The sequence below is a fragment of the Pithys albifrons genome, chromosome 12 (genome assembly GCF_047495875.1).
Source record: "Pithys albifrons albifrons isolate INPA30051 chromosome 12, PitAlb_v1, whole genome shotgun sequence".
NCBI classification, from domain to species: Eukaryota; Metazoa; Chordata; class Aves; order Passeriformes; family Thamnophilidae; genus Pithys; species Pithys albifrons.
Window position 1 is genome coordinate 7,371,212 of NC_092469.1, and position 72,089 is coordinate 7,443,300.

Here is a 72,089-nt window from a genome sequence, read left to right on the forward strand (position 1 = left end):
ATGAGCATCATCTTTTGAAGTAATATGTATCCTTCAAATGTTTCTTTCCCATATATTTTTCTGTAAATTTTTCTGATTTGTCATCTTGTCCTTAACTCCTGGCGTAGAATGAGATGTATGTCCCCGATGTCATAGTGTTCTCCTCCCGCCTTAAGCTGATAAACTGCCCTTCCCCGCTGGAGGTTCATTATTTCCTTGCAGTCCTGGCTCCTTCTCATCTCAAATTGCAGCTGCCGCTTCAGGGCAGAGACAAAAGACTGTCTTGTCTGTGCCTGACAGAAACAACAAAGCCCTTGGAAACATAATCCAAATAGATCTTAGTGGTACAGTAATGAGAAGCAAATAATAATCCCAAAATGTTTTCAGAAAATCCCAAGGATTTAGAAGCCGTGTTTTGAAAAGCAGAGCGTGAGACAAGGCAGGTTTGTGGCCGGGGGTGCCCCGTCCCTGCGGCTGCTCACACTAGAGGGCAGCCCGAGACTGTCTGTACAGAGCTCCGCCTGTTAGAATTCCGCTCACGTTTTCAAGTGAAAAAATAAATTTAAAAAGTTTACAAATTGTTTCCTCTTTGGAAGGAATGTGCCTGTTTGCAGCTTTATTTGGCATACGGGACTCCAGTTCCCTTATACACCAACCTTTTCTACATCACAGTAACATTATCAGCAGAAAGAGGATTTTGAAGGAATTGAATTTCACCACAAGCTAAGGAGGCCAGTCTTTAAACACCAATATATATCTAAATAAGAAGCCATATCCGTCTTAAATATTTAAAACATGGACGGCCCTAAAATACCTGGAGATAACTACTGCAAACTAGAACTACCCAGCTTTGCCTTGCAGAGCAGTGCTAAAATAGCAACCCTTGTTCCCCAAAACAGCAACAAGCAGTTAGAAAGCTGAGGCTTTGGCAGCTGATGTTTGGTTTCCCTGCATACTGGGGTCATGTATGTTCCAAACACACATCAGCATTACAGGCACCACTGCTGCTCCTGAACAGCTTGTATTTACAAATTAATACCAGTATTCAGCATTCATGTATTATTCCATGATGGTGTGTCCAGAGTCAATACTTTTGCTATGCTTTGAGTCTCATTTAGATCTTGTTGAATATTTTATTTTAAAACATAATTAACATTGGCTCATGTGTGATAGGGATATATGGTGCAACAATGAGTAATAAAAATAATAAATTATAAAATAATAGTCATTGGAGTTATAGCAGATTGAATAGTTTAATGTGTCTCATTTGGTTTTGGTTAAACTACATAAAATTAACACAATTCATTAAAATTTGAAAATAATATAAATACTATTTTCAATAATAATTTTCACAGTCACCTCCTGCACAGCTCACAGCCAGCAGGTGCTTCATGCCAAATGTCCACCATGCCTGGAGTTAGGAACTGGTATGAAATCCCAAGAAAGCTGAAAACGTTCATTATGAAGCAGATACAAATTTCTCATTTTTCTCTATAATGAGGTGTCTTTCTCAAAGGCATCACTACCAGCAGGGACCTGTTCCTGCCAGACTCTTTGGAAGCAGCACACTGAGGCTGTCAGGAGGGAGCCATTCCGTTTAACAAAGCACATCAGCTTGTGCATCTCCAAAGGGCTGCAGTGCTGAGTCCACACACAGGAAGGGCTCCTCTGCTGAGGAACCAAATAGCTTTATGTCCCACTGGGACCTGAATGTGTCTATCACAACATGCCAGCTCATGAGAGTCCTGCCCTAGGAACCTCTGTGTCTCAGGTAGTGTGACTCAGAGAAAAACAAGGGAATTGTCTGGTGAAACTGGGCTGAGCAAGCCCTGTTGCCACCGTCAGCACCTGAACTAGCAGGGTCCTGAGCTGCTGCCCGAGGCAATCCAAGAGAAGAACTGTGTTACTTGGCTGTTCTGGAGTGGTGTGTAGTCATCCAGGGTACTGATAACCCCTAGAGCTGCCTGTGACTATGCTAGTAATGCATGTAGACAGCATTATTTTTATGATGCTCTGTGTATCTACATTAGCTTTTTATCAACCAGCTATAGAGGTATGAGTGACTACACAAAGTGTGACCCAGACCATCAAGAGAAATTCAGGTAGATCCCTCTCACTGGACTGCAGTGGAGGGCACTGAGATGTGGTCAGGGGTCTCTTGGCTTTTCCACTTGAAGTTTTCATTCATGGGAGCGTGAAAAGCACTCACAGCATCTGAGGGCTTGGACTCACACTGCAGGCAGAGCCTTTATGAGTCGTGGTCAGCTGCTTGCACAGAGCTGGAGTTGAGGCTTTCAGCTCCCTGTCTGTAATCTGATTTCTTCTGAACTGCTGGAGTGTGGTGGGGCAGTGAGGGGGTTAACGCTGCTGCAGTGCTTCGATAATTGAAAATGAAAAAAGCCCATCCAAAGCCAACCAAAAAACCCAACCCCTTGTTTGAGGTCAGTGCTCTGGTAAGTGCCTTTTAAAGAAACAATAACATGGTGCAATAGAAAATATTCTGTCGCTCTCTTCAGTAGGAATCTGATAAACCACAGAGAGAGGCAGGTGTCCAAGGAGATAAAAGTAATAAATTCCACTGCAGTTTGGGAGTGAGTTAGCCTGTCAGGCTGGTAATTAAATGAAAGCCCTCTCAGGAAATGCTGTAAGCTGATAGATATACATGGAGATGCCAATTTATTTGCCTCAGCAATGTGTGTTAATTTTATCATGGGATTAATTTATACATTTTGCAGTGGGAGTGGGGGAGCTTTCATCTTGCCAGTGATTATTTCAGGTGGTAGAGATTATTAAGCACCTTATACTTGTTAAAAACGGAACAGTACGTGAAAATGGAGAGAGAAAATATTTCATAAACAGAATTAACTAATCACAGGCTTATACCTGACCCAAAGCATGCTTGCAGACAGCTGCCAGAGGCTCCTTGGCTTTGCCACAGCTCAGCAAATACACAGCCCTAGTTAGCAGGTAGCTCAAGTCGCTCTGTGTGGCTGTGGTTTAAAGGATTTCTGAGAGTTACATGAGTGTGAAATGAGGAGTGCTGCAGGGGTGGATCCCACCTGCAGGAAGAACAGCAGTTATTTGGGACTAAAGGATGCTTTGGCAAGTGCACAGAGGGCCTGCAGGAAAGGACTGACTTGTATGTAAGAGCACACTGGTTATCACCAGCAGAGCCGTGTGTGGGCTCAGGGCAGTGCTCAGGACCCCTCAGCTTTAGCTGAGTGGCACACACCAGCCACAGAGCTGCCCAGCACCTTCTGCTTCATGGTTGTCCTGTTCTGGAAGAAAACTAACCCTGAGGCCAGACAGACTTCAAAGTGGGGCAGATGTTCCCCTGAGGTGGAAGGCAGTGAGTGGGCTGTGACCCCACTGTGCGCTCAGGCAGTGGGTCCCTCTCTGAGGGCATTTTTGATCCCTGTGTCACTTCGGTCCCATTTGCCACAGCCATGGAGCTCTCATGTGTCACCCCTCAGATCTTATGTGCACAGCTGCTGGTGTCAGAGGACAGATTCACCATCATGCCCTGTGGTTGATCCAGAGGTGCTGGTGCCTGTGGTGGTGTGTGCCAGGGCACAGCCCCTCTGCTGCCAGCAGTGCCAGGTGCTGCTGGGCGCATGAAATGAGGCTCTGATTTACACGTCTCACTGTGGCATTAAGGGCTTGACTACAGGTATTTCAGCACTGAAACACACACTGCAGCACAGCAGGCTTCTTTCTAAAAAAAGCCCTCTGATCTGTAAAATTATCAGCATTGAGGCAGCAGAAGCAAAGCAGATTTTCCTTTATTTTCCTCTGCCTTAGAGGAGGAATACGCACTTGCCCTTCAGTATGATTACAGCCCATTTACCAACATTTCCTTTATGAATTTCAGACCTACATTTTGGAACAGTCACAAACAAGAAGTGTTTCTTTTCAGTGCTTGGAGCAGTCAGCACAAGGGTAAAGTTTATCTAACAAAAAGAATGGTTCCAGCTGAATACATATTGTGAAATTACAGGTCCATTTAAAGCAAAATAGAAATGGTTGTGGGTCAGGGTCAGGGAAGGAAGATAATGACATATACTGCAAAGTGCACCCAACAACTGTCTTCAAATTTTAAAGTTTTATATAGGATGTTTTTTTTCTTTTCTTTGGGTAATTATGCAGAATAATAGAACTAAAAAAATGTACTAGATGCTAAAAGCAAAGTCAAGGCTTGCTCAGGGGTTGCAAGTGGAGGCATTATAAGTGGTTCTCAAGCACTGACTAATTTCAGAGCTATGGGCTCTGGCCTTCCAGGATGGGGGACTGTGCCCTTCCTGCCCACACACATGTCCCCAGGGGATGTCCTCCCTGCCTGGCTGGCCAGGGCAGGGCTGTGATCCCTGCGAGGGCTGGCCCTGGCTGCACACCCCTTGCTTTGCAGCTATTGCCTCCATCCCACAGAAGTCATGTCAATCCCTTTTATTCCAGACTGCAGCTGTCCAAATCCACGCTTCTCATGAGAAAGAGGGTTGTTACCTGCTTTTCATAATAGCACTTTTAATAGAGTTTGCTATTGCCACTCGTGCTAGAGAGTCTGGTTACTGTATCTCCCAGGCACTGCTGTATGTCCTGCTGCTGCTTCCAGGGCTTTCTGGTAGTGTTTCCGTAACACCGGGAGGTGATGAAGGAACAAACCCATGAATATCCTCTTAAGTCCTACCAGAGTCGGCTCTGTGTGTTTGTCTGTAAGAGCTGTGGGAGACATGGAGGAGTCAGGAAAGCCTGTACTATTACAGGAGGGCTCCTGTGCCAGGGAGATCATCTGAATGAAACCTTCTCTATCACCTGAGGAGTTATCTGGGGTACTTTGAGGTGACCAAAGGGACTTCCAGAGACTGACAGACTTTGGGGCATGCCTTAGTGCATCTTTGTCTTGGCAGCACTGAATCTGACTGAGCCCTTCCATAATCCTGGCATTTAAACAGACACTGTGTTTATGGTTGTCCTCTTCTTACAAGTTAAAACAACAACCAAAAAGTTATGAATAATAATTTCCCACACTGTCTTGCATGTAAAAATACCAGGCTCCACAGCTGAGACATTTTTAGTGCCCACACAGTAGAAAATAGGGATGTTCCACTTGTTGGTGTAGATTCCCTGCAGATTGCAGCTCTAGTTGGGTAGCACCAAGAAATTTCCCTACTTTGAACAGAGGTGATGGCTGAGCAAAGCAGCTGGAGCCCTTGTTCTCCCTGAGCATTGGCTGAGGCATTTCCAGAGCCCAGTGCACCTTCGGGTGCAGCACGGCACGTGCTGCAGCTCCGCTCAGGTCCTGCTGCTGCCAGGAGCTGGGAGCTTAAAACCAGCTGAGCCTCCCAGATGGCAACATGATTTACTAAACCACTAAGATATTGGGTCAGCCTTGTAAATCATTTTAATTATTTCACTAAACAGGTTGTGGAAATAGATCAATAGAAAATATGGCATTGAGGCTTACAATGCTGTGCATTCATTATGGGAAAGGAATTGTATTAACTGATTTAGGAGCTAATAATAACTGAAAATAACAATTTAATGGAAGCTGTCCAATCCTGCACTCTGAAAGCAGCATACAGCTATAAGCAGTCTACTCATTTTAATCTCAGTCAAGTATACAATATATAAGTATACAAGAGCAATCTTTTGACTCTCAGAGAAATGTCAGTCAAGTACAAGTACTTGCAGACTTTCAGCATCCCATAAATTACATCATAATAAAACCAAACTGAAGAAACTGTCAGCAACCATTTTTACATACTGGCAGGGTCACATGAACCAGGCACATGAAAAATAAGAAAATATATTGCAATATAACAAAGTGGAGGTGATGCACAGCAGGGGCTATTTTCCACTTGCAATTGCTATTTCCGTGAGACTGTGGTTTGTGCTGCTGAGCTTGAAGGACACTTCTCTCGCTAAAATGTTGGGGGTTTGTCTGAAACATCTGAATACTAAATATATGCCATATTTGTGTGAATATATGCTATATATCTGAAATTTATATATAAAGAGACAGGGAAGACAACAAACCAGATAAACCTAATCTCTCCTGTGCAGCAAAAGCCAGGTCTCACCATTCAGTAGCTGGGGTCAGCATTGCTCCGTTTCAGTTATTTTACTGTAGCTAAACTAAATTTGGTATGCTGTGTCCTGGTTTTCTTAATGCATGCATGACAGTCACCTGTGCTGTTAAAATATTTCCTCCTGAAATAAGCTGTACATTGTGACTATTTAAGGCCTTATTGGCCACGGAGTAACGATGCTGACCCCGGGAGGCAGGACGGTGGGCAGAACTGGGGCTGCCATCAGATAGCGCACCTGTGTCGCGGCTCGTTCGAAAGCCTGCAGCCCACTGATAGGCGGTTGTCACACCAGCTATCTCTGCTCTGCTTTGCAGGCAGAGTGAAGCTTTTCTTTAAGCCCTGAGGCTCGATAGCATTGGAATTATGCACTTCATCGCACCCCAATTAGCTAGGGATGCATGACAAAAACCATTATCAGCGCATTTATTTGGGAAAACACCTTATTCTCCTTCTTGGTTCAGCACATGATGAAAAAACACACCCCTCCCCTTTTCCTCCACTGAGAAAATCTTGTTTTAGGGCAGAGTGAAACTTTGAGCTGTGGCAAATTGTGCCTCTCCTGCTTATTCACCTATCTTATTGAGCTCCATCCATCTGTTTTGGGAATGTTAAGCGTTGCTAAAATAAAAATAAACAGCTTCAGCATGACCGCAGAACTGACTGAGCCCATTCCCCGAGCAGGCCGTGCAGCACATCTGTATCCTACTCCTGAGACTGAGGCGGGTGAGGTTTAGTGTCCCCAGGGGAATGGCCCCTGTGGCTCCCTCCTCCCTTGCCATTTGCAGTCACATTCCCAGCTGTAAACAACAAACGGGACACACGATTTCCCCAAGCCCTGTAAATGCCAGCAGCAACAGAGATCAGCATCAAATGAAGGGAAAGGTGCTGGGTGAACACATGGCATTTTCATGGCCCTGAACATGAGCACTGCTTTTGCTGGTGCTGCTCTGCTCCAAAAACCTGCAGTGGCAAGGTTTGAATTACCCGGGTTAATGAGCCTAAACTGGGTTGACTTTTCCGTGTGCATTTACAACCAGGTTGACAAACACTTTTTGAAGCCAGCAAAGCTCCACGCATTTGCCTTTGAGATGGTTTACTTTAGTGAAATGTTTTAGTCTAGCATAAGTAGTATAAGACCTTTCTGGTCATAAAATAATTAGGTTAATAAAGAGAGTTTATGTTCTTAAAAAATATTGCAAAAAGTTCAGCTACTCACATTTGACACCGTGGCAAGCTGGATTTAGTTCCTTTTACTCAGTGTTGATATTAAATCACGATACATTTCTGATTTTGACAGGTGTCTGGTGTGGCTGCTGACTGCTCCTCGCTGGGGTTGGAGCCCCCAGCCCTGGTAGCAGTGGGGGGAGCCCTCCTTCCACCTCTCCCTGCGTGCTGGAAAACTGCAAGGTGGCCACATGGGCACACCCCCTACGGCATTGATGCACTTGTACGTACTCAGTTTTGGTCTTCCTGTCCTGTCAATCTCTGCTTTCTTTTCTAGAGACTGAAATGCCAGGGTTGTTAATTATTAAAAGGTGTCAGTATGTAAGGAGTATGTCTGTGGACTTCAGTGGAACATGGATTGCTCAGGTGCAAAGTCATTATCAGTGACTTAACCATAAATGGAGATTCATTTTAACCAGGATTGCAATTAGCACCTGGCTGTGCATTTAGCTAACCTGAGACTTTCATACCACTATGCTATAAAAGTTGAAATTATATCCAGGGACTCTGTAAATGGATTACACTATTATCATTATTTGTAGCACTGAATTATTGTACTTTTACTGTCTTGCACTGAATTAACATAAATGAAAAACAAACATGAGTGCATTTGGTAAAGACCATAAAGTAACTACGCTTCCTTAATCAAACTGTAAATTTTCATTGTCTCATTTGATTTTGTTGCCTTTACCTTCTCTTGTGCACTTTTTCAAGTGCTGCATTCCCCTCAGGCTAACAGGTGTCACTGGCAGACATGGTTGGGACTAGATCATATTCAGTACAGTTATTCCTTGGCCTGACTTGGATTTAGATGTGCTCACTGTATCTTTGTCCAGAGATTTATCAACATTCCCAAACAAGCACAGCTCCTGAGCTCATGTACTGCTTGGCTTAGCCATGATGAGACACACTGAGAAGGCACTGCCAGTCTGACAGAGCTCAGAGTGGTGTACATTCATTATAGCAATGTGGGGTGTTTCAACAACACCCTAATGCTTGTTGGAGACACAAGATTAGTTTTCCTAGGGAAATCCTGAGGCACTTGAGGGTCCCTTCAGGAACTGATCAGTGGCCTTTCTTTGTGCTCCCACTGCCTGCTCAAAGTTTGTGGGGGTGTGGGGTTGTGGGTGGTGGTAGTGGCTGTCCTGCTAGACCAGGCTGTGCCAGGCTGAGCCATGCACTGGGACACAGGGCACAAGGTTTCCTGAGCTGCAGTGGCCACTGGAGACCTGGCAATACAGCCCCTGCCTTCCTGCTTTCAGTGCTGTTGAGGACATCCCAGAAAGCAGAGAAAAAATAAGTTCTCAGTGCCACATTTTCGATGCTCTGTAGGCTCCAGAGAACTGACTCTGAGTGCACATCTCAGGGCACAGTCTGTCCCCCAGACCAGAGCTGCCTCATGCCATCAGAAGGCACATGTCCCAGGGGGTTATTTAGTTCTCAGGTCCTTTGCTGAGCTGGCCAAGCTCCTCATCTCCTGGGCACAGCAACCCACCACGTTGCTCTTGTGAGGGAAGGATAAGGCGAGCCAAGGCGAGCTGTTAGTCCTGGCTCTGACCTTCCTCAGCCCCAGCCTAAGAGCACAGACACTCTCCCTGTGGGGCTGATGACACACTGGTAAAGCTGCAAAGACAGCTGTTGATTAATGACATACTGACAGGTATCACTCACTTGGATCAACTCTGACAAACTCTGGAAGCACTGAAATGAAACTGCCCAGAACAGTAAATAACTAAATTACAGCACATACATTAATAAAAGACTGAGCCATGGGAATTTAGGGCAAAATCTCTGTAAATAGACTGTGAATACAGAAGAACTCTGTTAAAAAAAAAATAACAGCTATTATAAAAACACAACACTTAGAAATCAGAAATGTCCTACTAATTTCTAGTAAACAGTTGACTTCGACTGTCAGCCTAAATGTCAACACCTGCCTACATACTATGCTGATCACCCTAAAACACAAAATGAGTGATGATACTCACTGGATTGTCAGAGCAAGCCTGAAAAGTATTTATAATGAAGAATCCCTATTCTACTTTGTTAAAAAAAATCAATTACTTCATATTTCCAAAATTTGTTTGACAGGTCTGGTCATCGAATAGGAAAAATAGTAGCTTAACACCCCTTTCCCCACATTCCCCAGGGAAAAAATTCCTATTGGAAATGTATAATCCTCAATTGAACTGTAAACATTTTTCAGGTATTTATCAAGATCTTGGTAATTTAGTTCATATTATACTACAGATTATTTTCTATATGAGATTTCAGATACATTTCACCAATAACAGGAAAGAAAATCTATAGGCAACAAATAGGAAAATCCATTAACTAACTCTACATCACAGACCTCTTTGATTCAACTCCTAATGTAACTGTGTTTTGCTTGGAATGTCCATAATTGCTAAAATTAGAAGGCAGGCACTCACCGGAGGAGAAATAGGAGATTTCAATCCTTTCATTGCCATTAGCACAGATCCTTTAAAAAGCCACCTTGTACTTTGCTAAACTTTGGATTGTCATTGATGCAGATCTGAAGCACATATTTTCCCTGACTGACTTCCTTTATAACAATATCCATCTTTGCACAGCAGAGACTGATGGGTTTTTAAAAACATAGTCTAAAACCAGCAACAACTCCCCCCGCCTCCCTTCCTCTTCCCCATCGCCTGTCAAGCTACATGGCTGCTGCTGTCCTGGGGCAGGAGCCCCTCGAGGCCCCCTGCTTGCCTTGCTGGGATTCTTCCAGCCTTCATCTCATTCCCTTTGTTTTAAGGCTTGTTAATTTTCCTATGGAATAATTGTAACCACTCCTGTATGCATAAAACCCAGACCTCTCCAGGGAGTGAAGTCCCTGGATGCCCAGCAGCTCAGTGACCTGCAGCACTGCATGGCTGCTGGGGGACAGAACACCACAAAAGCCCAAAAACAGAAAAAAAGAAAACCTCCCTCACATTTTTTCTCTGCTGTAAGCAAATGTTTCATCATTTAAACACTCACTTTATTCATTATCAGCAATAATTAGCATACACTGGTATTTTAGTGCTCTGCAATGGCCTCCAGCACTGTTTTCCCCTGCCCTGGTGGCACAGGTCCCCAGGGTGACACAGGTGGTGTCCCCATGGGCCCACAGCTCACTGGGCTGCAGGGGCTGAGCTCCCTGGGCAGGGCTGGCAGAGCCCTCCCTGCTCAGCGACACCAGCCAGAACACGCACTTGCGGCACATTAATATTCGCACAACAACCCCCCTCCAATCAGTCTTTGCTAAAAGCATTAATTAAGACTTTAACATTTCTGATCCCATCAATTTTCTGTTCTCTTCTTATTAAATAGATGTACTAGGGGAGTTTGAATAATAACTGCCCAAAGTTTGGGGATAATGAATAAATGAACTTTGCCAGCCTCTGGCTAAGCATGAAATTTGCTGCCGAGTAACAAATGCAATGGAGGCAGCTCATACATTAACCAACCTAGTTTTGACACACCAGTTTGGGAGCACATTATTTACTTACTTACTAATTCTAAGTGAGACTAGGCTCCAAAATGTTTTATGCAGGAAATGACAAATGACATGTTCAGACAGTGTTTTGGACTCTCCATCACGGCATGAAGCTGCTCGCTCCCCCATCTTCCCTTCGGTGGGTCTGGCCCTCCTGCCATGCACAGCGAGGCTTTCAGCACTGCAGGCTGCATTTTCCTTGGGAGTTTTGCCAGAAAAGGGGTGCTAGCTAAGGAATTAGCTAATTTTGGTTTTCACTTGGTAGGTCTTGGCACTTTGAGGGTCACCTGTATGCTGTGAAACTGCTTTTGTTCCATGTATTTTCACATGTGGATGGCTCCAGCATCAGCCCTGTTACACTGCTTTAAATCCATTCATTTTTGTAGAAATCCATTAACTCGCAGTGGATTTATGGCAGTATAACTGTGAGCGAGCTGTGGCTGATGGTGCACACTGGAAATATTACAAGGAAAAGTGCAAAGTTCTATTGATTTTCTCTCAGGAAAAATGTGTGTTTCCTTATGATTATATTACAGATGACTCAGCTCTGGCCCCTACCAGCCATCACTCATGTTTCCCAGCTCAGTTGTTTGCTGGCTGTGCAAACAGCTGCTGCCTGTGCTGTCCCCACTGCAGGGACCCGGGGCTGCTTCCCCAGGTGCCCTGGCACACACCCACCCCACCACCCGCGCTGGAGGAGTCTCTGCCTGACTCTGCACGGCACTGCAGGAGACACAACACCTTTCCATGGCTCTGCAGTCCAAGCACTTACTCCTAATCGATTCTGACAGCAGACACCATGAGGAATGCTGAGATTTATGAAATAGCAAGATTTGCCACTAGCCTCTGTCCATTAAGGGTACAGCAAAACCTCTCCTTGCCCTTTGTAAATACAATCAGCAGAAGTGAGGCAGTTGCCCTTTTCAGAAGAAAGAGCACTCTCAAAGGAGAGATGTTTTAGCAAAAGTTCTTAACACACTCACAAGCAATAAGGCTTCAAATTCTTTACAATGTTTCTTCAAAATGTTTCTCACTCCTTTAAATGCTTTTCAAAGACTAAATACTGTACCAAAAGCTGCAGCCTCCTCTTTAGCCAGTTATTTTCCCTGCATTACAGGAATATGGGGCCAATTATTGACTGTGTATTTAGAAGAAGTCTTCCATCATCCTCACATCACCATAGGCAATTCAGATTTTAAGTCAGTCCAGCAGGTATCTGGGAAGTATCATTTCCTCAGATGGTAAGATTGACAAAGAGGTAGACAACAGGCTAGCAAAGGCATACAAAACCTTTGGAAAACTCCATAAAAGAGTCTGGTCCAATAAACACCTGAAGAAAAGTACAAAGATCAGTGTCTACAGAGCCATTGTACTGTCTACTCTTTTATATGGGTCTGAATTCTGGGTCATCTACCGCCACCACCTGCGGCTTCTCGAACGCTTCCATCAGCGTTGCCTCTGTTCAATCCTAAACATCCACTGGTCTGATTACGTGACCAATGTGTCTGTTCTTGAACAGGCAGGGGTCAGCAGTATCAAGGCCATGCTGATGAGAACGCAGCTGTGCTGGGCAGGGCACATCTCCAGGATGGAGGATCACCCACTGCCTTCCGAAGATTGTGCTCTATGGTGAACTCGCCACCGGCTGCCGCAAGAGAGGAGCCCCGAAGAAGAGATACAAGGACTCCCTGAAACAACACCTCAGCCTTGGCCATATTGACTGCCACCAATGGTCCACTCTGGCCTCCAATCAGGATTCATGGAGACACACCATTCACAACGCTGCTGCTTCCTTTGAGAATGCACAGAGAGTCAGTCTAGAGGAGAAAAGACAACGCAGAAAGAACCGCTCCTTGCCAATGTCACCCAGGGAGACGTTCCGCTGTGCCTTTTGTGACTGGTCCTGCCTATCCCGTATCGGCCTTTTTAGCCACCAGCAGCTTGCAGCAAGCGTGGGTAGTGCTCTTCTCAAATCTTCATTCGCGAAGCCTGGCCATGATGATGATTTAAAAGAAAAAAAAACAAAACACAAAAACCCCAAAAAGCTGGCCAGAATGTGGAAACCATGGCCTCAAAACCAGGCTGCAGGGGCTGAGCTCCTCAACTCATTCTGCACATTTCTGAAGGCAAAAATGTAGGGAAGGTAAAGGTAGAGCCAGGTTATCTTGGCAATCTGCTCCCTTGTTGAAGTTATCCTGTGTCCTGGGAATGAGTTATCTCTGCATGAGTGCAGCCTTCACTGGAAAGAAAATATGCCTATTGCTCTTGTTAGAGATTTTTCATCAAATCCTCAGGTTATTGTTTAGTAGTTCTGAGGTTTCATGGTGAATTGGAATATAAGAATTGTTATTCCTACTGTGGTACACTTAATTCTGATCTTAGAAGGGATAAAAAAGAGCTATTTTTAGTTGCAGATTTAATAATTTTTCACCTTTAATGTGATTACAGTCTAAAAGACCTTGATAATTCTACTCCTGCCACTGCACACAAAATTTGCAGTTGCTGCCACATCCCCAAGCATGTAACAGGCTACAAAAGAAGGGGAGGACAAAGGCAGGATGCTTATTTCCTCCAAAACACAGTTTTCAAGTCAAGATACAGTGTACTCTGTAAGTGATGAAACAAAAGTATCAAAGCAAAGCAGACACCTCTTTACTAGGAGACCAGCTGAGCTATGGCTGAGGTTGAAAAAGCAGCATAACTACTCCTAGGTAGGACATGCTTCAAGCACCAGCTATTTATTTAGAGCAATTTAGGCAGATTTTCTTCTTCCTCTTGTGGAAAAATTTGAGTCCTCTTCCTCAGAAGGAAGATGAAGCCCTGAGAAATACTCCCTGTACTTCAGAAAACAGCAGCAGCAATGAGGAGCCGGGCAGAGGAGCCCAGTCCAAACCCAGGCAGGTTTCACTTGCATGACCAGCCCTTGCTGGAAGGATTAGAGCTCTCCTGACGTTGCAGACTCCACACATTCCTCTGCTGGAGTAATTGCCCTTGAACAAATTCCCAGCCATGAATGCCTGTATTAGACATGGACTAGTGTGGTCCAACAGGCAAATCTTTTATTTCACCTTTCTTTTCTTTACAGTTTATAAAAGCCTGGCCCTCCTCTGTGCATATGGAAGCCAAGTATTCTTCAGTGTCTCGTGCTCTGATACACATCCAGGCTTACAACAACCACCTCCTCCAAGTTCTTCCAAAGAACAGTTCTGCTTTTTGTGGGATGATTATGGATTATTCACCAACCCATGTGAACCTACATTGCAAAGATTTTACCACCTTTGGGTTCCCATGCTGAGTTTGCCCCAGTACAAGGGGTTTTTTGCAATGTAGTAGCACAAATGAAACCCAAGTGTTTTGCTCTCAAAACCAGTGAGTGTGAGTGGCACAAATCCCTGTCTCTGGCAGTCCTAGAAACAGGAAGTTCTGGCCATCTGAGCAAATGACAATCCCTTCTTGCCCTCCTTCTAGAAGAGCCCTCGGGTACAAGGTGAGGCAGTGGCATGTCCTGCCTTTGTCCCCCAGCTCCTGCAGGCAGAGTCCTGCTGGCACTGGAGCTGCCACTTTACCTTTTCCACAATGAATGTCCTTTCTAAAATGCCACACAAATGAAAGGACAAGAGTCACAGTCAGGCAGAGGAGATTTCAAGGTACTTCACTAAATTCAGCTAAAGAAGGTTGTGTTTCTTTACTGAGTCATCCTATTGCCTTACTTGAAAAACAAGTGTTTTGGAACAGAAAAATAACTGCTGTATTTACTGTAAAAAAGCTTCAGTAGAGAAAGCTCACTTGGGTAAGAAAAGGAACACAATTAAGTATTTTTAAAAATTTGAATATATTTTGAACAAATCTTGGAATCAGGTCTAGTGAATACAACATTCGAGGTTGACTTATTTTTATTTCCATTTTCTGCTACTTGGTTCATCTTTTTTTCAGAGAGGCCTGGAGCAAACCAAAGCAACTTACCTTGAATGCCACACACTGTCCCACTGCCCATCTGACAGACCTTGGATTAACTGCCCAGAGATAACTGGTGTCAGCACAGGAGAACACAGCTACGCTGCCAGCACATTCTGCTGTGGGGTTTGACAGTAGGTGAAGGTGTCTGAAAAATAACTGATTTCATTTTGTTTGTGCTGCATCTTTCTCAAGTGTCTGTGTTGTGATAAGATAGGGAACATGGAGCCATGAAACCTTCTCAGGAACCTTCAGGACACAGGGAAAGGCACACACATCTATAAAAACTTTATTTCAAAATCTTTTTATTCAACTGTTATTCAGCAATATACAATACAGTTTATAAACAAATGTCTTACCTTGTTTCCAATCTTCATTTAAAAATAAATATTATTGACAGTGAATATTAATTATGGCAGGATGTACCTTTTTTATGTCCCCAAAAGAAATAATTTAATTAAAAAAGAAAAAGGAAATCCAAAAAACCTAAGCACAATAATCTACTAAAAATATTTCCTTTCTTAGGAAGGGTTTGACCCAACATCTTTACATATTGTCATAAAGATAACTGCTCAACAGTTCGTGCAAAATGAAGAGTCAGAGGAAAGGTTTAGAAAAGAAAAAATATTACATTAAAATAGAGAAATCATAAGTGCCATGCACAGAGCAAGGCTTTACACCATGGAGTCTGGAAACTAGATGCATTATTCTATGTGGTTTATTCCTCTGTGGCATCCCAAAAAATATGTTTTTCCCACTATGTAGAATTTATCATGCTTCTTTCAGTCTCTTTCTGTCCATCTTTAAAACTGTAGGTATTTCTTTTCCAGGGGTTTTGTTTGTTATTAAATAGGTTCCTTTCTGTTTGGCTGAGGAGGATTGGAGGGAGCAGTCCGTCAGTGGTTTACTAATAAATGTACAAGCTTATGCAGTATTAACAGGGACATGTATAGGAGTGGGTCTGTAGCATAAATAGGTCCTGTACCTAGAAAAGAAAGAGACAAGGGAGAGAAGGAGATTTGATTTTTTATCTTTTTCAATATAGAAGATTAAATGCAGAAGAGAAATATAGGAAGATTTATTTTTATCACTTCAGTGCCAGGGGTCAGAAGCTTAATTTTAATAGTAAAACAGCATCCTCAAGCTATTCAACTCAAAAAGCTTTCTCCTTCCCCTCCCAAATCTAACTCCACTTAGGTCATTTCATTATGCATTACTAATGGTATGCCTAAACTTGGCTTCAGCCAAGTTACCAGCAATTGAGATTTCTATAAATACACCTTAATCTGGTATATAGTTTCTTGAGAAATGACAGGTATCAACCACCCATTACTTTAAAGGGAAATGACAAATGCTGCAGCTGTACTTCTTGATTAACAGGACATAAACCCATTTCATTTGGAATGGGAACAGCAAGACCTTGACATCTTCTTTACCTTTTATAGGAAAGAGTGGAATTTTAAATTAAAAACGTGCATAGGGGCTATAGAAAAAGAGGTCAGATGTGGAACACATTGTTACAGTCATTTCATCCAAACCCAGGGAGGGCAAGATGGCTCCTGCTCCAGTGAGGTAACTGATGTGGCAGGAATGGGCTGCAGGGCAGTGAGGCACGTGCTGGCACAGGAAAGAGGTGCCCCTGCTCTTACAGCTGCCAAGGGAGGACACTGCTCTCCCTGGGCAGGGACAGGCACCAGTGGTTTTGGTCTCAGTGAGAAGTGGCAACCATGACCATGCTGGAGCTATCAAGGCTGTCTCTGCCTTGTGTCCACTTACACCAAGACACTTGATAATGTTTTTTATTTTCTAGTTATGTGTGCCAAAAAGACAGATATTTACTGTGTGCACTGTGTTCTGGCCCCTCTCCTTTGTGTGTGAGGGCTGAGCCGTGGGGCTGAGGTCTGCTGGCCCCGCTCAGCCCACAGACATGGCATGAGATGTGGAGCTGCTCCACCTCTGAAATGAGTCACTGCTGTGCTGCCAGGCACGGGCAGAACAGCCCCTTCCTACAGAGCAGCTCTGCTGCCTGGGGCAGCCCACGGCATTGCTACAGGATGGGAGATCAGTGCCTATTGCTCCCTGAGCCCTGCTGAGGGACACAAACAAGGCCAGGCTGGGCAGCAGCAGCAGCTGCCCATGAGTGACACCTTCCAAAGCCATGAATAGACCAGCACGTGAAGTTGTCACCAACATGGTAATGTGACAATGCAGAGCTTTGACTGATGTCTCACGTGGCCAGGGGACATTTCCACAAGGGTGGATACAAAAGCAGGAGCCCAGCTGGAGTTTGCCCTGCAGCTGGACTGCAGAGAGGCACCTGGGAAGAAGCTTCACCAGGGCTGAACACCCAATCTACAGGACTAATCAATGCCCAAAATACTGACCATCACCCAAAAACATGACTGTCAGAGCCACTTTGCAAAGCATGGCAACTTTAAAAGAAGTTTTCTGCATTCAGTATCTTTGATAAAGGAATCAGGGCACTTCTATTTAGGGTCGTCACTTCAGGCACCCTAATGGTGTCTTGGTCTCCAGGAGATGTGAGTGCTTCTCAACTGTGGCATGGAAATGCCTCAGACAGTGGCTGAGTAAACCACTGCCCTGGGGCTCACTGTTCCAGCTGCCTTGTAATCTACATCCGCCTCACCAGCAAAAAAGCTGGAATATCATCACCCAGTATCAAAAATAGTACATAGTAATGCGGTGTGCAATTGAGGAACTCAAGAAATGTCCCCATAGTGCTATCTCACAGACGCCCAGACTGTGTGGTGATTATTTAGTTATTAAGGTTTTAATTAAATCCTTGCATGCACAGACATGTGCTAAGGACTGCCTACGTAGCAACAGCAAGGCGTTAAGATGAATACAGGATTTTTGTTTTGAAAGCTGAAAATCATTAACAAACACAACTAACTCCAGCAACTAAAGGAGTAACTGATCAAATTCTTGCAAAAAGACACTAGGAATGTGTGCAGAAAAGTGCACAACTGCTGCCAAAGCTCAGGTTCCTGGCCAGCACATGGACAGGCAGTCCTCAACCCCAAACGCAGCAATGCAGAAGCTCACAAGCTCAGAGTTGCCTTTCCTGCTCCAGGATCGAGCCTTGCAGAGCTGAGGTGCAGGGTGGTTCTGCCCCTGGAGACCTGCAGGCAAGGTAAGTGATCCCCCTTCCCTGTGCTCAGAGGGTGTGGGCAGCTGGACTGGGAAGGCTGAAGGTGAGCCCTGTTGTCTGTCTGTCTGTCTCTGAGCCTGATGTGCCATGTGGTACCTGAAGACAGGCCGTTATCCACAACCTGCAGACCTGGGCCCAACAGACCCACACTTCAGTCAGCACATCCCTATTTCCAAGCTGTAAGATGGCTGTCCTTACCTCTGGGACGTGGCACAGCTGCCACCCAGGACAATCCCCATGTGTTGTTGCTGTCCCCTGTGCCTGGGGATGGCAGGGGCAGCCCAGCAGCAGCCAACACTCCTGGCAGCTGCAGGCAGCTCACCGGTGCCAGATTGGTGCCAATTCCACACCTGCCCACCACTGCAGCAAAGATCTGACTGTGGGTATTTATTATGCTCAAACCTGAGGGTGATGAGAACCCATTCTTTTCCCTGCCAGGGTTGAAATTGTTCTTTCAATGAAGAGGACTCGAGTCTGAGGAGATGCTGCCAGTTACTCAGGAGGCAAGCTGTGCTTTTGTAAGGAGGAATTCCCCTGGAAATGCTGGGGAAACTCGGTCTGGAGAAACAGGCTCTCGTAGCTCAAGTGCTCTTACAACCATGATACTGAGGGGCTGCCAGGGACACCAGGTTAGGATTGTTTCTGCTTTGAGTGGAAAGCAGTCTTAGACACAGCTCTTTGCAGTAGCTGTGTGCCTGCCTACCAAAACCATTCCTGTCAGTTTTACCTTTATGTACTCGTTTTAGTTTAAATTTCAATGCAGAACTGTGAATTCCTTTTGTAGAAACTGCCATTGTTTTGAATCTACATTCTCCATCTTCCTAATTTGACAGCAGAATGTGAGTTTAGAGTCTGTCAACAATCTCAGCAGTTAAATAAAACACATTTTTGAAAAAAAATTACTTGAAATTATTTGAAGGCAATTATTCTTACTGAATAGCAAATGTAAGGCTTTTTTTCCTACTGATTCAGCACTGTTCTGTTCTAAGACTTCAGGCAATAGGAGATACACAGAACTTTTAGAATTGTCCTCCCTCTGAACATAAGCAGACCAGAAATATAATTTCCAGTATTTTCTCCCTATTTAGTTAACTTGAACTCTTTCCATTATAGGTAGCATTGTTTATAAACAAACTGAACTTAGTGTGCTCAATTCCACTGTTACCACAACAGTGGAAGTCTTGAATTTTAGTTAATAAACTGCTACATCTGTAGATGTAAATAAACAACATGTGTGCCTGAGCACAAGGATCTGGACATGCAATGGTCCCAAATGTGAGAATAGAGAGTTCCTATCCAGAGACTTTAAATCACAAGTACATAGTTACTTGCAAACTACAGATACTTAGAAAAAAATTGCATTGATATTTTGAATATTCACTTGATGTTTTGTTATTGTAAGCTTATTTATGACTATGCAGACTTAGAATTTTGCTTTAAATTTTTATATGCCCATGGCTAAAAGGGAAAGACTACCACCATCAGAACAAGAAAGAATTGTTCTCTTCATGTATGGTGAATTGCTCTCTGGAATCACTCACCTTTCTTTTCAAGTTATGACATAGTAATGTTTTACTGTAATTTTCTATTTAATATTTTTTATGACAGAATTAATCAAAGTTTGACTTAAAACAGTTCAACTGAAAACAAACAATTAACCAAGTGACTTGTGACACATGGAAAAAGTGGGATTATTCCTTTATAAGCTATATTTAACCAATGGTCAAACCCCACGGTTTCCAGCAGTTACCTATCTTTGTTCCTAGAAAGAATGTGAAAAGTACTTTGATGTCTCTTTCCCAGACGGTGGTAAAATGCAGTGGCCCATATAATAAAAAGCTGAAAGACATCAGTAGTCTATTTCCCTTGAACGATGAGATAACACCTACAATCTGACTGCCTATTGATGATGGAGCTGGGCCCCAACTGGCAGTCACGAGACAGTTCTCTGAACTGCTTTTTATGCAGTGACCTGTCAGCCTTGGCCTATTTCCTTACAGAACAATGCACAATTAAAGCCCTCAAAGCTGGCATTTCATTAAGGGATCAAACTGACCATATTCATTGATTTATTCTCTCAGTTCAGAAACTTTAGACTGTGCTTGAAACATGTTCTTGGAGAAACTGTGTCTATCTACTATCTGGTGTCTATGGAAAAATGGAGTTTTACATGGATTGTTGGTCAAGGATCATTACAAGCAATAACCTCCTAGATAAAACAAATTCTCACTCCCTGACATACATTTGGAGCACTTGCACTGAATTGGAGGGAATTTACCAAACTTCAGAACTAAGGGCTTCTTAAAAGTTTTTAATTAAAAAGACACCATTACTATACACTTACTGAACCAAAGATATAATACTGCACACTCCATTGAAATTACTCCACAACTTGAGACAAGATCTTACAAGCTATTTCCTTCTCCCACACTTAAATACTTGCAGCACAATCCACACTCTGCATTTTTGCTGTCTTTTTTTATTTTTAAAGGCTTGTAGCTGATGCCTGAAACTTCCCACTCCTCACCAAGAGCTAATTCTCCAGGATGCTGTGCAGAAGCTCATCCAGAGTCTGTGCTAACTTTAGCACACTCTCCCAGCTCAACCCTAGAGCTCTGCATGTAACAGGAGGTGTTCTTGTTAAAAGAAGTACTGGTACTATAGCAAAAAATACCAAACTACAGGGTCCTCAGTGCCTCTGGCTTTCGGCTGGCTGTGGATCATCATGCCCAGGCACAACTAGAAACAGCTCCTGGGCTGCCTGTTGGTGTTGATAATTTCAGCAATGGTGACTTCCCACATATTTATGAGCGACAGCATGGGATCTGTTCACCACTGAACCTGCCTAGAAGGCATGATGACAAAATTAGTTTTCTATATGCTACACAGTTTTATTTATGATTCACTGAATTTTGGAACAGCTTTCCATAACTCATCTCAAAAAATGCCTTGTAGAAGTCAGAACATTTTTATTTGTACACAATCATGCAGTAGAAGCTTGCGACCCTTCTTTTGAACTTCATCCATGCCATCGAGGTTTTTAGGGTCAAGAGCAAATCTTCTCATGAAGCTCAGTGAAACTACCAGCATTACCCTCCTCCCCCTTCCTGAAAATGCCCATATTTCACTTTCCTTATCCACACTGTAACCTCAACTCACCAGGAAGCTGATGCCAATTTGACTGGTCAGAAGACACTGACCAGAATTTTGTAAAATAGTGTCATGATTTTAGGTCTTCTCAAATACAGCTGAGTTTCACTGTTTGCCTGCCTTCTCTCAAGATATTCACTGCTACATTCCAGGCTATATGTAAAGGTGAATTGCCAAAATACCATGTAACAAGAGTAACTGAAAGCCTCTCCTGTCCTAATTCTGGAAAATCAACAATTTCCAATGAGATTCCATTTAAAGTATTTAGCACTCCTGAAATGACCATGTTTTACTTGCCCACACTTGTATCTACCCATGTGCTGGGCTGAACTCACCTGAGAACACAGAGATGAGGTAGAATGTAAAGCTTGGTGAGTTTTGCGTTTTAGTGGCAAATCACAGGATAGTAGCAGGAAGGCTACAGACTAGAAAACAAATAAATTGGATGGCAGTGAGAGGGAGGCGTAGCCATGCAAGGAAATGATGCAGAAATAAAAGCTTTGTTCTGATAAGAAGCTAAGAAAAGAAAAAGATTCCTTCTGCAGTATCGATTTTCTGAAGTACTGCAGTGCTTTGCTGGAAGTCAATCTGTGTCAGTGCCTGTGGGACAGGACAGATGCAGGCAGTGGCAGAGGAGCTGGGGATGTTTCTTAAGGCACCTGCAATTATTTTGGGTGGTTCTTTGATCACAATAGGGCTTATTTTAATTGCGACTCATTAAGACAGAATTGCTCTCAAAATATTATTGCTGACAAACCCTTCCAAACAAGCTCATGGTATACAGACCAGTGAAGTGCTCAGTTATCCTCTAGGGAGGCTCTTCCCTTCTCCGAGGTTGTAGGGACATTATTACGCATAAGGCACAGGATTAAATGGACAATTGATCTGACCCAGTTCAGCAGCTGCTGCAGGACTGCATGGCATGGCATTTTGTATTAAAGACAGCCAGAAACAAATGGAAAGAGGGGTTGTTGAACTAATGTATTTAATGAGTGCAATATCAGCTAAGGAGCAAGAAATACTCCTACCTTTATAAAAAAACCCTTCTATTTCTTAGGTTACCAGAGAAATACACAGTTTCATTGTCAACAGAGTGGCAAAAAATCATCTCCACTAAAGTTACAAGAAATAGGGACATACAATATAGACAACAGTCAGTACATTTTCCCTCAATATCCCCTTCTCTTCTCTGGTAGAGCAGTCAGCAGCCTCACCAAAAGCCTGTCACTGCTTCTTCCAACTGCTACATGTGCCTATGAACATGGCTATGTTGAGAGCAGGCAGTGCCCTGCCCAGGCCAGCAGAGCAGCTGGGCGGATGGAGCCAGGCCCTTGAGGGGCTGCTCCTGGGATCTGCTCTACACTAGACACAGTCAAATAAACAACCCAACCACTCCAAATACCCACTCTTGGAGAAGTTAAGAAATAACTTCAAGAAAACTCCAGGATTAATTTATAACAAGCTCCTAGAGCAAACAGTGCTATTGATAGTGTCAATGGAGAATAGGAACACATGTTGAATACTTGAAAAGAGTTATTCATTCTATATAGATTATACAGCCTGAATACTTTCTATTGGTCTGAATTTAAATCAGCCAGTAACTTTCCTCTTTTTAGACCTACAGCTGGTCTCCATTTTGTATTACCCTCACATAACCAGATTTCTGCTATAGTATCTGTGAGATGATCTCTCTTTACCAAATACCTTATTAAAAAACTCAAACCATGCAACTATGGATTTGGGTAATTTCCAGAATTTTCTGAAGCTCCATGATCTAAAATGAGCCTAACAAAACCAAGGACCATTAATTCACTCCTTGAAAGATGAATAATGAGAGAGACAAAATTCTTTGTAAGGTGATTTGGTTGAAAATGAATTTTAAACTAAAACATATAGAAAACTAACTAACTAAATTTGGGTAGTTCAGTGGTAAATGAGCATCCAGCCCTACACATCCTTCTTCTGTACTATTATGTGAGCAACTCCAGAGCATATCAATACACACAAATAGCAAAATTACAACTCAAACTACCCAAATCATGAGGCAATAAAACGTACTGGGTGCTGGTTTCAGTAACTGAGCTTTGAAGTGAATCTGGGCCATATTATCAGGTTTTAAAAGCCATGTTGCAAAAAAGCTGGTAAGCTGGATAGGGTCACACAGTTCCATAGGTTGACACTTCATGGAAAGATTTGCAGTAAGAGTCAAACAGACTGGACCACAGATTTCACATCCTGCAAATAATACAAGCTGCAAATATTTGCAATCCAGAAGTTCTGCAGTTCTTTGCAGTATTCACTTCACTGTCTTTTACAGCATTTTTGACTTGATCAGGATTAGGAGCAAGCTGTCAATGTAGTTGTAATTATCACTCCAATCAGAATTACTAAACTTAAGCAGATTCAAGTGCAGATTATTAAAGGATTTCTCTTGAGAAATAACCCCTATCCTGTCCATCCTTAAAGAGCAGAGCTAAGTGCATTAGCAGAATACATGATGACCCATGAAAAATGGCTGTATTGAGAGCATGTGCCCAAAAAAGAAGCAGAGCCTGTGATTTCCATAAAGAAGGGAACACCCTTTTGCTGTAAACAAGCAGTAGCATTTTGGGATTGACTCACAAACACACAGACCCTCCCAAAGTTTCCAGTGATTGGTATTTGCTAAATACCAGCTAACTAATGACATTGCTGTGGCCTAGATCCAAAGGAGGCCAAACTTCACAGAATAAGCCAACAAAGGGTTATTTGACAAAACTGTGGACATGGGATATTCCTCAATGTCCTCTTCACATGTGAAATCTCCAGCTCCCTGACATGAGAGGGATTCAGATTAGAATGCCAATTTTAAAATTTATAAAGCAGTAAAGTATTTCTAATTATGCCAGTTTGGTGAGTTTTACTCACAGAATCATGGAACTTAAGGTTGGAAAATACCTCTAAGATTGTCAAATCCAACCATCAACTCAGCACCACCACAATGTTTCCCACTAAACCCTGTCTTCAAGTGCCACATCTGGATGTTTTGTGAACACTTCCAGGGACATGACAATAAGATGAGAGACATAGAAGATGATGTCCATTAGAGACTTCACTAAGCTCTGCTTCCTTTGGAGCAGCTGCTCCCAGCACACACAGGGATGTCCTGCTTCCCAGCCACAGCCATGCAAAGGGACGGGAATACCAAATATTATCACAGAGTATGCTGAATTCAAAGGGACCCACAAGGACCCTCAAGTCCCACTCCTGGTCCTATGTAGGACACCCAAAAAATCCCACCATGTGCTTGAGAGCTGTGTCCAAACACTCCTTGAGCTCTGGCAGCCTTGGCGCTGTGTCCACTGCCCTGGGGAGCCTGTTCAGTGCCTGACCACCCTCTGGGGGAAGAACCTTTTCCTGATATCCAACCTAACCGTTCCGTGACACAACTCCAGGCCATTCCCTCGGGTCCTGTCCCTGGTCCCCACAGAGCAGAGATCAGTGACTGCCCCTGCTCTGCCCCTCCCAATGAAGTTGTAACTCCTCCAGCTGAACACACCAAGTGCCCTCAGCTGCTCTTCACATGCTTCCCCTCAATGCCTTTCACCATCTTTTTTGCCCTCCTTTAGACACTCTAACAGCTTAATATCTTTCTTATATTGTGGTGCCCCAAACTGCCCCAATATTGCAGGTGAGGCCACCCCAGTGCAAAGCAGAGCACGACAATCCCCTCCCTCGTCTGGCTGGCGATGCTGTGCCTGATGTCCCCCAGGACAGGGGTGGCCCACCTGGCTGCCAGGGCACTGCTGACTCATATTCCACTTGCCAACGACCAGGACCCCCAGGTCCCTTTCCATGGGACTGCTTTCCAGCTTGGCAGTGTCCATTATGGGCACTTCTCAGTGTCCTGTGTGAGCTGCATTGGCACAACTCCCTCCTCCAGCCACGGCACAGCAACCTCGCACTCGCTCCCACAGGCTCCTGCACAGAGCTCGGCTGCTGCTCTGCCAAACTTCTCTTTCCAGCTAATAAAATTGCCTCCCAACTGATAACAGCCTAGCAATATAAAGTACTTGGTTGTTAGCTGCTGTTGTGACAAATAATACCATTCTGCTGACAACTCCATTTTTTCCAATACAAACCTACTTGAACTGTTTATTATTGACATATGGGACTGCTCTACCATTATCTAATTTTAAAAAACATATAGTAAACAGCAATAGTGAACCTGCCAGCATTCTTACTGTTTTAGCAAAGGTAAATCAAAACCCAGAGCAAGCCACTTTTATTACCAGCACAGTCCTGTCAGGCTCTCTGAAGTAAAGAAGAAACACCTTCCCAGGACTACTGCAAGATTCACTTCCTGGCAGAGCCTACTTTATGCTTGCTTTCCAACTCCAAACCACCAGTATTAAAAGCATTCTCAAAAACAGTACAAGTAAGACTGTGTGGACATTTCTTTTGATCATGACTGCTAAGTTTACCACTGAAAGTATGAAGGACCTATATAATTGACAACACAATTCAAGTGTTAGTTTATACATCAGTAAAGCTGCATCGGTATAGCAGAGGTGGGGAGTACATAACAATTACTGACTCTCATAAAATATACAGTTAGCTGGTTCTGCAAATTAAGATGCCATTTTGAAAAATATCTATTGAAACTGTGTATAAAGAACTAGCAGTTTGTGTATATTCCTGCCCAAAAATGTTGTTTGTTCATGCAAAAACACATGTGGGTGCACTGATCCTTTCTTCACACAAATTTCTCATTTTTGGTCACTAATGAATCAATCTCATATAGAAGTCTAGACTAATGTTAGGTACAGCTTCCCCTTTCATTAAGAAGACCTGGAATATCTCTTTCATCATGTTTATTAATATTTTTTCCAATATTTTTTCATCTATAACTTGAAGATACCAAAGAAGTTCAAATACTGTTCAAATTTCTTCAAGGGCACTCCACATGCTGTAGTAGAATAGGTTAGTACAGTTTTGTCTGTCCTCCAGGGAACAAGCAAGAACCACTGAAAGGAGGTTACTCAAATAAATTGCATTTCCACAGTACAAAAACACCCTGGCACAGCTTGTTTCTGCCCTAGATAATGAGGTGACACAGTACAGCAGTTCATGCTTTTGTCCAGTTCGGGAATTAATCCATATTACACAGACACAAAAGAAGATATTTGACCTCACTTGTCCCCAAAGCAGTCTAATTTTCCTAGATATTAAAGTGCTAGTGATGTGTATTTAATGAGAATTCTTTTTGCATGTTTATTATCCAGTGACATTTACGAGGTCAGTCTGATAATTCACTTATGGCCTCTGTCTTGCTACTTTATTTAATGTAAAGGAAAATGCGATGTGACCCAGGTTGCATTTAACTACAAGTAACAAGAGAATGTGAGCTCATACATGGACTCATAAAAAGCACAGGGGGAGTGGAGTAGACCCAGACATTACTGAATGGGAAAGGCAGGGAGCTTAAGATAAACAGCCACATAGACTTTCCTTTCTTACTATTTCATGTAATGTTCATCTATCAAACATAAACAAGCTCCACAGGCTGTTTCTTGAACTAGCACACAGTCATTCAAGCTCTGACAAAGCCAGGAGAGCCCTAAACTCAAACCCTTATCCAAAGTCAATCCAAACCCACTACAGCCCCTACAAACAGATCCTCTAACCAGCCACAGCTCATCACACTGAAGAAAACACTGTGTTCATTTACTTTTCTGTCTCTAAGCTGCAAAGACATATCTTTGACTTCCCAATGCACAACACAGATCTAACAGTCTCTGACATGATCTCCTGCCTCAAGGTGGGTTGCCACAGCTTGACTGTGCCTGTACAGCTCTTAAAAGCATCACTGGGAGCTGCACATGCACAGAGGCTGCAGAGCTGGGACCTGGTGCTTTATTACCTTGGGCCAAGTAGCCCACGAGTAGAGCTGTTCCTGCCTCAGATATAAAAGGCTTTGGCGGGGGGAGGGATAGGCACGAAGTAAAGACTTATGTTCTTCCTTGCTATGAACACTTCATCTCTGCATAACACATGAGTCTGTGTCCTTCCTGGAGCACTCTAAGCATAATGAAGCACAGCTTCTTGTTTCACACTCCCAACTTTGTTTATTTTATTTAAAGCTTTCACTTGTGAGCTTTGAGGCTAGAGATCAAACAAATAAAAGGGAATTTGGAAGTTGAAATGTCTGATCTACATTCTGCTCAGAAGTTAAACTATAAATTGCCCCCAAGCCAATACGCAGACACTCATTTTGGAGATTGTTTCATAGCCAGTTTCCCTCCCAGAAGGTCAGTATGAAGATCCTTGTTTATTACTTCACAACTAGATGACAAAGTTAGTCTCATGACTAAGGCAGTGGACTTGAATTTAAGAGATCTGAAATTAAGTTTTCATATTTAATTTCACAGCTGTCACACGACTATACAAAACTGGTTATTGTTCTTCTGCCATTTGTCAGTATCATCCATTTGGACTACAAACTTCCTGAGACAAAGACACTGTGTGTTTCACTCAGTGATGCTCCTATAACCCACTATATCCCAATAAAAACTAGGAACACTTCCAAACAGTTACACTAGATGCACATTTTCACTTGCTGTCCCATTTTTTTTCCTATAGCACAAGATTCCATTTGTGTATAAATATTTAAACTGAAGGCTAAATATTTAGAACCACATGGACAACTGCTGCTCTCACAGTATGAAAACCAATGATCTTACAAGCAGATCTCTGCCTCTTCACAGCTCAAGTGACATGTCCTAGGTTCCCACTTCAGTCCACCTTTCCAGCAGAGAAGCATTAACCTTTTTGACTCATGAGACCACTGCACTAAGAGTTTATATGGCTGCTTAAAAATTACAGTTAAAATTCTGTTCGAATAGCTAATATTTCTGGCATATTGGCCAATTCTTCTTTTAGACTGGATTATTTCCTTATATACCACAATTCTGAATTTCAACTAAATACCATTTCTGATGACGTGGCCAAACCAATGGATTTTCTATGTATACCCAGTTTGAGACTCCCTGCTCTTTAGAGAATCTCAGTAATAGACTCATTTATGCTAATAAGTTCATGTTTCAGTTCAACCAGAAGAAGGAAATAATCATATTTTTCCATGGTGTATGACTGGGATGGTGACTGAAGTCAACAAGAGCCTCTCAGGCTCATCTCAATGTAGCATTTGATCTATAACCACATTTACTGGAATATAAGTACACAGAGGCCTTATCTTACTACACTGAATGTATTGGGAAGATTTCTATTGCAAGGAAAATAGGATTAGAACCCAATTCATGGGACACACTAGCTAGTGCCAAGCCATCAGCTCTTAGAGCTCTCTGGTGTCTCCAATGAGGGTGTTTCTTAATCACTGATGGCAAAGCCAAGGTTGGAGCACATTTCTGCTTTTATACAGAGGAAATATCCCTGTGTACAATCAAACCCACTTAGAAATGCTAAATACTTTTGAGACTAAATGATTAGACGATTCAATTACTACACACAGAGTTGGAGCAAGTACTTATCTGTACATGTTACATGGTTCAAAATAGGATAATGAAGCGTATGTATTATGTTTCTATGCAGATATAATTCATACAGCAATGCAAGGTTAGGTCCTGCAGTCCTACACACTGTGTGAACAAAGATTTAGTTTGATTTGTTGGCCCTACTGTATGGAAAACCAGTTACAACACTGCTTTGGGGGGGTGGACTGAAAACAGGGTTTCTAGTTCCCTAGGGGTAAAAAAAAGAGGAAAAAAGAAGCATTTTCTATAAAGCAACTGCATTCTTTACAGGGAACAATAATTACTGTACCTAAAATTGTTCTAAAGAACACCACTTTAACATACAAATGGGAGAATCTGAAGGTCAAAATGTCATTTTCTTTTAAGACATTTTGAAGAAGGTTTCGTGCTTATCCAACCTGAGTGGCAGCACTGGAGACCTGAGTCTTTCGTTTACTCACAAAAGCAGGTGACAGCCCTGCAAGTCCTCATCACACTGACTGCTATGTTAGTATTATATTCACATGTCTTTATGCAACACTTCATGTCTAGGGAAGATTTCTTGCCTCCAGACCTGTCTCTCTCTGCTGCAAACCCAAGTGTCTGACTCAGTCTTTCTAAAATACACAAGTGATGGGGACTGGGATGGCAGCAATCTGCTTCACAGAAGCAACCAAGAGACTTCTGTGGTTACAAGACTCAGATCATTCTGGTCTAGAAGGCACCTCAATCAGCAACTCTGAGGGCCAAGTCCCTCGGTCAGTAATCTAAAAGCCATGCTGTGGATGATGTGCTATTCAATAAGTAATTCCAGGTAGCTCCGAACTGCCACACAGGTATGGAAATAACAACAAACCAAGCAGAAGCCTGTTATTCAACGAGGTCTTGATTCAAGAAGAGTAAAAGGACAATATTTCTACAGAGGGCCATACCAAAAATACAAAACTATTGCGTCCCTCCTACAAAGACAAAAGAAGGTGCTGGTTTACACCATATTAAGTCAGTACTACCAACAGAGTCCCCTGCTCTCTGCGCTGACTTCGGCTTTCTCCGGGCGGGAGCTGCCACAGAGTGGCACTGTTCGCAGGCACCAGCGTGCCCAGGAGAGCTCACAGCACGAAATTTTGGTTTAGCCAGTTTCGTAGCCTTCAGCAGCAGTCTCTGTCTGGAGATACCCTCTAAATAATTTTCTGTATTCTACTACATTTTTCACTAATTTAAATCATTGCATTACCTTCATTGATGGCCACAATGCTTCTGGTTTATTTTCAGAATTTAATCCAGCCTAGAAATGATGCAGCAGCGCCATATCCCCAAACCACAGACATGTAAAAAATTGGGACAGACAGCAGTTTAGATGATCTGGGCAGGAGGTCTTGCCCTAACAGACATATGTGACATGCTGTCTTGGCAGCACACACTCACATCCATCTGTTGACGTGGAACTGAGCCCACTTCACTTCCACTGTCCTGTTTTCAGTTTGCATGCACCTCATAAGCTCTGGGTTCAGTAGGCAGGGTGCACAGTGCTGTGAGTCCTAAACCCAACCTCTACTGTCAGCATGGAAAAGACTGCAAGGATTCTCACAGTTGTGGAGCGGAAACATGAAAAAAAAACAGCACTGGGGTCCTAGGAGGAAAGCAGATCTTTCCAACAAGAAAACAACAGATCATGAGCATTACAGTGTTGGGTTCAATTTCCTGTGGTCAGTAAATTCAGCAAACTGAAGTTTATTAAATGCCTACAAGCACCTGTAATTAGATTTCAGGAATTATCACCCTGTCTTCCACTAGGCACCAATCAACAGCCAGCTTACTCTCAGGAATGATAAGGGGTAAAACTTAGCTTTCACACTTAATTCCACATGGTAAAGAAATTATTCAGAAAACAGGAAAAGGTAGTAGCCAGATAAAACACAGCACCTGTAAAGCACGAGTAGGTCATGGTGACCCATATACGAATGATATCCATTACTGTGAGCCAGAAACCTGCAACTGTTTGCCCTGAGAGTGTGAAGAGGTATCAGGAAGAAGTGTGAACATCCCTTCATGAGGATTAGGAGCCTGCGTCAGAAGAGACTCAGCAGAGTGGGAGCTCAGGGCCTTCCCTGCACAGTCAGTGGCATAAAATTGTTTCCCTTCTTCCACAGATAACTTGGCAGGAACATTTGTTCAACATTAGCTAAGTGACAGTGGCTGAGAGAGGAGCTGAAGCCCAGCCAGAGCAACAGTACACCTTTGAAGCCTGAAACACTTTTGCAATGCAGATTTAAGAGTACGTTCTTTGTCCCAGACTTTCCTGTCATTAGTTAAAGGTTTATAATGGCCTTCTCTGTCAAGCTGCAATATGGTAATGTGGCATTAATAACTTAATACAGTTTTAACTGATAGACAATCAGTATTAGCATGATGTTTACATTTGAAAATCATTATAGAGTGCTGTATTCCCAATTCTTATGCTGCCATTAATTCAGATGTGGAGCTCATTACACAGTAATTGACATTTCCCTTTTGAACCTGCACCCCGCTCTGCATGGGCCCTTCACTTGTCCAGGACAACCAGCCCTATGACCACTTAGTGATCTAAATTCTCTGCAGAAAATCCATGGCACTTTGCTCACCTGAGGCTGCAGCTATTGCTTCAAAAACCTTATCCTAGAAGCTGCAAGGTGGTTCTGAAAGCAGGGCCTGTCATAGCACCTACCAAAAGGATGAAGGCCGCCTGTGCTCAGACCCATCTTCCCAGCCCACATCTGTGCTCAGTCCTGCCCAGGCTGGGCCAATGGACAAGTCCCGGTTTTTGGGACAACTTAAGCACACTTGTCAGACTTGGGTGCGGTTATTTAGCTTTAGCATCACAGCGACAGTCCCACGCATGGCAAAGGGGGGGGTCACAGTGCCTGACCCGCGAGGGGTGGGCAGCATGGCCGTGCGGGAACAGGGGTCCCCCTCGCGCCCCCGCGCCCTACCTGACCCGTGGTGCTGGCGGAGGATGGCGGCCTGCCCGGGCGGCGGCGAGGCCGAGGATGCGGCAGCGGCGGCCGTCGAGGCGGTGACGGTGGCGGCGGTGGCGCTGGCGGCGGTGCCCCCCTGGGCCGGGGGCGAGGGCGGCGGCGGGCGCTTGCCGGGGCCGGGGGGCGGTGTGGGGCGGGCGGCGGGGCCGTGCCGGCGCGGGCCCGCCCCGCTCTGGATGTGCGACACCGCCTCGGCCGCCTGCATGTCGGGCGGCGCGAAGCGGGACAAGACGCGCAGCAGCGCCTGAGCCTTGTGCTCCTGCGTCTCGTCGTCGCTGTAGTCCGACACGCGGCACTGGTACACGCCCTCGTCCTGCCGCCGCACGCCCGACAGCCGCAGCCGGTGCGAGATGTCGTTGCCCTGGACGCGGACCGTCTGCAAGAGAGCGCAGCGCCGGCGCCGCCTCAGCTCCGGGCAGCGACCCTGCCCTCCGCCGGGCAGCCCCTGCCCGGGCCACAGGCACGGGGCTAAGCCCCCCAGATCGCCGGACACGGAGCCCAGCACGTCGCTGCTGAAGCCCCACCTCGCGGTCCCGAGGGTCTATCCTGAAGAAGCCCCATCGCCCCCACACGCCCCTCACCACCAGCGCTCTGTCACCAACCCCCCACGGGGCTCCTCTCGCCCCCCGCCCGGTGCCAGGCAGCCTCCAGCCCGCACGAACCACCGCGAGCCCGCCCCGTGGGGAAAGCGCAGCCCCGCGGGGTCGCCCCGCGGCTGCTGCAGAGGGACAAGGTCTGCTGGGGTCAGTGACACCCCGCCGGGGCCGAGGAGGCGACCCTAGTCCCGGCTCGGGCCACGCTCCGCCGGAGCGGCTCAGCACCGCGGAGCGGGCAGCGGCACCCCAGGACAGGCAGAGAAGGTCGCTTCAGGCGACTGGGGTTTGCAGAGGGCTGGGGAAAATAGCAAGATTCTCTCTTGATCTGGCCCACAGTCCTTTCCAAACGTGGCTAAGGAAACTGTAAGGTAAGAATCACTTCCTCTGGATTTGCAAGGAATGAGACGTGACTGCAAAACCAGCAACAGATGGTAACGCGTTGATCGAGCCATGCCACACTGAGGAGGGGAAACGTGCCACACTCCTGCCGTGCTGCAGGAGCGGGGCTGCCAGTGAGACCAGCTGCATTCATGTGTCAGGAAGGGAGGGGGGCATGCAATAAATCCCATGTGCACGGGAGGAGGGGTGCACACCCATCTTGAGCTGCACTTACACTGATTTTGGTTGCATCCTTATTTGTTACCTAGAAGAACAGAGAAAAGGGAGATTAGACTCAGCTCTGCCAGTGCACCATCAAGACGCTCATATTCCCACCCCAGTGCAAGGACAGGACATGGACAGATACAACTTTCTCCACTTGCCAATCACACATCCCGTATGTGCTTCAGGGCAGTTCCCCAGGTGATGGGGAAGGCAGCAAGCCAGTGCTCAGCTGGGGGGATTGTTTTGGTACAGCTCCTGTGGTGCTCACAGAAGTGCTGCCTTCACCCAAGGTGTGAACAGGAGCCTAAGAAACGCTTGTTGCATGCTGTGCTGCTCAGTCACTGACAAACACTGGGGACGGCACTTTACCAGCACCACAGCAGTGAATTGCTTGGGCAAGCTAGATCCCGCATTGCTCAGGGCAGATCTTCAGTCCTGAGACACCCTGGGAGCAGGTATCAGCAGGTTTTGTATTTAGGTATTTTTTTGTCTCCAGCCAACCACTATAAACCTAAGTGATGCCTCAGACCTCACCGACGCGCCTCTTGGGGAGACGGTCATCGTTCTCCAGTCATGCTCTGTCATCATTTGTTGTAAAAGCAGCTCAGTTTTTATATAAGGTTAAAGAAGACATTTAAATCCAAGCAATTTATTTCCCAGTCTGACAAGCGACTTACACTTTCCCCAGCTAGGCGGCATCGCATTAGCTCAGTGTCTATATGCTTTGCATCTCTATTTGAGCTCTGCAGGAAAACAAGCGTGCCACAGAGAGGGGAGCTGGCACAGGCACAGAGACTGCCGCGGGCCACCCTGCTGGCACAGGGGACAGAGGCTGGAGAGGATGACGTGCCCTGCACAGTAGGGCAACACAGCCTGTAAGTCCTGCTTTACCCCACTCCCTGTACAGCCTTGTTTGGCACCAGGAAGGTGTCTTGCACTGAGGGGAGGCTGTAGATGAACTGGCTTATGTTGGGGAAATGCAGCTGAAAAATGCAGACCAAAGCCTGCCCTCACGCCAAGCGGCTTGCTAGGGGGAGGGGAAAGGAGACGCAAGATTTAACTCTGCTTCATGCATTTTAATTACTACATCTGACTGAAAACGTCTTGCTGAGCTTCAGATACAGACAGATACTGTGCGTGTACAACAAGAAACTCCATTTGTGTATGCAGACTGATAGCAGGTTAACATACCAGCAGAGAGAGGTATATCTCTCATACCTTTCTCTGCACTATCACAGAACAGAGACTCTCGCACCTTTTACAATGATTCCTAGCTCAGCCCACAGAAGCACAAGGTTTTCGCTTGTTCACACTTCATACTACAGCTATTTTGACTGCCTTTCTTGGGACCTCGTTGCTGATTTTGCAGTGGGATTTTATCATTTCTATTTACAATCCTTTAAGCACTGATGCTTTTTCCTGAGATAAAGTCCCTCATGGTGCATGCCCTGTACTCTTTCATCATGCGGGGCCTGGCACACCAGTGCTTCCTACCGGTCTCTGGCACTGGGTAGAGGAAGCGCTCATCTCTCTCGGGCTGCTGAGTTTATTTTGATCACCCTCTAAGCACGTTGCAATCGATGAAGAGATGTATCTCCATAGCAATGTATTACCTTGCTCCTGCTGCCGGGGACACTGATGGCTAATTCGTGTGCAAGTTCTCTGGCTGGTTCTTTAAGGTACCACCACTGGATTTCCAAGGAGTAAGAGGTGGATCCGCTGGCTCGGAAAGCACAAGGCATCTCAATATCATCTCCCTCCCTAACAGTCACATCTTTGGGAACTTCAGTAAAGGTAGCTGGGAGGGGAAGATAGAGTTACAAGGGCTGGTTAACGGGAGAGATTAAGAGACAATATCAGTCCTTTACAGTGTAACGTGAGCTGCTTCAGCTCAAGGGCTAAGTGCTGACCGAGATACGGGTTTCCTGTAGCCCAGCGACCGCAGGGCAAGTGGAGCCTTCAGGACCGCGCACCCGGGGCAGGGCAGGGTCGAGCCGGTCCCCGCCACCGTGCAGCCGCGGCTCCACCGGAAAGTTTGAACAGGACCTTAATCCCCCTTGTCCTCCTAAGAAAGCCCTTGGCTTCCAGAGCCACCGGTTTCCCACTACCCCCATCCGCAGACCAGCGCGGGGACTGTCGCGGGCTGTGCGCCCACCGCGCCCCGCTCCGTTCCGCTCCGCGCTGCCGGCAGCTGCGGCCCAACAGTGCCACCTTGTTCTGCGAGAGCCCGCCCGGGCAGCTCCCTGCCCCCAGCACTGCCGCTGGGAACGCGCCGGGGGCGACGGGCCCCGGACCACCTGCCGGCGGGAGCGGGGCGGCTGGAGCGCAGCCCCGACGGCCCCGCAGCCTCCCGTAAGCAAGTTGTGCCCGGAGCGGCGGATCGTCGCGGGAAGTTCCCTACTCACCGGTGACAATGAATAGCAGAGGTGCGTTGAACATCAGGTAACAGAGGGTGCAGAGCAGCCCCCGACTTTCCATCGCATCGATGTGGGCTGCGGGCGGGGGCCGGGCTGGGGGCGCAGCCGGGCACGCCTCAATCCATCGCACACAGCGAGCCGGGGCAAGGCTCCTTCCCAAAAAGCCAAAGCCACCCGGCTACCCTTGGTTTGTGGAGAAGCAAATATAAAATCCACAGCCGATTGCTCAAACTCGCTCGCAGGTGGAAGCGACGTTCCTGGGAATGCAGCAAATAAATCTCGTCCCGGTTCTTCGCTCCGCCGCGAGCGGCATTCACCTGCCCTGCGCTGCGCGGGGGCTCCCGCAGCCCGCAAGCGAGGAGGCGACGCGGGGCGCCCCTCCGAGGCCCATCCCCCTGCCCGGCCCGCGCCCGGCGAGGTCCAGCGGGGACACACGGACCAGGCTGCGCTCCCTCCGCCCGGGCAGCGCCCGCCGAGCGCCCGTCGCGGCGCGGGCTCGGGCTCTGCCCCTGCGCGGCGGGGGCGGCGGCACCCCCGAGCCCGCCTCTCCCGCACGGGCGATGCGCGGCCCCGGCCGCAGCTGCCCCGCGGGCTCGGCCCCCGCCCCGCGGCCGCGCCCCGCACCGCCCACCGCGGGAGGCACCGCCCCGCAGCCCCCGCGGTGCCGCTCGGGCTCGCCCGTCCCGCCGCGCCAGTGTCGCCCGCTCTGCTCAAGCTCTGGAAGTACCTGTGAGGCACCTGAAGGCAGAGCGACAAACCCGCTGCTGTCTGCGGCGTCTCCATCCACGTCTGGGGCTCCGCAGCTGATGGTTCTGTTGCTGTCAGGCGTCCAGACTCGCCGTGTTTATTACTTGTTAAAATACATTAAGGGAAAAAAACCCCACTACTATCGACTTAGAAAACAGTTATCATAAAAAGCAAATGTTTCCATGGATCAGCTGTTTCTCAGGCAAATGTCCCAATTAAAAAACAACAGTGCTTGAAAGTCATCAGTAAAGTCATTACAGTGAGTAACAATCACAAGTAGAGCTTGATTTTTGCAGTAAGTAATGCAAGGGAATTATATTTTAATAAGCTTGAGGTACCTTTCTAAAATATTTGCCTTTTTGTCCCCCTGAAATTCCATTAGAAGTCACCATTTTGTTCAGCCACAACTTCATTTCATCACTGGGATGGCCTGAGAAGTGTGCTGCAGAAAACTGACTTAATATTTTAATGGCTTCTTTCTGTACCACAAAAAAGTGCTGGATGTGTTAGCTGGATATATGAAGATTTCTATGGAACAAATATAGAACCATTCACTTTTTGAATAACTAAATCAGGCCAGTATTTAAATGGGTACTACTCTCTATGTCCCCAGCTAACTCTCTGTCTGATCAGACACACTGCTGGAGGCTTAAGCAGTTGGGCCCTGCTAGGAAAACCCACCTGCAAGGTTTCCATCAGGAAGTTTCAGTAAAATTCACACAATCCTGAAGAATACTGAAACTGCATCAAATCAGTATTTCCTGTGCAAAATTTTTTCTTCAGAGTATTTTCAGCCATTGCTAATGATCATAACAAGACTTGAATCCTGCAACAGTGACAACTTTCCTGAAGAGCAACTCCTTGCCTTTCTCCATGTTGGTTACTGGGAGCATAAATCCTGCCCCAGGCAGGGCCCAGTTCCCCAGGTAGGTGGAGTCAGCCCCTGTCAATCATAAAAATCTTTAATTGTAAAAACTAGTAAGTACTATTTAATGAAACAGTCTAATAATCACTTACACTTTGTTTTTTCACCCAAAAGCTCAGTGTGCTCCCTGCAGTCAGTAAGCAGCATTTTTTCCTTTCATGTGTGGCCTCAAGCCCTCAGTGAGCTTGATTGCCTCCTTGCCAGACTCCCCTGTAGTTCTTCACCTACCAGGCCACATGAAGGCAGGAAAAGGCAATCAGGACAGACATACCTGAAAAAGTAAATCCAACAGCCACTCCTCTCAACAGAACAAGGCTTTCAGCAGAATCCTAAGCATGGGTTTGCTGGGTCCTCTGCTAGTGTGGCAATTCCATGACTATGTGCCCTCTGCATCAGGATTCATTAGAAAACTCCTAATAGATACACAGAATTAAAACAGAAGTAATTTTTATATCATATTACTAGTGAAAAGTCATGTTTTAAACACTTTTACTCAAGTTTTTATTAAATTGATGTTTAAAAATTTCTTCTGGAATTGCAACATGGTGAAAATTTGTAACAGCTGGGAAAGTAAAAATAGTTTATCTACGTGAGTTTTGTTTCTTAAAGATATAAAATAAGTAATAAAAATGAGAAGGAAAGACATATGCATTTGAACTTAGTTCTATTTTAATAAATCTAAGGTTGTTATTGTAGTAATAGTGTTGCTGAATTGAAGGCAGTTCTATCTTGAATGGATCTCTCAATTTATAGCACTAAGCCTTCAGTTCTGCTGTATTTACTACCTTCCAAATTTGATTTTATATGTAGCAGCTGAACATTGAAGTGCTGATATCTTTGAATTCAATTAAAGTAAGGAATTAGGAACACAAGCATGCTTTTACAATCTTATGTTAGAGGAATTCAAGACTCTTTATGTTCTCCTGTTCTACTAAAACTATAATGGGGGACTATTGTGCTCTACACTCACTAGTAAGTACTCTGTGCAAATCATCTTGCTCTTAGGATCATAACAACTTTTGAAGTCATTTATTGATTCAATCCTACCAGCAAAAGGGGCTTCTACAGTGCAGAAGCTTTCACCTGCCTGCACCCAAACAGGGGATGAACAGCAGGAATACCACAGGGAGAAGCTCCCTTTGCAGTTGCTGATCCTGCAGCATCATCCATAGCAGAAATTCTCAGTGAAATCAGGGAAACTACTCAGGTGCTTAAAGTAAAGGTTGTGTTTTGCTGATGACCTCATTTTTTGCCGCAGCTGTCAGCCAGATGTATGGTCACTAAGGTGTATGGCAAATTGGTATTCATATTTTACACTTGGGCAAAATGAGGTGTGTTGTTTTTACTGAGAAATCCTATGGCATTTCCATAGCTTTCCACTTCCAGGTCTGATTATAGTAGAGAAGATTCTCACTGCTGTAGGATGAACCAAAACACTGTTCTGGTAACAGGACACTTCCTCACTTAATCCATGTGACTTCATCCCTAAGCCATTCCCAAGGAGATGGTGGTATGGAGAAGCTCTGAAGTCCTCTTCCTGGCTCCTGAGCACTTTTCCAGGGAGGCCAGAAGGAGTCTCAAGGGACCACTGGATGAAACCAGCAGAATTTCTCCTGAAGGGACAGTCATCTTTGTCACCTCTGAATCCTGTTCTCATACCCCACCGATAGCCCAAATGCTCCTTTGATAGGAAATGCAGGAGCACCACTGACCTCAGGAGGAGATGGATGATTAGCAGTGTCTGGCATTTCAGGCAGACACTGAGACTCAAAGGACTGGTAGTAGCAGACCTTTTTTGATGCTGCTGGACCATGTTTTATAGCAACTCATGAAATCCCCCAAGCGATTCCAGCACTGTGTAGCTGATGACATTTAAGAACATTTCTCCCTGTATTTTTTTTAAATGACTAGCAACTCCATTATTTGAATAACCAAAATACTTTCTAATGGCTACTTGAGGAGCCTTTAATTCATACCCCGCTGTTTGGAGCTAATCCATTCAGAAATTAAAACAGTGGAGGTCACCTTTGGAAAGGAGCAAACTGCAAAAATACCCAATTTTACACACACAGAGCATATATGATGGGACATACTTTGAGCTGGTGCATAAACACTGTAACGTACTTGATGTGACATGATATTCCTACCATATTTAAGCAACGTTCATCTCCGCCCTAAATCCTCTGGCAGAAATAAGTCCTGTTCAACACTCTAGGCTTAGATTTTTGTCAGGGTTTTTTTCTTCTCATTTTTTCTCATTAGGCTGACATGTTTTCATAGTTTTGCTTATAGTGACAGAAAGTAAGTGTTTTTGCACGTGACTCCTGTGGACATGGAGGGCAGTCCTGGCCCTCCAATCCTGCCTGCTGTGGGTCTGGCAGTGCTGCCACTCACAGCTCACAGGCAGGGGTCCAGCAGAGTCTGGGGCTCAGAGTATGTCCCCAGGAACCTCAATGTGCTGATGGCTGGCTGAGTGACTTCTGCAAACTGTATTATCTTTAGAAAATAGGTGAGGGGCAGAAGTGAAAACTGGATGTAAAGAAAGAAAGAAACAAACAAACAAAAAAAAACAGGAAGAGAGAGGTGTAAAATGTTCACATCTCTGCTTCCAGCACAGTGACCTTCACTGTGAAGCTTCTGCCTCAGAGTGGCTCATAACAACAGGCTGACAACTACCAGCCTGGTTGCCTCTAAAATGTCACTGGTTTAACATCAAATCAAGAGGTATAATTGGGTTTTTGATTCCTTCTCCCCACCCCACAAATTCCAGTCTTGATCAGGCCCAAAACAAACTGACAGCATATTTGTGTTCCCATAAGAAGTCTGCAAAAGGTCATAAAAACTGCAGGTTCAAGGGGTTGGATTGTTTTCAACACACATGGTGATTTTCCTATTCCCATCAGTGGGCTGTACTGCCTTGAAGTTGTTCCAGGATCCAGGTGATATGCAGAAGTCTAACACAGTAGCTGAAAGGTAACGGATGGGTCTTACACCAGGAAATTTAGGGTTAAAACTCTCAGACTGTGCTATCCTTTTGGTTTATTCATTCTTCCTCTGGACAAGTGACATTTCCACCAAAAAGCTTCATTTTACTTTCCATGAAACTGATTAAGATAGAAAGTATGTTTCTGCATTCTGGCCAGGCACAGTTCCCACTTTATGCAGCAAATGCATTTTTCATTGCCTTCAGTTTCTACTTTGGTTTTTTATCTTATATTCTTTGTTGAACGATCTAACAGAATGAGACACTTATGCAAGAACATATGGAAAGAGAAGGCAACGTATATTCATAATAATGCAACAAAATCTCATTCAAGTACATCATGCTTACAATAAAATTAAGGGCAGTCAAAAAATCAGACTATTCCAAACTGTAAAATATATCTGAAATTTATGGTATATAGTCTGTTTTAATAAAGGACATGATGCTGGCTGCCTAACAGACAGGGGTAGAAGGCATGAGAAGACAACATGTAAAAATCTGTCAGGTCCATCAGCACGTGGGGTTGCCATTTGGCAGCTCATCCTGCAGCAGATGGGAGCTGCTGATTCTCCACTGCTCGGTGCAACCCCTGCCTACGAAAAGGATCTAGTAAATTTATTGGGAAGAGCTTGAATGAGGTGGATGACCCAGAGGCAGAGAGCAGAGTAAAAGCCAACCCAGCTCAGTCTTGGGAATTATAAAAAATACTCTGCATTGCAGAAATGTGCTAAATACAGAGAAGCAGCTGAAGTTCAATGTTACCATGAGAAACTCTGGCTCCAAGGTGTCCCAGCAGTGCCTGACAATGTGGAGGTGAGTATTGTTGTTTGCCTCTGAAGTGTCTCTGCCTACACACTGTGGTTATTCCCTTTGAGTGACACATTTATGTTCCACTTACACCAGATGTTTGTAAACTGTGTTAGATCACCATATTGTAATATCCTGTATTAGTATAAAATAATATTTTATACATCACAAATTAACATCCCTCTTCTGGGTGAAAAGTAATATAATGATCCTTTGAAAGAGATAAACACATTGACAAAACTCAAAATGCGCCACATCTGGGTCTACAAAATAATTTTAACAATTGTTTATCAACATCCTGGTTTCTCACTTTCGGAAAACTGTACAGTTACTGGGGAATTGAAGCCAAAATATTATTAATAAAGGCTGAAAAAGAGCACTACCAAAAATGTTACTGAAGAAACCACATTAAGTCCAAGAGAGAACACCACAGAGTTAGGCAATACCTCATATTTCCCACTGGGCTCACAGAAATTAGTAACATCTCCCACACAGAATACTGACATGCATTTGACCTCAAAGAACTCTCAGTACCTCATATGGAAAGAAATCCAGGTAAGAAACTAATAGATCAGACAAGATCTGCAGCAAATTGTTAAACATTTAGTCCTCAGCTCTGCAAATGCTTTCTGAGCTGGAATATAAATGTCTCAACAATCTCCAAATGTAAAGGGTAAGGAGATGTGCCTGTTGTGCAGTATTATAAAGAAGAATACGTGTTTTCTATGTGTAAAACTGGAAAGTTTGCTTAACTTTATAAAAAAGCTAAGACTCTCCTTTACATTATTTGCATTTCCAGAATCACCTCACACTATGTTCTCCACCAGTTCAAAGCTAGAAAAATCTACACAATTACAAATTCAAGTCACATCTACCCAGTTCTTCTAGAGAGATTCAATGAATGACTGGAGAATTAGTATAATTGCTGTGTGTGTGTGTGGCTCGGCTTCGCGAACGAAGATTTGGGAAGGGCTGTCCCCACCTGGGTGTGCCCTTCCAGCCTGCGCAGTGGATTTTAGGTGAGGCTCAGCGTGCGCAGAACTGGCCCCACCGTTTAAGTTCTGAGGTTCATCTGCCACAGCCAAGCGAGCTTGGACAGGGACAGTGAAGTCCTCAGAACTAGAACCTACAGCACCCGGCATTTCCCAGGAGGTCTCCCATCCAAGTACTAATCCGGGGCTGACCCTGCTGAGCTTCCGAGATCTGACGGGATTGGATGTCAGGGAGGCATTTAACTGCAAATAATTGCTGTAATATCATAGATACTAAGCAAATAAAGCCTGATTAACTAGAGGTGTGGAAGTGAGTTTTATTTGCTTAGGATGCACTGATTCATTTTACTTTCCCCTCCTTTTTTTTTTTTTTAATAATAATAAACACTTGATAAACTACTGGAAGAAAAGAAGTTGCTGCTAGAAAGTTATGTCTTTCATCCCCCTGGTCAACAGCTGAAACTAAAGCTAGTAGAAAATATTTTTGATTGAACATGCTTGCATTAGTTTCCCTGGTTTGGCTGTTTGGTAACTCAGAAATGAGCCACTGGGGCTGAGAGGAATCTGCTCCTCAGAAGGGAGGGAGGAAGCCGAGTCAGCAGGACCTGCAGCATCCTCTGCAGCACCAGGGCCTCTGTTTCCTGGCCTCACCACACTGAGCATCCAGGTACAAGGGTAACCTTCCTGTGGTCACCTGTGGTCCCCTGCCAGGGCCAATTGTTTAAAAAACTGTTTAACATGTAATAAATTTTATTTTATATAGATCTATATTTTTATATCTATATATATATATGTATAAATGGTATTCAGCATTATTGAGCTTTAAATGAATTATAAGATTTTCTATATTAAATACCTTTATAAATAGCACTTAAGCTGTGAGAAGATAAGGGAATACTCCAAAGGGCTGTGAGTTACTGCAGCTGACAGTGCAGGGTTTAAGTCCATGGCATGTCAATACACCACCAGGTCTATGAATCATGGGTGAGTGAGACAGCAAGAGAAAAGGTGTTGACAGGGTGATTTTGACTGGCTGATAGAGCCAAAATCATGACCTTTGTTAAATCAGTGTAATCAGGAAATGTATGGAAATCCCACCTTTCCATTTAATACTAGGGCATAAAAGGTCAGAGTACAAGGAAAAGATAAGTTCGAGTAGGACAGGAATTAATGGGAAATGTAAAACACATACAACATGGGACATCAAATTGGCACAAATATCTTGTATTAAACACACTATATGTGGGCTGATGCACAGAAAGGCTTCTAAATATTCAATTAATTTTCCTTTACAGATCAAGACTGTATTTTTATTTTTTAAGCAACTGCCTGCAGCTGCTCCCTGCCTAAACCACAAAAACCTACCCACTTAATGAAAGAATGGAACACAACTCATTGAAGCCAACAGTTTCAAGAAGCATCCATTAATTTTGGTTGCTTCTGGTTTTAGATGTCTCTCTTAATGAGCTTGAATGTAAACATGCTCTTCATAATTCTGCCAAAACGAGGCTAATAAGTCGATGTCTTCGTTTATCAACTGAAACACCTGACCTCATGCTGCACAGATGAATTAGATGCTCTGACTTAATCATTTATATTACCTTTCTTTGTATGAAATAAAAAGAAACTTTGGGCCAGATTCCCTGTTCTGTTCCCATTCCTCTCAGCAGCCCTGGCACTGGGAGAAAGCAGCCTGGGTGGAGCTGCCAGCAGAGAATCTCAGCAGCCTGACTGGGAGGAGGTCACCTCCACACCCCTCTTGTCACAGCTTGCATTCCTGGCCTGGGGAAGGGAATGTGAAAGGACATGTATTTTCATTTTGCAGACAAGCCTTTCATCAATAATGTACCTCTACAGTGTGCTGGTGAATCAGCCTGTTACCCACTGTTTCAGAAGGACTGTTAGAGACTATGGCTCCTAAATTAGAATTGAAATGACTATTTGGTTCAAGTAGGATCAAATACTTGCTGCTGTTTCCTGAGTGCTCACAGTAGTTAGAAAGCTGCACAGCTGATGGATGTGTAAGTAAGGAGTAAGTGCTGAACTGGGAGGTGACAATGGAAATTTGGCTACGGCCTGTTGACACACTAACACTTTATGAATGTGGTAGGATGGACTCAAGACTGAAAAAAAATCCATCCAGAAAACTGAACTGCTTATGTGCCCAAATGAAAGGAACCAGTCAGTGGGTGTACCAGGCAGGTGCTGGCAGTCAGTTGTGAAGAGCTGTGTGCAGAGCTTGGAAAGAGGGACCACTTCAGCCAGTGACCTCAGAAACTGAGAGATGTGAGTGATCCCTCTCTCTGCTTCTTGTCTTCTGGTTGGAGCCCACTCCTTAGCAGGGTGAATTTTCTCTTGAGTAACTTTCCTGCAGCCCACAAACCTAAAGCAATTTTTCTTAAAGGAGAAAGAGTTGAACAGCCCCAAAGAACGAACAATATTCAGGAATGGGAGCCTCTCCCCATTCTCTGAAGAGATTGTGGCATCAGAAGACCTGAGGAGATGCTGCCACAAGGAGAAGAAAGAAGATGGGGACAAAAAGGCAGATTGTTCTTCATTCCACATCCTTCATATGCAGACTCTGATGTTTTTTCTCAGTGTTCTCAAGGTAATGAGACTAAAAATAACAATTTCTCACCTCCCTTAGCCAAAGATCTTAACTGGTTAATTTCTGACAGGTCACCCCTTTGTACAGATTCCAATAAGGAACACCAAAACCTAACCTCAGCAGCATTTGGTAGGTGTGGATTAGAAGTTGTGCATTACAGAGTAATAACTAATAATTTTCAGCAGACAGGACAGGCAGAAGATACTGGCTATGGACAAAGCCAATATTCAGAAGAGGTACTGAACATTTGGGAAAACAGTTTCAAGGAAACACTCCAGAGAGTTTAACTTTTGCAAATATTTAAATAAGGTTTTGCTAGTTTAAAATAATGATAATAACCACTGTAGAAATACAGAAGTCCCAGCAATTAATCTGCAAAACCATGCTGAAAGTCTGAGACAAAACATCACTGAATGAATCTTCAGAGGTGAGCAAATAGTTCTAGTAAAGTGTTTAGTGGACAGATAGTTCTATTTGCAGAGTTTTAGAATGAAACCGCAACACACATTTGTTCCAAGTGGCTCCTGTTAGGGGGAAGCATGTCTGACTTCAGATGCTCCTCTATGAAAGCTCTACTGACTGACAGGAGGCAAATTTAGGTAATAACACATAGATAACAAAACTTGGATGCATAAATATGTTTCTCCCTTCTTTATCTCTCACCTGGGTGAGAGTCCTGATGCTCAGATGTGACTTTGCTCTGATTTAGACCTTCTACACGGTGAAAAATATTGAGCAAAATGATTATTTCTCAAGCTGTAATTCAGTCATGTCTAGTTCACTGCAGGCAGTCATTCAAAGGCAGAGGCAGGTATCCAGGTGAATTGGAAAGGACAGGCTTCATAGCATGCTCGGAATTAATTTGGTTTCTGGGACTTGGGCTGTGTGGATGACATTTGGGAGGCATTTCAGGGCAGCTGCCTGGCGGGCAGTGGTCGTGGTGCTGGGGGACAGCAGCTCCTGCCCAGCTGTGCCCAGGCACGTCCTGGCCCAGCCCCAGGGACCTACAGCCTGCTCAGATCAGCACCTGCCCTCAGCATATTGCAGTGCCAGGAAGATAAAGGTATGTATTTGATTAGCCACAGAATACATAAGCAGAAGTAAGTGGTAACAGCTCTATAAACATTCTACTATTCAGATGTTTACCGATACTTAAATATTAAGGTTTTTACTACACTAATCTGAGATTAATCTCCCATGTAAAAATAGATATTTGTTTAAATAAATTGACTACACTGCTAGTTAGAGATAGAGATTTCCATTGTTCAGAAGGTCTGCCTTATTTTGATCTGTTTTAGGAGATAATCCTCATAATCCTGTATAAAGTTGACTATAAAAATCTGTTTTCTCTTAGAGCTCTTTACATTCAGCAGTGGTCCTGCTACCACTCACTAGTTTTGGGTACTGTGGAGTTCAGGTTTTCAGGAGGAAATTGGGAAGAAGTTATGAAGGTGTTAACTGTGGTGATAACCAGGATGAATTCAGCCACAATGATGCTAGCAGATGAACACTGCAAGGAAAACTCTAAGCACTGATTAGAGTTTTCTATCACAACAAAATCAGTATTTCTCTTAGACCTGTGTGTGAATTTACAGTCTATTCCACTGCTTCCAACTTAAGCCACCCTGTGTGGAAGTTCAGTCAGATTCCCCACCATTATCATTCTGTGTAGGAAAGCTCTACGTGTGACGTTTTCTGCTTATCTATTTTTATTGCATCTTTCTTAGCAATAAAGCCTCTCTGAGCTGTGTTTTACACCTCAGAACAAGCCCGTTGGCCAGATGGTTGCTCTGACAAATGGGAGGAATGTCAGAAACACTTTTGCATACCTGGGCAGTGAGGCGCACCAGTCCTGCTCCTCGGTGCCAGCACTGGCCACAGCACGCAGGGCTGAGCACATCTTGCCTTCCTGACATCAGGGAACAGGCCTGGGACAAAGAATAGCCCTTTGGGGACAGTCACTGCACTGGAGAGGGACTGATTTGCACTGCCTGAACTACCCAGCTGTGTCTCTGAGACCACTTCCTGAAAGCCAAAATCTCACAAAAATGTTTTCTGTGTTTTCTTCCTGGCTTTAGCTATAAACACTACTCCCAGTATTTCAAAGGAAGTTTTGAATGGGAAACTCCTAGTTGGCTTTCAAACAATAAACTTACCATGCTTCATCTTACCCTGATTACAAAGATCAAATTATCTGCTTGATAGAGTATCATTTTATCTTATGGGTGATGATTCCTCACTGCTGCTTATGATTTCATACAAAACATTTTCTGCTGTCAGAAAAGGTGTCTCTTAAAGTCCAATTTTAGGACCTCGTTTTGTGGATGAGAAATGCCAAGTCAAATAGGCAGGACTGGTTGGCTAAAGAGACTCTGGTGCTGTGCATCTCAGTGAATAACAGTAGCTACTGATTCTTGAAAATCCTGATAAGAACAAGTAACAATTTTTTGCATTTGGAAGCTCTTCTGTTGTCCATGGTTTCTCTGTCATTGTGATCAAGTCAAAAGCAGATCTCTGGAAACCAGGAGCCTCAATTTGGTGGTGGTAGTCATGGCTAAAATGGGGCATGAGGGCAGTGAGGTTGGGTTGGCCTCCCCAGCACTGGATGGCTGCAGCCCATGGGTACTTCTCTCATGAAGCCTCCAAAACATCTCAACTTTTCAGGTGTAAAGTTACTAATACCAAAGATTACTAAAAAAGCAGGTAGACTTCCCTTCCAATGTAACTACTGCAATGATTTATGTTTTTAAGATACTGTCATATTTACTTAGTTTTTCTTGCAAGATATCTTTTGTTGTTTTGGCTGTACTTGGATCAACCCATATATCCAGCAACAGCTGCTGGCAGTTATGGCAGTTATTTTTGACCTTTTCCTGAGCAATAGCTGATAGCTTTCCAGACTCTTTGTCTAATGGTAGAGGTTAAGCTAAGACTAAAATGTTCACCTGATTGCACTTGAACTTGTGGCTTACCCAGGTAGAAGAAACACTGCACTTTTGACACAGAGCTGCTTCCAAAAATATTGAGCAAGTGTTTGGGCTACAACTTTCTATGCTATTGAGTTGTGTTGCTCAGAAAATTTTACACAATATTCCACACAGACTGAAAAACACCTTTGTAGTTTAAGAAATGTTACTACCATAGCTGTTAAAATAAAAACACAGCTAATGATGCATCTTATATTTCCAAATATATTAGATGTCTATGTTTTTATGAATTCTCCAAAGTTATTGATAGAATTTAGTATAATCCTGATAATGCATGAGGGTACTTTACATAAGTGAATTTTTGGATGTGGTGAAGCCACTGTTAATTATAGAAATATATGTTCACAAATCTAGGATACCACCTGTCCTAAAACTATTCTTTTTCTGTCTCTCTGCCTACATACTATGCAGCTGTACTTTGCCATTGCACTCCAAATAAATAGAAGTATGCTACAGTACAGGTTAATGAATAAATGATGAATTACTAAAACTGTCTGACCAAGTTATTCAATCTCTTCATCATGAGTCAGAAATGCTACTTATGTTTCTCCATCATCTGCATTTGCTTGTGTATCCTCCCTCAAAGCATGCTTCTTTGCTACCTTTGTTATTATATATTTTATTGGTTGATTAGATCTGTCAGATTGTTGCAAATTCAGTGAAATGCCAGACCAAGAAAGCACATGAAAAGCAGCATTGTTTCTTCTGAAGAATTTTTTTCCCCATGCTTGACTTGTGCTGGTTATTGGAGGGAAGGAAGAAGGTGTTCCTGATGCCACATGCTAATGCTGCCAAACTGAATGCCAAGAATCCATTTTATCTTGGATTCAACAATGGTTTTGGGTTTATCCCTGCCTTTGGAATGGAGGTTTTGTGAGTTTAGTTTAACACTCCTCTGGGCAGAGACTGTACCATATCTCCAGGACAAAGAACCACATAAACCTTTGGCTTAATTAAACAGTAATGGGAATCCACTCCTTCATTAGGACATTATGGAAATGCCAGCCTGGAGTGGCACAGAGAGTCTGTTGTGTTCCCCCAGCTGATCATTGTCATGATTTACCTCTCATGGCTGATCATCTGGAATTCTCTGGCAGGTTCTCAATGGGCACTATAGCATTCCTGTTTGGAACACCTGCCTCGCTCCAGCCCATAGTTATTTCTAGACCTTTGGTGATGCCTCTCCCCTCAACCCAAGAAGTAAGTTTTTCTTCCATTCCTGTAACAAACCCTGACTACTTTTTATATCAGCGTTATTACTGACATTTGTTGTGACTGGGAAGTGCAGAGGGTGTGGGGCCTGCTTGTGGAATTGAATGGCTGCTTTACCCAACCATCTTAGCAGGAAAAGGCTTTCAGGGCACTTGATATTGGCTAATTCCCACTAGGGCCTTCTTCCAACTTGGGATGAGCCAGGAGTGTCCCACAGACCTCTGTGTGAAGCTGCAGCCCTTCTCTGCAGCAGTGAGGGCCAACACACCCAGTGGCCTTGAGTGGGTGGGACACAGCAGGTTGGGGCAGATAGATTTGGGTCATTCCTTCCAAACTGTTACACTAAAATTGTGTGGGTTTAAACAGTGGTTTAGACTCTACACAATCACCCACATTAGACAGCTAATAATCTCCATCCTCTGGGCATGGTGGCCAAGCCCCTGTGATGGAGAAGGAGAAGGGAAACTTCAAAGTCTGAATTTCAGCTCCTTCATCTTATGCTCTTTTTCACATATCAGTATCTAATCAGAGCATATATGAATCAGTTCTGCCTCAGGGTCATCATTTCCTCTGTTCTTTGACCCCATGCAGATGAGAGCCTTTGCAGGCAGTCACACTTTCACTGGGGGTGGCCACCTGCCCTCTGGTCCTGCTGAAAGCAGGAGTGAACCTCACCAGTCTCCTGCTGGTTCCCCTTTCCCATGGTCATCAGCCCAGTGCATTTTTATACCTTATTGAAATGCAAAAAAATGCACTGTCCAATTTGACAAAACTTTCAACTAATTACAAAGCACTTTTTGCAATTTCCTATGTAATATCCTTTTAAAGTTCTCCTGTTTTCTTTCTTTCTGAATGCGCATTCAGAGAGGCAGATTTGTAGACACACAATGAGAAGTTGATTTTGAAAAGAGGTAAATAAATTGCACTGGCTGGAAAAGGGTTTCTTGCTGCCCTTTTATTATGATGTGCACACAACTTGCTAAAAATTCTTTACTTTGCATTTCTATCACAAAGATAAATGAAATTGTCAATCCTGTTCACATTTCCTTTTGATGGCTATATAAAAGCAATAGCCAGGGTGCCAAAAAAAGCTTTCATTAATTCTTCTATTTATTAAGTGAAAAGAGGACTGTTTTGAAAAAAAAAAAAAAAGAGAGGAATAAACAGACTGCAGTGAAATGTCTGCTCCTTTTCCAGAAGATATACCTTCTGCATGATTCCTAACTTTATGATGACTTTGAGAAGGTCTTAAAATAAATAAAAAACTTCTTGATTTCAGATTTCTGTAACTTTATCTCAGTATGATACCACTGCAACACTACACAGCATAAGTGGAATGCTTTATGGTAATGTTGAAATTTAATCCAGGGTATCTGATCACACTTTAAAAGAGAAAGAAAATAAAAATTGTGTGTTTTTTCCACAGAGATGCTTAATATTAAAAAAAAACCCAAATCAAACAGAAAAGCCAAAAAAACCATCCCACATTGCTTTTTGTATGTGATAGATATAGATATCAGCGTCATTTCTTCAAAACCATCTCGGGAAAAGATGCCCTCATAAATCATATTTATTAGGAGTAGTATGGAGCAGAACAAGCCCAGAGTGCTGCCATGGAGCTGACACAGAGTCTACCAGAGCTGACTCTTCCTTGGCAGCACACCAGGACGAGCTATAGCGCAGCAGGAGCTCGGGGAGCCACTGCCAGGGCCAGGAAGGTGAAACAGAGCGAGATATTTGTCATCACCGCTGCTGCCAAAGATCAAAACACTAATCACTTGTGCCCAGGGAAGGATGGCCACGAGCTGGAGGAGGAAAAGGGAAGATGGAAAGTCCTTGTAGGGAGGCAGCAGAAAGGGGAAAGCTTAATGTCAGGGAGAAGTGAGAAGGCCACTGCACAGGCTGGCACAAGGCAGCCAGCCCTGACACTCGCTCTCTGAGAAGGTCACCAAGGGAAGGACATCTGGGCCCTCAAGAAGGAAGTGGAAGAATCAGGTTATGGTTTCCCCAGATCACCTCTGCAGATGGGGGTAAATCTGTCTGCAGAGAAGGTAAATTCTTATTGCCTCAGAAACTTATGGGGGCTTCAGCCCTTCACTTTTTTGTGCTTTTTTTACCTTTTTTTTATTTTTTTTTATTTTCCCCCCTGTAGTTCTGTCATTACTGGCAGAGGAATGGGACTTACAAGATTTTGAGGAAACAGTAAGTCCCAAGAGATAAATGAAAGCTTGGAGAGTCTGATAATTAAGATAGATAGATTTGCAAATCACTTGAAGTTTAGAAGTATTGTTGTAAACCTCCTGTTCTGCCTGGAAAGAATTTGAGTAAAGAGTTTGTAAATGTTTAGGTGAGGAAGAAATCTGGTCATTTATGGGAGAGGGAAAGGGCAATATAACCCCAAACTCCAAGCTTAAATTACCACACAAAGTTGTCTTCTTTGTCCTCCTTATGAACTGCAAAAGGTCTCAGAACAATTAGTTCTGTCTTTTTTATTGTTTCTGTGTGGAGCTTAAAACCCCTGTCCTTTTATCACATCTATTTAGCTCTATATCCACAGCTCAGGAGACAATTAAAAATGAGGAGCATGTTCTGTGTTTGGCAGAAAAATGCAGTACTAATTCATTTTCTGGCTACAACAGTCCAACTGTGTTTAGATTTCCCTTCTTGCATTCACATCTAAATCTGCCTCTTCTCTTCCACTGAGCTTTATGCACATTTGCATCTATATGTGTTTGTATGTCGGTGTAAATCTTCAGAGCCATTTTTCACTACAGTTCCTATTAGTACAGAATATAGAAGACATTCTGTAAAGGTTTGAGTTTTTAGAATATAAAACTCTTTTGCTTGTTTAGATGTGGCTCAGCTCCCTCTAAACATGATCATAAAGCATTCATTCCCAGACACTCAGTGGCCACAAAGCATAATATGGACTCTGCTCCTGGTGCAGCTGAGTGTGGTGTTACTCACAGCCAAAGCACCAAGTCATCTTTCTACTCCACTTTGAAGGAATCCCTCTCTTTACCAGTGAGGGAAACAAGCAACTTGTCTACCACAACATTCTCAAACAGCCCCTTCCACCTATTTCCCTCCCCCAGTTACAATATGAACATCAGAGATGGGAGAAAAATAACACTGTGTTTCCCGATGCAATTAATTTTACAAGAGTTCAACTTCAATATCCTTGGACATAAGCACAAATGGGAAGAAAAATTAAAGCTTAGATTCACAAAGCCATGAAAACAGCAGTAAACTGCCAGCAAAAGAGTTTCCTTATCATCTGCAAGCAAAGGATTTAGCAAATGGGAGATGTTTTAAAACTAATTATTTTAAAATCTCTATAAACACAATTTCTTATTCCATGTGAAAATCATATCCAATTCCAAAAGCTTCAGGAGAACCAAGCAGAAAACTTGGAATCTTATTGGAAAATAAGAGGTGTCTGAAAATACAACCTTTCTTAATGAAGCCACAATTTAAATACCAAATTTTACACAGAAGACAAAAACACTCAAAACCAGCCCACCCCTTGTATCAAACCCAGCTGGTTTTAAAGATTATCCCTAATTTTTTATTACTGTGTGTTTGGCAGCTATGGTGCCAGCAGTGGATATGGTGAGAAGTGAGTCCTCTGTGTAAAACCACGGTACTGGCAGGCTGTCCTTTGGTGCTCAGCAGTGTCCCTGTGCTGGGGACATGCCTGTGCCACCACCCTGTGCAAGTGCTCTGCTGTGCTGAGCCAGAAGACACCTGGGAGATCAGGTTGGCCTGTAATTTCTCCAAAGCAGAGACATCCCTCTGTCTCCCTGCTCAGCCCCTCATTAAAAGAACCTTTGCCTGTGTCACAAAAGTATGTAAGATTTGAGGCCCTGGAGCTTTCCCAGCTAGATTGCCTTTTCTCCCCCACTCTCTCAACCCTGCTTTTTTTTTCCTTTCCATTTTGGATTTCTCCCCCATGACTCTTAAAAGTGATATAAATATTATGGGATAGATTCTTGTCTCCTGAACTTAATAATATTGAAGCAGCAAAGGTGTCTGTGTTTAAAAACACAGGACACTCACCAGCTACTTGGCTGAATGTTCTTTACTATGCAAAGCTCTGCAATATTTCCAGTAGTGCCTAATAATGTCAGCTTTCAGAGTATGATAAGGTATCTCTGTGGTTTCATATTGCATCAAGTGGAAATTCAGCATACAAATGACTTGCTCAGGAATATTCTACACAAAATTATTGAAACTTTTAAGCTGTTTCTGCTTTTACCCAGGAAGTGGAATATATTATATGGTATTAAAGCATTTTTTGGAAAGTTTTTATTCTTTGGAAAGATTACTGAGGTGAGCAATGTTATATTTATGGAGTATTATACTTTTGTCCTTCTGTACATTCCCCTCCATCCTCCAAAAGAAAGGACAGTATGTCAGAATGGTCAGCAAAAATCAGGTCTGTTTGGTAATAATGCTATAATTCCAACAATGCAACTACTAACCCATATGAGATACTTCATTTTACTATAATATCACTCTCTTGCCTGCAGAATGGCTCTGTACCTGATGTTCAATCATTATGTTCATTAGTGGGGAAAAATCCTTCAGGAGGATCGTTCTTTTTAAAAAGCCATACGCAACTGTGTGGCTAAAAAGCACAAATGTCTTTAATTATATCAACCAGGCTTGCAAATTAAAGGCATAATAACCCATCTGTATCTGTATAAATTGGGTATTAGGCCTGAAGTCAGTATTCATTTGTGTAGATCTAGTTAAAAAATAAAGGAGTAGAATACATGCACAACCATAATGTTTGCAGCTTGTGATGGATTGAGATGATATCAAAGGGTGTCAGTTCCGTGAATAAGTGGTATCACCCAAACAGAAGAGCATGGGAGATACTAGATAATGGCAGGAGAGGGGGCAAGTTCCCCTCTACATTTAGAGACTTTTCTCCACAAAAGCAATGTGAATATTGTCACTCAATCCTTCATGTTACTAACTTTGCAGGATGAAGTTTAGGAATATCTTAAAATTGGAGTACAAAGCTGGGTGTCAAAACATCTCAGGAGAGCTTTTCACTAGCAGGCATCAATAAGACCAGACTATCCTCCAGATCAGGCTTCAGATTCTGGTATGGAATTACACTCACTGATTTTAGATTTCAAATCCAAATTGACCTTAAAAGAGATTAAACATCTATAAGGAACATCTGGAAGTCCTTTCTCAGACACTGAATAAGCAAAGGCTTCAGGAATGGCTTCTTTGTTTGTGTGTACTTGGTTAAAATATACAACAGCATCAGTGTCAAACAAATGGCTGTACTCAAAAGAGCTACAAGGAATTACAAAAGACTCCTGCTCCCTTTACATCAGCTGTGTGAGGCTTCACGCTCCCGCCTCTTGTTGAAGCTGCTGCTATAAACAAACAAGCAAACAAATCCCAGAACTTCACAGATGATGTTGGAGACATCATTAGCCACGGCTGGGGAATAAACCAAGGCATCCTGACACGGGAAAGGAACACACATGTTGAGTCACTGTGCTAAGCTGTTCCCTTCAGCCATTTCACAAGGTAGGGCGGCAAGGACTGTATGGGCAAAGCAAACTGAACTCAGGATGCTTTTCAGGACTGTTGTGAAATTGCTGCTATGATTAGTAACAGTGAAATAAATCCTTATAGTTTCGTACTGAAAAAAGGGAGAGTTTATAGGAGAAAATAAACTTTACTATTCAAAATGCACTCTACAAATACTGTAGCCAGTTCCTGCTGCCCTGATTTGTGCAAGCACTCAGGCCTTGGCTAATCTGGGAGTAGCCTTGTCTATAGCCAGGGCTGGTGCCAGTCACAGAGATTTCAGCTTCATCTGTTGCCCTTGGGAATTGCACTGGGAAGCTCCGTTAAGGGCTTATGGTCCCAATGCAGAAAAGGCACAGAGAATACACTTTCCTTCAGCAGGGATTAAAACTCTGTTCCCTGTGTGTCTTAACAATCAGCAACCTTGCCATGTTGGTTCCGTTTGTATTTTGTAGTGATCATACATCTGACATCAAAGTACATTTGGTTAATGAATCTGGGCCAAAAAGCATAGGAATATAATTAATTATTGTGAGAAAAACTACAAAAAATAGTGCTAATTCTTAGAGATGCAAAGGGATTTTGCTGATTAAGGGCCATTGCCTCCTCTCCCACTGGGAGTATTTCAGTGCTTGGAGCATCAGCAGGGCAGCCTGGGCTGGAGGAGGCAGAGATTGGACTGATGACAGAAATTAGGAGAACATTCAATAGTGAGATGAGACCTGGAGGAGTTGATTCCTTGTCTCTGGAGTTCTTATGCTTGAAAACCAAGGGGATTTTACTCTTTACATATTTATTTTTTCTTCTTCTTTTTTTTCTTCTTCCTTTTAATGTCTGCCTGAAAGTTTTATCTGGTCTTAGGCCAATTAGTACCAGTTTCTGTGGAACCTATTAGCATCACCACCAGCAAGTATGGTAAAAATATAAATCTGGTCATTCCTGTACTTTCATCCTAATTGCAGCTTTAAATCTAACATTGTTTTAATCATTAAAGTAATGCTGGAAAGACAAGCTGTGGGTTTGTGGGGTTAAAAATCCCTTTTATTTCCTATGTTCTTTTCAAAAAGTTATGCTAATTATTTTTATAGTGACAAGAGGATTATTTGTCTTAATTGAACACAGAAGATTAAGTACTTGGCAAAATAAATTACTGTATGTACACAAGTGAGAAAACAATGTTAACTTTTTCCTGTATCATCAGAAAAACTTCTCCATCCTCCTGGGTGCAGTCATGTCCTGGGATGTATGGTGAGACTTCAGCTTCAACTAAAACCACCTGTTTCCTGGAAGGACATGTGCTTGAAGCAGCCCTTGGAAAAGAACCTCTGTACTGGAGAAGTGACCAGGCCACTTCCCCAAGGATCCCTTTTCCCCCATGTTGTGGCAAGGTCATGACAGGAGAAAAGGTAAAAAGAGAAGCAAGGGAGCAAGTCTGTAAAGCAGAGAGGAAAAATGGTGCAAGCATTTGCTCCTTTTGTCCTCCACCATGTCTGCCTCCATTCCCTCTCTGCACCAGGTGCAGAGCAAGTCACCTTTCCCATTTCCATCAGCAAAGCCTGTTCCACTGTGTCCCTACACCTGGGATGATGCAGACTGAGGGACAGGGTGTGTGTCAGCTCTGACAGGTTTGTAGAAGCAGCAGGACAAGTTTTGTTTTCAGGAACAGTTACTATTACTCATCAGAAGGACAGATAGAAAATAATTAAAGTGCATCTCAGTCCTTGCAGCAAAAGGTGTTTCATTAGCAAAGCTTCAGCCATAAAGAGAGCCACAGAGAACCAGCCTTGAGCAGATGTCTGCTGGGCACACATGTTAATCTTCTTTATTTCATGGGAAACTTGGGGCACAGGGTATCAGTGCCATAACCAAGTGTCAGACATCTTCACCTGGGACCCCACACCAGCTCTCAGCTCTAGAAATTCCCTTTTTCCTCACCCCAAATAGTTCTACACTAGAAAATCTCTAGGTTTTCTCCTTTCAATCCAATTTTTAGAAATTCTTTTAAATGAGGTTTAGCTGTGAACTAATGGAAATAAATTAACTATGAGGTATATCATGGTGGTCCTGGTCTTGCAGTCTGCAGTGTGGTGATAAATGATCAGCATTGTAAAATAGCTGTTAATAGATTTTAAAGCCAGAGGGGAAAATTATCATCATCTAATTCTGCCCTCCAGCACAGTGCTGGTGACTGGACACCCCCCTGTAGCTTCTGCACCAGGGCCACTGCTGCTCAGTGGGCAGGACATTTTTCAGCTACACAAGCCCACCAGCCCCCATGCAGGAGTGAGAGGGATTCTCACCTGGTGGAAATCAGAGCAGTTGCAGCCCCACGTTATGCCACATGAAAATCTGCTCTACTACTTTCTTTTCTTTATGGTGCCATGAATCCTGTTCTCTTTCCTGACACAGTGCCATTCTCATTCTTTCTCTGTCCGATCTCTCTCTCTTGCTCTCCTATTGCTGTTATATTTCCACCCCAGAAGCTGTCTAAGTATCACTTTCCCTTATTCTCTCTGCAAATTGCCCTAAGGCACTTTCCCTTTCATGGTCACTGTATCTTCTGTGCTGGCTTGACCAAATCTCCTTGTTGGCACTGCTTTTTAGGGACAGACACCAATATCTTGCTCATGAGAGCACCCTCTACAGAAGGGACTCTGCTGACTTTTCACCCATTTTTTCACTGCTTCACCACTTATAAGAAAACCATGAGCAGAGAGAAGGGATAAATAACTTGACCAATCCTCTGCTAATCACTTTGCTATGTCTGTTTTTAGAATTGTGAGCACTATAACTCTCCAATTTCAAGTTTTGTGCTATAATCAGTTCAAGATATGAAACAAAAAATTGTGTCCAGGTCACTATATTTTCCTACCTGTATTTCCAGATCCAGGAGAAATTCCACAAAGGACAGTTCATGGCTGGCAGTGCTACTCATTACTGTTCAGAACTGCTACACTGTTCTCCTACCTAAAAGGTTTTTTGCTCCATGGGTTTTAAAGCTATATATATATATATTTTGCTAGAAAAGGTCCCTAATGGAGTTTGAGACCCAAAAACTTGCCAGTTTTGATTTGTTCAACATCATTCCTTAACTTTACATGTGTGCAGGCCCTTTTCATCCTGATGGAGCAAGGTTTTCCAGCCCAAACTATCTACCATCCCTGTCAAATAGATATATAGATAACTAATTAAATAAAGCAGTTGTACAGAGAGAAGACTATCAGGTCTTGCTCAAAACCAGCCAGACTCATGAACTGACAGTGACAGAAGCAAGGCCAAAGCAGGCTTCACTGGCTCTCTCTAAGAGCTCTTTCCAGACCTCAGGACATCACTCAAGGAGAAGCAGTTGCTAAAACTCATCTGAAAGACATTTGGAACCACCTGCAGAATTTACTTAGTGACATGGCTTCCTGTGCAAGCGCCAGCAAGAATTAAAGTAGGAAGCAAAGGTAAGTTATGCTTCTGATGGATTACTCTAATCAAAAAGAATCAAAAAGTGGGGTGATCTGAACTGGTTCTTGAATGTGGCTTTTCTGGTTAGCACTGTACATTGCCCATTACAGCACTGTCAAGCCTTGAGGTGATGAGGGCATAAAGCACATTTCCATCCTGAAGAGCAAAATAAATGACTTGTCTTGGGCAGATGGAAAAGGACACCTCTTTTCTCTGCCATCCAGCAAACCAGGAGCTGAGTTTAGTCCAGTGAGAACAAAAATAGCCCCATAAAACCTAGAGTCTGCAGCAGTACAGATGGCTTGTACCATCTCCTGAGCCATTTACTTTTAGAAGCTGAGAAATGGCAGCGCTGGAATTTTAGGTGAGCATTTCACTGCAGGTGATCATCACAGTGAGAAGTGTTAGCTCAGGCTCTCATCTCACAACCGTACTCTCACTGTTTTAACACCTCACTCTCCTGCCTCCTTCTCTCCCCAAAGAGACCTTAAACCAAGCCAAGGCATCAGCATCCAAAGCAGGATCACTAAGTTTAGGGATTCATTTCAAAATCTTTCAGTACATTGTTGCTGCTCTCTGAAGCAGTTGCTGATTATCACTTTCACAAATATTTACTGCTTTCTAATTCTTGAATAGAATATATTATGAAAATCTCCATATGCCCAAGCACAGCTTGCCTTAGCGGGTGAAAGACAACGCCGCTATTTTGGATTCACACTGCTGAGAGAACACTTACTGTATTGAATTCATACCTCATTTAAAATTGCCTTTACAGATAATAAATCCAAATGTTCCTTTGATAATTATTCTGTACTAAAATTAATGCCAAATAATGTGCAAGCAAGCAGGCAGGCCTTTATGGGTATGATTACAGCATTTGCTTCTCTTTGGGAACTGCTGGGACTGTCTACATAAATAATACCATGCCATTATCCTTAAAGCAGCACATTTGTTTCACAATGAACCCTTGCAGAGAGAACTTTCCACGTATATACTATTGAAGCTTTCTGTGCACCTTAATCATCTATCATATCTTTTAAAGAAAGATCCTGTAGAAGAGAACTCTTCTTTCCCCCCCACGACTGTTTGACATAAAGCCATAAAGGTTGCTATGCATATTGGAAACCCTCCCATCCTTCTAAAAGACAATTTATCTTCTTTATTCATTCTACTTGAATGCCTCTGTTGTAAAGGAAACTTTTACTGAGCTTTGCCTGAAATTCACATAAGTGCATGTTGTAAGTGCAGGTGAACTCCCATAGTTTCAGTGTCTCTCCAGCCCCACATGCCTTTGTCACTGTCACTCTGTTGTGACACAGTCTCTTCTTTAGTTGCATCCAAGCTTCCTGCACTAGCACAGTGATGTGCTTCCTGTCTGGGCACTGCCCACCGTGCACTTTGCTCCTGAACTTTGTGTGAAATCTGTCACCCAGTCGAAACAATTCCTGTGCCCAGTGAACACTGTTGACAAATTATAACCTTCTCCTATTTGTTACTACCAATGAATTCTAAGTAAACAGCCATATTTTTCTGCCAAAGTAAAGCCAGATGAGCACTAGGAATTGTGAGATAACAGCTTAATTACAAACAGGAGTGGCCTACTCAGCACCAAGACTGTGAAATCACTGAGCTGCTCCTGGCTAACATTGGCATCAGAAAACCAAAAATACATGGATGAGGAAAAATGGCAGTTGTGTTGGAGACTGCTACCAAGCAGCATTTGCACTCTAATCAGAAACCTTAAAAGGAAAAGCAGGAGTAACTCAATTCAGAGGCCTTTTACTGTCAATTACACTAGACCTTTTCTTATTCACTTTGCTGAGTGGCTGCTGAGTGATCACTGATGGAATGAAATCACAGGTGCTGCACGCCCAGGCAGCTGCAGCTCTCCCAGTCTCACCATGTGGACACTTCCTTCAAGTCAAAATGTGATCTGATAAATTATGAAACAAGGACTCCAAAATTCAGATTGCATTGTGAGGGGATTTATATGCTTGAGTTCTTTCTGCTGTACAGAGGCAAGTTGGAAAATTTAGGTTGGATGATGTTCATCAAGTGTTTTCCCTGCTAGGAGAGGTGTCACTGCCTTCCTTTGATACATTCCTGTGCGCTATTCTCTGAGCTGCCAGGCTCATCTCTGCTCTGCAGTGGAAAAAGGAGATTCAAAACGTAGGAAAACTCACTGTGGACAAGGTGTTCCAGCCTTGCCTTGTCTCCTGTTACCTCCTGCTTTGGGCACTGTTGATAACTCCATCCCCTAACTGAGAGCTGATGCTTTGATCTGGGCAGGAACACCAGTAACACTGTGAATGCTGAGCAGGATGGATAAGCCTCTTCCCCCTGGAGGTGCCCAGCCCCAAAGATAACAAGGTCACTCTGCAGTAGATACTGAGAACAGCTTTCTTCTTGACTTTAAAAAAATTTTTTTAAAGAACTTTGTTGATTGCCTTTCTTCCCTAATTTTCCTCCACAATGTACACTTGAGTTCCCAGTTTTTTAAGAACTCTTTTGAATGTGAATCTTCATTTGTCTTAAAAGATCAATTAAAAATAGAGATTTCTGCCCTGATTTTAATATGTGTTCTCTGAACACTTTTTCCTTTAAAATAAAGTGTGCTCACCCTGTAACAGAGGCAGGGGATGAAGTAACACATGTTCCTGAGACATAACGTAGTATTTTTATTTAGAGTTGGAAATTTTCTGATTCTTGAGGGGGGAAAATGATTTCATAAGCACTTGTTGTCCTGGTGATACCATTAGCAATTGATGTATAAACCCTTCTTGTTTCAATTATGCTAAACTTAAATTGCACCACTCACTTTTGATAAATGTGCATTACTCTAAATGACCTGTACGGGGACTGGCAACCCTGGAGGCAGAGCAGGAGGATTCCCTGGGAAAGCTGAAGTGATGAAAGGGAGCAAAAGAAGTTTTTAACTACCTGAAAGGAGGTTGTAGCCTCCTCCCTTCTGTGCCAGCACTACAGCAGGTAACAAGTAAAGTGCCCCAGAGGAGAGTGGGACATGGTTATGGTAAGTAAGGCTGTACCTGAGGAGGTTTTATGAAGTTCTTAAGGAAAAGACAACAGGAGAGACCATCTCTCCTCAATAGGAGAAATATGGATACTGTCACTGTTTGGGAAAAGCAAAGAGGAACTGCTAGGCTGAGAAGGTGACATGTAGCATAGTGATGCTGTGACTGAAAATAGGAGACTTGAAATCCAAGAGAAAATAGTTGATTCTGTGTTGAGAACTCTCAAGTAAATGGACAACAACTGCACCGACTCAATCCAATTAGGAAAAAAGATTTAATTTAATTACTTTCCACAGGTCTTGGCCTCTGAGAACCAGTCAAATGCAGAGCTAGAAAGGATAAAGAGTGTTTTAGGGGTGAACATTTTCAGCAGAAGTCATCTGAGGGATGTTAAATTGAACAATATAGGAAAATCCATGCAGAAGAACATATAATTCTCCTCTGAGTTTACTTACTCTGAAGTGAAGTATTTGCCAACTTTTTTCAATTAGTTTTCTCAGCTGAAAGAACTCTGGAACTGGGAAGCCTTAAAAAGACACCCGATTAAATTGACTTCGACAGGTGAGGTTCGGAGCTCACTAAAAGGTCATACAATTTAAACTGACAGGTATCACAGAAGACAACCTGACTAGTCCAATATATTTCTCCTGCTGGAAAAGTCAAGGACTTGCAGGCCACAGATTATTGTGAATGCCGCTACCAAAAGTTATTTAGCCTAAAGAATGAATAAAAGTTGTAGCTATAGAGTGCAAATGATGCCAGGGCTGGCTGCTGAGCTGCCACTGCCTATGCAATGGGACATAACCCATATTTTCTGCCCTCCTGCTCTCAGGCCCCTTGCAGACTGTCTAATGGCAGGAGCACCACACTGATTTCAGATGCACAGTTACCTAAGTGAGAGTTACAGGAGACAGCCCAGTCTGGCTCAGGTTCTGCTTCTCTCACCAGTGCTCATACCCCAATAAAGAGAATGATTTAATCAGCCAGTTCATTCCCTCCTATGTGGATGGTGACTAATTTCAATGAGATCTTCTGTCTCTCAGTGAAGCTGACCCTCAGTAACTGTATGAAGACACAGGTCATCTGGACTCTTGAAAATATTTTTAAAAATTTTAGACTCTTTTGTTAGTCCTGCTTAGGCAGAGAGGTGTATAGCCCTGTTAGACATAAAATGTAGTGCTCAGTGAGTACATGGGCAAGAGAACCAAACCCACACAAGATTTATTTAAAACCCCTTGCCTAGTAATGTATCATCCTTTGTAAAGATGGAGAGACCTTCATTTTCTCTCAGGACAGGGGTACAGCTGGAACCTTTGCAAAAGGACCAAGGAAAAAGACAGGCAATTTTACACAGCCAGGATTCCTTGGTGGAACATCAGCCCAACATCTTCCAACAAAGTGAGCTTCAACAACCTTCCAGAGGAGCCCACAAAAGTGAAATAATTGGTGTGAAATATTCATGGAGACACACAGCACACTTCCCTTTACCTCAGCATGATTGAAGCAACAGCAGGAGTTGGTGAGTGGTAGACCTGGGTGACCGAGAGCTGCTTCACAGTTCCTTAATTTCTGTATTTTCAGGACAAAATAACCACGTGGATCAAACATGCCTGCTTTCCCTCACTGGAATGTGATTTTCATTGGGTGTTTTTATTTACAGACAAACAATACACTTCGCTACTCTGGGCCCTGAGTGGCAGACAAAATGTTCTCCCAGCGATGAGTCAGACTGCACTCCTTGTAGCACTAAATTACAGAGGGATTTTCACTACACACTGATTGCAGCATATGAAAGGTCAGTACACACATATCCTCAGGTTTGAATGGGAGAGGAGGAAATGCTTAAGCTTTTATCTTGTTTCCAAGTGCTTTGGGTTCAGCCTTACAACTTTGCCCAAAGCTTTAGTGGCTTATATCTGCTGAAGAGTAGCGTTAAATCATGACTGTGGCCATGTCCTGCACAACACTGTTCATGGCCAACTCAGCACCATCACCTGCTTTTTATAAGAAAAGCACGAAGAGGTAATAGGATTGGAAGGAGGGGCTCTATCATCTGCACCTCCACTCGGTGAAACAGGAGCAACCATCCATGCAGGCTTAGCATGCTAAGGCGCTTATGTCACTTTTGGAGGAGAGACATGGCAGAGTGCTTGAAGAACTGACAGGAGCAGAGGGGAAAGCAGAGAAAACTAAGCTTAAAAAGACACTAAATGCTGCCAGAGAGACAAACAAACACAGAAATAATTCCAGAGGCAAAGCTGTATGGAGTGAGAGTGCACCCAAGCTTCTGGAATTTGAAATAAATATGACCAAAGGATCTTAGCCCAACAGTGAAGGGACGAGGGAGGGTGCAATGCACCTCTCAGGGAACCTTCACTGAGTCTGTGCTGGTTTGCTGCTGAGATGCAGACACTTTCACTGTTTGTGTCACCAGTTAGGAGAAGTCATAGTATTCTATCTTAGAGGTAACAGAGGGCTACCCCTTTGCCTTGTGCAGGCTGACACTGACAAAGCCAACCTAGAAGGAATAAATTTTCCAACTGTCCCTGGATGTCATCAAGCCAAAACCTGCCTGTTTACTCTGCCCCCAAACATCTAGAGCTACTGTGTTTGTGGTTTCTTTCTGCACTGCTCCTTCAGGTCATGACTCCCACCAGATATTGTGAAGCACTAGTTTAAAACAAACTAAAAGCTTTCATGAATTTTTAGGAAGAAGTGAAGCAGAAGAATCCTTTCTTTCCTGATTACAACAGCCCTGGCATTCCCCACTGATCATGTTCACCCTCAGAGACCTTGCATTTCTATTATTAGCATCACTGGCTTTTTCATTCTATCTTTACATTTCAGTTCTGGGTTGTACCATGGGACTACTCAAAATTTCTGCTTGCTTTCCATTTCATAAATAAACATGCATGGGAGCAAAATCCCCAAGCACTGTTTATATGCATAAAACTGATTCACCAACAAATAGCAATTTTGCTCTGAAAACTGACACTTAGCTTTTTCTATCGCTGCCTCTGTGCAAATGGAGAGCAGTGACTTTTTTTGTGTATGTTTTATTTCTCAATAACACCATTTTCTGGTATAGCTTTCAGTAGCTTATTAAAAACTGACAAAACCTTCCAGGTATTTGTTTTATGGTAATAACACAAGTGATTACACTTTCTAAACCCAAACAAGTGGTGAGAAATCCTCTACTTGTCTGAAATGAGATTTTACTTGTAAGCCTTCCCCCATCACAACTCCAGGACAAGAAGCAAAGCATATGACTTTCAATCAGTTCTCTGTCCTGACCAGTCAATGCCAGTGCAGTTCCTTTGACTTGTGTCAAACTGCCCCTGTTTCTGGGGACATAAAAGAAAGGAGAATGAGCCTCCTCTTTCAGTCAGTTACATGATGGACAAACCTGCTGTCTCAGTGTACCACAGTGGCAGAGCTGTGCCTGTGTGCTGACTGTGGAAATAACCAAATCCTGCCAAAAACCCCCAAAACCCTCTCCAATACTGGTCAAAATACTGAAAGAGGAGCTCCAGGAAACACAGGCCTGAGTCTGTTTGCCAAGCGCCTGCTCGGGGGCACAGGTCACACACACACAGAGGTGACCCTGGGCACCTTCCCACCACCAGCCCAGGCTCTCCAGCCATGCCAGGCACTGTAGGGGTGGTGGAGAGGACTTCTGCTCCTGGGGAGAGCTGCTCTTGGCAGCAGGAGCAGTGAGAGCCTCCTGGCACAACCAAGGAGGATTTAACACAATTCCCTCCCTTTCCCGCTCTGCAGAAGGAGCAATGAAATCTGCAGGGTAATGTATTCAGCAAAGTTTGAATGATAAATGCTGATGGCATTTCCACTTGCTGTTAATATTAAAAAGCTGGGAAAGACTCCCTCTCCTGAGGTGAACCACTGAAAATCAGGAATATTTTAAATCAAAAGAGACTTGGGGTCAACTTGCAGTGAACTCCAAATTACATGGAACTGACATATGCTGAATTTACAGATTCTGTTTAGCCTGACTCTGCCTGCAGGATGGGGTGAGGCATCCAATGCCATGCCACAGACTGGTTAGAGCTAAATTCCTTTCTGGAAGGTTCTGACAATTCTGGTCTTTCCCTGTTCTATGCATTGAGCTATTTCAAACCTTAAACAGAACAGAGCTCACAGATGTTCTTGTAGCAACAGTATCTTTGCAATATTGAGAAAAATAAAAGTTTAATTGTTTGTTTTCTTCTTTTTAATGATCAAACTCAACATTCATCTTTGCATGGAAGTGGGTATGTTTGTGTACTATATATTTTACTGAGCACAGCTTCTCAGACACTGCAAGAAATAGGTCCCTCCATACATGTGCACATTTTTTTTCATGTTCTGTCATGCAAATATTTTCTTAGTTCTTCCAGCTTTCTCTGCCTGAAATGTACCTGTGTATGTAATATTTATAACAAGCACAACTTTATCAGAGACAGTTAATTAGAATGCATTTCAAAGACGCTGCTGAAATATGCCACGAAGACTTTCACGCTGCAGCTGTGGCTTAGAAGGAAATCTGCTCTCAGGGACTCCAGCAAACCTGAGAAACTCCACAGCTCTCCAGGATTTCTGATTCAGAGAGAGGCAACTAAAAGTGGAAGCTGAGCTATTATCCCTAAATGGCTAAAGGGCTGAAAGAATGAGAGCTGCAGTACTGGAGAAATGGAGAAGTAGAAAAGGAAGCTGAGCGTTACCATTTGACAAGTAAATTTCAGGGCATATGGAAGTGACACAAGTGACAGTGCTGACATTCTGCATATCTGTGGAAAGCCACAGAAACCTCCACTGCAAAGAACCCTGAGAAGGTGAGAAAGAGTGCAATTTCAAGGTGTTGCTTTGCCTTATGTCCACAAGTCCTTGGACTGCAATCATCAAGTTTAGCTTTTATGCAATAAGAAAGGAGGCAGCTCCTTTACACCGAGGGTTTACTGTCAGCACCAATGAGCAACTTTGTGCCCGGGGCTCGCACTGAAAGAGTCAACACTCAGGAATGCACAGGGAGACCAGGAGGGTGCTGAGCTCCTGGGGGACTAAACAGAATCAAGCATTTAGAGCTGTCACTACTCAGTTCTGGCTCCCCAGTGGGTCCTGCGTCCCTGTCTTGAGATGTACTTAATTTAAATAAGGTGAAAAATGAAACAGAAATGCTTCAACACAACCCTGAAAGGAGCACACTGAGCAGGAAGCTGGCTGCAGCAACTTAATGAGGAGCTTAGAACAAGGTAGGATTAGAAATCCAGTCCTTGTCAGGGCCAAAGTGTTTCTGGAAGATGCAGGGAGCTGTGTCTGGAATGGGCTGTCTGGGGTTTCACTCAGGACATAGCTGAGCTTGCTCTAAGGGGAACAGCATGCAAAAGCCACAAAGAAACAAAGAATCAGGCATTTCTCCAAAAGTTATCCTATTCCTGAGCAAGCTGCTCAAGCTAACAGGAAACCAGACCTGAAGCCTTTAACATGATTTGCTACATTCACCTTTAGAGAATTGATCAGCAAATATTCACCATAAAAATCGTTGGACCCAATTTGTTCACTCATGGGGAAAGAAAAAGGCTGTGAAACTGCCACAATTTGGATCAGATTCCAAGGACTAACTTCAGTCCAAGAGAAGTGAGCTCGAAGAGAGGAGATGGCATGAACTCTAAATCCAAACAGCCCTTCATGTCACAGATTCTCACATCCCAACCCAACTGCCCAGGGCCAGCAAATGCTGCACCAGCAGCCCAGCTAACACAGGTTTGCCTTCCAGAGGCACCAGGCTCAATTTAAAAATACATTGTTGACCTGGTCAAACTGCTTTGCCTAAAGAAACAACATTTCCTCAGAGTTCAGCCATTAATCCAGTTAAGTGTAATTAAAGCATTTGCACAAGTCTGAACTAATTTCTCTGTTTACAGAACAGATTGGATAAATATCCCTGTGAGAGGCAGAAAATTCATTACAGCAGCAGCTTAGGTCCCTGTATTTCTAAGCTGTCTTGATATGAGGAAATTACTTCGGTAGCCTAACATAAATCTACCATTTCAGTAAGCTCTTAATGTAAAAGCACTGTGGAAATAATGTCAACAACCTTGTGATGACTAATAAATAGAGTAATGTACATCCAGCTGCACATAATAAACCTTTAGCGAGCCTAACGTCATCATAAGCCACAAGAAAAGGTATCACAAGATTACAACTGAGGTTTAATACACAGGCACAACACTTCACTCATATTAATATTTATTTTTCTCCTTACACTCCCCAGTTTGCTGCCCTTGTTGGCTCCAATGCCAGTCCTCCGAGCTGGTGCCTCATGGCTCTCTCTGACTGCTTCTCAGCTTTGAACTTTCTCAGCAGCAAATCCTGGAGCTGCTGCATTGCTGGATAAAGCTTTTTACTTGTACATTAGACAGAATTTTGATATTCTTGGTGCTTTGTGAGAACTGAAAATCCCAGGGCTCCTCTGAGCCAGCAGGCAGAGAAGGAGGTGATTGGGCTGCTGTTGCTGTGCAGGTGTTTGCCCAGTGGAAGCCCCAGTGCCACCCAAACCTCACACCAACCCCTTTCTGGCTGCAAAACAGGAGTGATGTGTCAATCCAATCTCCTGGTTGAAGATATTTGTTGCTAATTACATACAAGACAAAGACACTGGTTAAAAACTGATTCTCATACAGGAAGAGCAGACTTGTAGTGCTTTGTCACCAGCTGAATCATGTTAGTGTGATTAGAGAAAAACTAAACTGATCTGTGCTACAAAACCATGTAGTGTGGGTTGTAAGCAGACAGAACCATTGGTGCAAGTTTAAGGACAGGAGGTACTAAAAGTGGAAGCCATCCCTCAGCACCAAACTCCTGAGCATCCAAAAGTGCATGTTTGAATTCAGAACAGCTGCAGACTGGGGAATTAGAAAGGATACTGGCTGTCAGTTTACATTTTTAAAATGACTGATGTGTTTTTCCTGTAAACATTTGCTTGTAAATGGGCTTCATTATGACACGGACTTTTGAATTTGAGAATGTTCTCAAATTCTTCTTCCTTTCCAAGTTTCTGTTGGTTATAACAAATCTCTGCTCATTCAAACTTCACAGGCAAAATCTATTTGAGTAACAATTTTTCTCATCCTTGTTTTAAAAAATCTCAAAGAAATACAGCTACTGGTGCTGATCAGAAGCAAACAATTTTTAATTGGTATCCTTCATCTCTAGTTACCAGAATGTTAAGGTATATGGTAGAACAGAACACTTTTATTGTGCTTCCTATTTCTACATCTCCAGGTCTTGTCATTCCTTTACATGGGAGGTTATGGGAGAGGATGCTGCCTCCCAAAGCAGATGCCATCATGTCATGCTTGCTGCTTCCTGAGATCCTCCTGTCCTCCCTGACATGGGATGAGATGGTAAAAGCCCAGCCAGTAACTGCTGGTGTTTGCAGGTTTGCATTTTCTGACATCCTATTTCTTGCCCAGTTGCACCACTTGAGATGTGAGCTAAAAACTGAACACCTTGTTAGGAGATGCTGTCTTTGAGGAGAATGATTTGTAGTCTCCCAGCAGCCACATTATGCTGCTGCTCAAGCACCCTTGCAATTCCAAAATTACTCTCTTTAGTTTGCATACAATAAAAGCATCAACAAAACACACCATAGGCAGAGACACAACTAGCCTTGGGGATAGTATGACAGCCCTTGAAGCAGCAATTGCACAACCTCTTTATTTATCCTTCTGGGTCCATATATCAGTTCTCCACAGGAATCCTGGAGAATTTTAAGTGGCTCTCGTTAATACACTGGAAGAGATAGGCTGATTACCTTGTGCTCATTAGAAGTGTACAAGGCTACCAGAGATAATTGGAGAGCTTGGTGAAATATTTGCCTTTCTCATGTTGCAAATATCACAGTACCTCATTAGTTTACCCTGCTATTGCCCATTGACTCACTAACCAGGGCTTGCAACCTGAAAGGACAGTGCATGAATTCTTAATAAAACAGGGCAATGTCCTGCACTTATTTCTGGAGTTTTACCTCTCTGTGCTAAGTAAACAAAACTTTTGGTACAGTTTTGGCTGTGCAAGAGACCAGGCACTGTGGGGAAACTGATGTAAAAGAGGATGAAACTTGATGTCATATCAATGATGTAAAGCTAATAAAAGGGCTTTGCAGACCTAAAGAAGAAAAGCAAAACTGCTCTATTTCATATTACAATTCATCATTTCAGGCAGAAGAGCAGTAAAACTAATTCAGTGCAAAATATTTTTGTGACAATGTTCATCCGTGAATGGCACTAACACATTCAAGTATGGAGAGGGTTCAATGCATTTCCTTCCACATCACTGTGGAACCAAAGCCAGGCTGTCCTGAGGCTGCAGGGGGTACAGGGATAGTGCACCCTGCACTGCTCCAAAATAACACCCTGCAACAGGGAGGCTGTACAGCCAGGCTGGTTCTACACAGTGAGGAAATGCCTCCCCTGGCACTGCTCTCTGCTCCAAACAGCACGGACACAAATGCAGCTCACAGCCTCCCTGCCACAGAGCCGAGAGAGGAGGGTCCCTGAAGAACCATTTCACCACCTCATTGTCTACTTCTGGATGATATACTGAAGTACCAAACACCTTCCACTGTGGGCTTCCAACAGACACACTCCCACTCACACCACCTCACCTGCGATACTGAAAGCTGCATCCGATTTCACTGCACTAACGGGTTCTGAACCACAGCAGGTGTTTGAACATAAACCCCAATCTTGATTATCTCAAACTATTGATAGGGAAAGGAGGGAGGAATGCTCCATTGAACTGAAAATCGTTCTAACTGGCCTGTGGCAACTGCATTACCACAGAAAATCTCAAAAAAACCCCCTCCAGCAATGCTGGTACCATTTTGAAAACCTCTGTAGTTTCATGGCACAATTTAGTTCTAAATGATTATATAATTACATTTGTGAACGTAATCCTGTGGGGTATTATTCTAATTATAGACCACAATCCTTCTTAGCAGCTTTCAGAGAAATAATTTGCGTAATGAAATGAAGGTTTCCAGCTGCAGAAAACAAATCAATCTCAAACCTTTTTTGTAAATGACAGGCTACCCTTAATGGTGTGATCAAACTTGGATCAATCCACTGATTCTGTATGTGCCTGGATTTGGGGAATTCCTTATTGTGGCAGAAAATGGCTGAGGGAAGCAGGCTACCTGCAGAACCCCCAGATGCTCTCTAAGATGACAAATAATGCAAAAAAATTAAAACTGAGGCCCCAGCTCTGCTGTCCAAGTGTGACAGTATCATTACATCGAGTGCTGTTGTACACAGAGACTGAAGACAAGGAACTCCTGGCCTTATGGACATGTTTATCCTGGTGATACAAAAGGAAATTTTGCTCAAAGAAGCTTTTATCTGTAAACATTGAACTGCATCACAGAACAATGAACGCAGTTGAAAAGCAAGCAAACACACAGTAACTTCAAGCAAGTGCAGTAGCCTTCACCTGTCTAAACTGTGATCTTTGTAGACACTAAATGTCTCTGCAGACACTCCAGTGTCACTGAATGGTGCTTCACGAGACTGGAATGTGATCTGAGCCTTGGGATAAAATCTATTCACTGTCACAAAACAACTACCAGTCATTTGTTGACACAAAGACCACCTACAACCAGCATGTTACTGTAGCCTAGTTCCTAACAAGCTGTCCTTTAGGACACATCTGCACACCTCTTGCATACAAGACATCTTGCTTTGTCAGTTAGAAGCTTCCTGAGATTGTGTCTGGCTTCTTTTCTACTGCTTTATATGTAACATCTTTATGCAACCCTTCACCCAGGGTAATGAGACAGAGGATGCCAAAGCAGAAGCTCTGGAGCACCCTGTGAAGACAGAGGTTTACAGAAGCTAGAAATGAAAGGGACACACCAAGCCAGTAAATCTACCTTCCTGCAGGAGGAGGATGCAGGTCTTTGATCAAGAGAGCACTGGGGTATTAAGTGACATAGTTGGAATGCAGAAAAAAAAAGTCAATAAAGAATTATTTAAACCCCAGCAAGTTTTGTAGATTATTTTTCTGGCTGCACAGTAAAGCCCAGACCCTGAATTGGGCCAGTTCTCTAATCTAGACAACACACATTAGGCAACCAAAATACCAAACTGCATTTACTGTAGGCAGATATTTGTTCCAAGACTGACAGTATTTCAGATAATGAACTTCTCTGTTGGATTTACTTAAAAATGAACTTCCTATAAACATAAAGATATGTGACCATGAGCTTCTCCATTTCCAAAGCGAAGATTCAGCATCAACTGTCCAAAACTGGAATTTGAAGGTCATTTTTGCAATGAGAACCAATCAACATTATTTCTACAACTAAAATTAATTTTGGAAACTACAGCTTATTAAAGCACACGATTACTCCACTCAGAAGTCTGTGCACTTCCAGCAGGACAAAACCATGTGCCAAAAAACATCCATGCTACCTCATTTCCAGACCACTCCTCAGGAAAACACCACCCTTGGCTCATTTTCAGAGCTCTCATTCAATATGGAAAATATAGAAACTCAAACTCGAGGCTGTTGAAAGATCTGTCTTGCTGCACTACACAAACCTGTCCCTGCACACACATAACAAACTTCTTCACAGCCTCTAGAGCTGTACACAATACTTTCTCCTTTGTATTTCCTTTGGAAAAGGTAGAGTCTGGAAGCAGAAGCAACTCCTGATACAGGCACATGCTCTCTCCATGATGCAGAATTAAGGCAGGGCTTCAGTGCGCACACTGAAAATCACTGCAACCTTCCCACCACTGTACTTGGTGACAGTGAGCAGCTCCCAAGCTGATCTGCACTCAGGAGAGTAACCCTAGTCAGAGGACAGGGCAAGGAATAGGAGCTCTGAAAACTCTGAAATGCAATTAACCCTCTCTTTCTGAAATACTCCTCCCTCAAATTTGATTTCATAGTGAGAATCTTCATTCCTCTGGTTTCCCACTGGTCTTAGACTTGAGCACGCAGACATCCCATGAAGCCTGGGTTTCAAGTAAGCCTTAGTGAATTGTAAAGACCAGCTTGCTGTCCTGTATTATCTGGCAGCATGTGGAAACACAGGCAGCCGTGTGGAAAGGACAAACTGCAAGAGGGGTATTGTTGCAGGCACACCCCAGCACAGATGGCCAGACACACACAGGGGCAGGCCCAGCGCTCGCTGCCCAGTGGGCTTTGATGGACACTCTGTGGGTGCCCATCCTGGACACTGCACACTTGCTGTCTGTGAGCAGCAGCCCTGCAGCACCAGCAGCCCTGCCTCCCCTTCCTGCAGTGGCTGCAAAGCTGTGTGACCAAGAGGGCTAAATCACACGCAACATTGGGCCCACTGAGACAGGAATGTATGTCCCACTACACACAGCTTGAGTGGGGATGGGGAAAGGTGTCATCAGTTATCTGCTGCAATTACTCCTCTTTAAAGACCTTTATTCTTATAATTTTTCCCTCTCCTTTCCCAGTGACCAGCCACAACAGACAAGGTACAAAGCGACATTTCTTATCATGTATACATTTGGTTTGCAGCTTGAGGATGTGCTATTTGTCTA

General features: G+C 43.6%; 1 protein-coding gene across 2 annotated transcripts; it reads right to left on the minus strand.

Annotated features, from left to right (window-relative positions):
* Positions 1–15,039: 15,039 nt before the first annotated feature.
* Positions 15,040–36,017, minus strand: VSTM2B (V-set and transmembrane domain containing 2B). 2 transcript variants are annotated; one of them, XM_071567386.1, is made up of 6 exons: positions 35,936–36,017; positions 35,197–35,465; positions 34,405–34,589; positions 32,802–32,831; positions 31,548–31,968; positions 15,040–15,730 (listed from the first exon to the last, which is right to left on the minus strand). In XM_071567386.1, the coding sequence occupies exons 2-6, from the start codon at positions 35,267–35,269 to the stop codon at positions 15,642–15,644; spliced, it is 798 nt and encodes a 265-aa protein (XP_071423487.1). In that variant the 5' UTR covers positions 35,270–35,465; positions 35,936–36,017; the 3' UTR covers positions 15,040–15,641. The 2 variants fall into 2 exon arrangements, with proteins under 2 accessions (XP_071423487.1, XP_071423486.1); XM_071567385.1 differs by lacking the exon at positions 35,936–36,017 and having other exon boundaries at positions 35,197–35,800.
* Positions 36,018–72,089: the final 36,072 nt, after the last annotated feature.

Coding starts and splice junctions, on each gene's coding strand:
- VSTM2B (XM_071567386.1), bottom strand. CDS start 35,269: ATGGAAAGTCGGGGGCTGCTCTGCACCCTCTGTTACCTGATGTTCAAC. Junction 31,969..32,801: donor AGGATGCAACCAAAATCAGT/GTAAGTGCAGCT, acceptor GCTCTCTTGCAG/ACGGTCCGCGTCCAGGGCAA. Junction 15,731..31,547: donor CCGCCAGCACCACGGGTCAG/GTAGGGCGCGGG, acceptor TTTCTTTTCTAG/GTACAGGACCTATTTATGCT.